The 69,359-nt window shown below is 40.1% G+C and overlaps 8 protein-coding genes and 2 non-coding genes across 12 annotated transcripts; all 10 read left to right on the forward strand.

Moving 5' to 3' along the window:
* Window positions 1-631: 631 nt before the first annotated feature.
* Window positions 632-3,662, forward strand: LOC104421013 (WAT1-related protein At3g28050). The gene is made up of 7 exons (XM_010032825.3): window positions 632-1,124; window positions 1,209-1,274; window positions 1,589-1,702; window positions 2,048-2,282; window positions 2,377-2,532; window positions 2,623-2,774; window positions 3,110-3,662. The coding sequence occupies exons 1-7, from the start codon at window positions 931-933 to the stop codon at window positions 3,225-3,227; spliced, it is 1,035 nt and encodes a 344-aa protein (XP_010031127.2). The 5' UTR covers window positions 632-930; the 3' UTR covers window positions 3,228-3,662.
* A 1,438-nt stretch (window positions 3,663-5,100) lies between these two features.
* LOC104421012 (WAT1-related protein At3g28050) lies at window positions 5,101-9,031 on the forward strand. Its single transcript, XM_010032824.3, has 7 exons — window positions 5,101-5,469; window positions 5,586-5,651; window positions 5,909-6,022; window positions 6,378-6,606; window positions 6,698-6,853; window positions 6,944-7,095; window positions 7,479-9,031. Exons 1-7 carry the CDS (start codon window positions 5,279-5,281, stop codon window positions 7,612-7,614), a joined length of 1,044 nt encoding a protein of 347 aa, XP_010031126.2. The 5' UTR covers window positions 5,101-5,278; the 3' UTR covers window positions 7,615-9,031.
* Window positions 9,032-12,197: 3,166 nt separating this feature from the next.
* Window positions 12,198-15,065, forward strand: LOC104421018 (WAT1-related protein At3g28050). Of its 2 annotated transcripts, XM_039303456.1 has the most exons (7): window positions 12,198-12,680; window positions 12,776-12,841; window positions 13,036-13,149; window positions 13,697-13,934; window positions 14,031-14,186; window positions 14,301-14,452; window positions 14,649-15,065. In XM_039303456.1, the coding sequence occupies exons 1-7, from the start codon at window positions 12,421-12,423 to the stop codon at window positions 14,797-14,799; spliced, it is 1,137 nt and encodes a 378-aa protein (XP_039159390.1). In that variant the 5' UTR covers window positions 12,198-12,420; the 3' UTR covers window positions 14,800-15,065. The 2 variants fall into 2 exon arrangements, with proteins under 2 accessions (XP_039159390.1, XP_039159391.1); XM_039303457.1 differs by lacking the exon at window positions 12,776-12,841 and having other exon boundaries at window positions 12,200-12,680.
* Window positions 15,066-16,086: 1,021 nt separating this feature from the next.
* LOC104421017 (WAT1-related protein At3g28050) lies at window positions 16,087-17,003 on the forward strand. Its single transcript, XM_039303458.1, has 2 exons — window positions 16,087-16,629; window positions 16,720-17,003. Exons 1-2 carry the CDS (start codon window positions 16,433-16,435, stop codon window positions 16,802-16,804), a joined length of 282 nt encoding a protein of 93 aa, XP_039159392.1. The 5' UTR covers window positions 16,087-16,432; the 3' UTR covers window positions 16,805-17,003.
* An 18,108-nt stretch (window positions 17,004-35,111) lies between these two features.
* On the forward strand, window positions 35,112-35,659 carry LOC108955532 (WAT1-related protein At3g28050; the record flags this gene model as incomplete). Its single annotated transcript, XM_039303650.1, has 2 exons — window positions 35,112-35,328; window positions 35,422-35,659. Coding segments are annotated over exons 1-2 (375 nt in total), but the record flags the coding sequence as incomplete, so codon positions are not given.
* Window positions 35,660-36,545: 886 nt separating this feature from the next.
* On the forward strand, window positions 36,546-37,756 carry LOC120288897 (WAT1-related protein At3g28050-like; the record flags this gene model as incomplete). Its single annotated transcript, XM_039303139.1, has 3 exons — window positions 36,546-36,680; window positions 36,770-36,921; window positions 37,296-37,756. Coding segments are annotated over 3 exons (423 nt in total), but the record flags the coding sequence as incomplete, so codon positions are not given.
* Window positions 37,757-41,232: 3,476 nt separating this feature from the next.
* Window positions 41,233-44,022, forward strand: LOC104421020 (WAT1-related protein At3g28050). Its single transcript, XM_010032832.3, has 7 exons — window positions 41,233-41,794; window positions 41,901-41,966; window positions 42,158-42,271; window positions 42,766-43,003; window positions 43,098-43,253; window positions 43,370-43,521; window positions 43,623-44,022. The coding sequence occupies exons 1-7, from the start codon at window positions 41,598-41,600 to the stop codon at window positions 43,774-43,776; spliced, it is 1,077 nt and encodes a 358-aa protein (XP_010031134.2). The 5' UTR covers window positions 41,233-41,597; the 3' UTR covers window positions 43,777-44,022.
* A 299-nt stretch (window positions 44,023-44,321) lies between these two features.
* On the forward strand, window positions 44,322-52,140 carry LOC104421022 (ribosome biogenesis protein NOP53). 2 transcript variants are annotated; one of them, XM_010032835.3, is made up of 12 exons: window positions 44,322-44,539; window positions 45,695-45,861; window positions 45,936-45,978; window positions 46,070-46,095; window positions 46,232-46,312; window positions 46,426-46,536; window positions 46,632-46,720; window positions 46,967-47,086; window positions 47,184-47,306; window positions 47,650-47,716; window positions 47,824-47,903; window positions 52,100-52,140. In XM_010032835.3, the coding sequence occupies exons 1-12, from the start codon at window positions 44,371-44,373 to the stop codon at window positions 52,104-52,106; spliced, it is 1,083 nt and encodes a 360-aa protein (XP_010031137.2). In that variant the 5' UTR covers window positions 44,322-44,370; the 3' UTR covers window positions 52,107-52,140. The 2 variants fall into 2 exon arrangements, with proteins under 2 accessions (XP_010031137.2, XP_010031136.2); XM_010032834.3 differs by lacking the exon at window positions 52,100-52,140 and adding an exon at window positions 48,346-48,719.
* LOC120289254 lies at window positions 45,047-45,158 on the forward strand. The gene has a single exon (XR_005547178.1). It is a non-coding gene; the product is annotated as a small nucleolar RNA snoR100 (small nucleolar RNA).
* On the forward strand, window positions 45,484-45,593 carry LOC120289253. The gene has a single exon (XR_005547177.1). It is a non-coding gene; the product is annotated as a small nucleolar RNA snoR100 (small nucleolar RNA).
* Window positions 52,141-69,359: the final 17,219 nt, after the last annotated feature.

Below are 69,359 nucleotides of genomic sequence, written 5' to 3' on the forward strand. Positions count from 1 at the left end.
AGTCCTGTAGAAATGCTTCTATTGAATCAATCCTCTACTTGTTTTTGTGCTGATTTTGGGGTTTATCTGTAGATACATCTAGTGAGATCGTGGGATTTTAGGGGCAAATCAATGAAGAACGGGATTATAGAATGCAATGTCCCACACGAAGCTTTTGTCATTGAGCGCCAAAACTGTATTGAAGGCCTATGACTTCTTGTCGCCGGCCATGTTAAACTATTCATAAGTAAAAGGGTTAGAAAATATTTTCCTTATCGAACACCGGAAAATATTTTTCAAAACTTTAGCCGAACACCGGAAAATATTGTCATTTTCCTAAAAATGATTTCGGAAAAAATATTTTCTGGAAATGGACTATTTTCCACGAAACGAACTAATCCTAAAATAATCATACTTTTCTCCAGTGCTTTTGTTTCTGATATATTTAAAAAAAACTTGCTTAAAGTCCAAACTAAATATTCACAAAAAAATCAACAAAAGGAAGCGTGCGCGACGCACGAGGGTTTCTTGTCTGGTGCCCATAATGACAGCAGCAACATGAGATTTTGTCCCATTTCTTTTTTCTTTTTTCTTCTATATTTTGCGATTCCTGGGGATAAAATAATGAACAAATGAATAACGTGATCGCACCCAGTCAACGTATGGGACGGCAGTAGATATTATAATACACAAGTTCATTCGCGTTACACATCAAGATGAGATTTGGATGCCCCTTGCATCAATAATGGCATCTGCATTGATGGATTGCGGTATAATATTCTGTTTCTGCAATTCTAATTTGAGTATCTGAATCAAAGGGGAGCAGCAGATCTTCATTGGATGAATGAAACCTGGGAGTGCCAGAAATCTTGGAACTGAAACCTGTGTGTTGAGCGTTTGGGTGTGTGTGTGAGCGTGGCAAGAGAGAGAGAGAGAGAGAGAGAGAGAGAGATGGAAGGGAGATACTGGTTTCGCAGGGAGGTGGTTCCATTTTCAGCTGTGTTCGCGGTGGACAGCATCGCAGTGGGCGTGGCCACACTGTTCAAAGCGGCCAACTCGAGAGGGATGAGCTACCATGTGTTCCTCGTCTATGCTTATGCCATCGCTGCTCTTCTTCTTCTTCCTGCTCCTTTCTTCTCTCTCAGGTACGCCTCTCTCTCTCTCTCCCCGAAAATTTGGCAAACTAGTGAGACATTCACTTTGGCTGAATTGATTGTATGCCTTTGCAGATCAAGAACACTTCCTCCTCTCAGCTTGGCCATAGCTGCCAAGGTTGGCCTTCTTGGGTTCGTTGGGTATGTACAGTTTCAATAACTTTTACACTCACGCCAATAAGAAATTTTTCCCTCCTTTTGAATAACTGACTACCCGTTTTGAGACGCACCCCGCCGTGTGTTTCTGCCATTGGCGTCAGCCCCACTGGGGATGCCAGACATCGGACATGTCCCTGACCCCCTGACCCCACATCGCCCATGTTTCGGGCAATTGCGCCTGCAGATAGAGAAGGGTCGCAATTCTTGAAATTATTTAGAGCGGTTGTTTTGCTTCTTTGTTGTATTTTTACTCTTATATGATGGTTTCTTTGTTTTCTATATTATGGGGAGAGCAGGGGTTTTTCACAGATTTTGGGCTATGCTGGGATTAGTATGAGCTCTCCAACTCTGGGTTCAGCCATCAGCAACCTCACTCCGGCTCTCACTTTCATATTTGCCTTCCTTTTCAGGTCCCAAAAGAATCCTGTATTTCAATACTTATTGTCTGTGGTTCCTCGAAATACACTTTTTCTTTAAATGATAATTGTCCTGATTCTCTGCCATGATTCTCCTGAATTGGCGATCTCATCATCTCGTCCATTTGGTCTTTCCACAAGCTTATGCTGTTAACTGTCTCCATGTTCTGCAAATCCTTATTAAATCAAGTTAACGAATCGATGTTGGACAATTGAGGCGTCACTCATTGTTTGTTAATGATGTTCTCATGTAAACTACTTGGTAATGATGACATTGTTGGACAAGGTACTAATATTGCTCTGATCCCTCCAATTTGCTTGTTTTCTTTTCAAAATAAGATTGGAGGAGGTGTCATTGAACAGAAGAAGCAGTCAGGCCAAGATTATCGGGACTGTATTGTCAATTTTCGGCGCATCTGTCATCACTCTCTACAAAGGTCCCCCAGTAAAGTTCACTCCGCAACCTTCTCTTTCGCTTTATCCACTTGGGCACACATCAAACTCAGACTGGGTCGTTGGGGGGATTCTCCTCACTGGTGAATATATTTTGGTCACTTTGTGGATTATTCTTCTGGTATACATTACTTGTTTTCATTTTGTTTTGCTAGTGCTATAGTTAGAACTTGACTTGCAAAAATGATCGGAGACTCAACACTTGGATCCTGCAGAAACAGATAATGAAGGATTATCCAGCGGAATTTACCGTAATCTTCTTCTACAATGTGATCGTGACCTTCATGAACGCCATTGTCTGTTTGATAACGGAACATGATATGAGTGCTTGGAGGGTGCAAGGTATAGGGCTGGCCTCCGTAATATGCTCGGTCAGGAAACAATCGAACAAACATTATCACATTTGATTAATGAGAATCGCGTGCAATGCTGACTTTTTCTCCTCTTTGCTTTGCTTTTAGGGCCTCTTTGAGCGATGCTTAAACAACATCGTTCACACATGGGCAATCCGGCTGAAAGGCCCTTTCTATGTTGCGATGTTCAAGCCATTGTCAATTCCTGTGGCTGTTGCCATGGGTGTCTTCTTACTTGGAGACACGCTTCATCTTGGAAGGTAAGATATATTGCAAAAACCTCAAGTACAACATCACGTTTAATGCTAAAAGAACCATTAAACATCATTGACTGAAATCATGATCTATTGCTGATTTCATCCTACATATAAATCAATTCATGTGGCTTAAGCCGTGCTGCACATAAATAATTTGGAAAACCAATCACCATAACATAACATGCATTTTCCACAAAACTCTTGATATACAAAAACCCCCCAATCAATCCATTCTCCATGTGTATATAGCGTTTTTGACCAACACACTAAGCTCTGTATTCTATTTGTACCATGTGCGCTTTGAATGAAATTTGCTTTTTTCTGCTGTGAACTCGCAGCATTATAGGAGCAAGCATACTGTCCATTGGGTTCTATATCGTAATGTGGGGGAAGGCAAAAGAGGAAATGGTTGATGAGTCTGTAGAGAGTCTTCAAAAAGCTCCTCTACTGCAATGATTGTCAAGACAAATGAAGTCAGAACAATTGCTGCAGGTGGATTGAAAGATAGCTGCGCCTGGAAACTCTGTAAAAGGTTTCCTCACCCACAGTAAGCCTGCAGAATTAGGTGTCGCTATCGTACTTATCACTGATCTGAGTCCAAAGAGGTCAAATCATGATTGCCTGGCGATCCCAAAATTCAGATTGCTTGATCAAACCATCGAGAGGCGTGGATCAAGGGCTTCACTCCAAGCACACAACCGAGCTCTGATGTGCAAGAATAATAAGTCTCTTGCTTCCAGTATAGTCTGTTTTGATGTGTACAAATCTTTAGCCAGTAGTTACAGAGTATGTTTCTTTTTATTGGAATAATGCTGCTCAAATGTATTTCAAGTTGAAAAAAGATGCTGCAATAAGTATAAATGCTATGCTGGCTGAAATTATTAGAGGAAATGAGTGGGGTTGTCCCCTGCAAGATCAGACCAACAAGGGGACATTCAGGGTGCATTGTGTGGTTCATTTGCTGCTTGTGCAGATAAAGAAGATAAGGTGATCTTTACTGGTTCTGAATCTGTAAGTTTTGCCTCAGTCGATGCCCGGAACCTCATTAAGGAAAGAAGGTAGATGATTTCATGGAATAGAATGGTGTGGTCATACCCAAATGTGCCAAAATTTGCTTATGTAACACGGCTGGCTGCTCATGACAGATTGCAAGTACCGAACAGAGTAACAAAATGGCATCGAATTAGTCATCAGTGCTTGTTATGTGGATCAGATGAAGAGACTAAAAGGCATCTCTTTTGTGAATGCTGAACTCAAGTGGAATTCAGAAAGTAATTGGTGGTTGGAGCTCTGAGTTTGATTGGGATTTGCAACGGTGTCAAGTTGGGATTCTAATGCCCTCACCGACTGAAAAGAATCGTTAAGAGCTTTTGTCTGATACCCGTAATGAAAGCAACGTGAGCTTTTTGTCCCGCTTTTCTAATATTGTGATTCCCCCGGGCTAAAATAAAAACGCAAGGCCTTCCGTGTGACTCGTCAAGTTGAGATTCTGATGCCTGTCCATCGGTAATAAAGTCTGTATTGAGAGACTCCAATTTAGTTTTTCAATTGTTGAAATTCTAATTCGACAGCAAAATCTAGCAGATCTTATTGAATAGATGGAAACGCACAAGGAAAACGGAGGATGAACTCTTCCAAAAGATCTCTTTCTTGGCTCTCTCTCATTTCTACTTTATTTGAACGTATTCACATTGATCTCAAAATTAAGCCTTCCGAAGGCCCTTGAATTTATGCTTATAGAGCCATCTCGGTAGAGTCTCTCTCTCTCTCTGAGAATCAATTATGAAATGTCATGCAATTTTGAAAGACATGGCCTTAAGTTGTACGTTTCTTGCTGAATTAGGTGTTAGGGTCCTCTTATCATTTCCAAATTGAGCTTTTTCGTCCATACATTAGGCTACATCATGTATCGGTTCCCTTTGCTTGACAGTAGTATTGCTCCCATCCAGAAATTTTAGTCCTCTTATGACGAGAACGCGTTTGATTGATGCAAGGATTAGGAGTAGTGGAGATGATTGTTGAATCAATGTGCTTTCATGGAATCGTATTGTCCATATTCTAATCTTTCTTCAATTTTGTAAAGTGATTTATTCGCACATTCGGTATAATTACAGGAAGAGCGAGCTGTATTAAAAGAAGAAGCTAAACTAATTAGATCACGAAAAGGATGCGCACCGAATGTAGAAAAACCGCACCAAATTAGAGGACCAATCGACAACTGATCTTTGGACCAAGTGACGACTGATCTTTCTCGTTTCTTTCTATCCAAACATGGTGGGGACGGCGCCGCTGATGGTGACTCGGAAGCGCATGCGTTATTCAACGAGATATGAATAAGACACTCTTCATCTGTCCAACCATCCATCCTCACCCATTAGAATACAGGCTCTGGTTATTCTGATCCTATGAAACCTTGGATAATCCGAGACCACTGGAACAGAAACCTGTGCGCTTGATGCGCTTGGTTGTCTGTGTCTGGGAGCGTGGTGAGGGAGAGAGAGAGAGAGATGGCGGAGAGATACTGTTACAGAGATGTGCTTCCATTTTCAGCTGTGATCGCCATGGAAAGCACCGGGGTGGGGGTGACCATAATCTTCAAAGCGGCCAATTCGAGGGGGATGAGCTCCCACGTGTTCATCGTCTATGCTTATGGCCTCGCTAGTCTTCTTCTTCTTCCTGCTCCTTTCTTCTCTCACAAGTACGCCCCTTCAACACCCCCCCCTCCCTCCCCTTCTCTCTGCGAAAACATGGAAAACAAAGGAAGGTTCATGGCGAGATATTCACTTTGGCTGAATTTGTTGTATGCCTTTGCAGATCGAGAGCGCTTCCTCCTCTCAGCTTGGCCATAGCTGCCAAACTAGGCCTTCTCGGACTTATAGGGTATATACAGTTCCAATAACTACGTGCTTTTCAGGACGCACGGCTGTGCATCTATCACTGGCGTTGGCCCCTCTAGGGGATGCCGGCCATCGGACGTGTATCTAATCCCACATCGCCAATATCTCGGCTGTTGTGCTAGCCGATAGAGAAGGATAACAATTCTTGGAATTGTTTAGATTGATCCTTTTGCTTCTTTGTTACTTTCTCACTTATTTATTGGGGTTTTTTTTTTTTTTCTCTGAATTATGGGAGAGCAGGGGTTTTGCACAGGTTTTGGGCTATGCTGGGATTAGCATGAGTTCTCCAACTTTGGCTTCAGCCATCAGCAACCTCATTCCGGCTCTCACTTTCATAATTGCGTGCCTTTTCAGGTCCCAAAAATATGAGTTCTTTCAATACTAGTTGTCTGTGGTTCCGTGAATGGCTTTCTTCCTTGTAAATTATAATAGTTCGTCTTCTCTGTCTTGATTCTTCTGATTTAGTGTTCTCATCATTTTGTATGTCTTTCCAAAAGCTTGTGCTGTTAACTCACTCCATATTTTGCAAATCCTGATTAAAATCAAGTTAATAACTCGATGTTGTACAACAAAGGCGTGTGGCTCAGAGTCACTGATTGTTTGTTAATGCTGTTGTCATGTAAATTACTTAGTAGTGATGATATTTTTCGACAAAGTATTAATATTACCGTAATCCCTTCCAATTTGCTTGTTTTGTTCACAAAATAAGGATGGAGGAGGTGTCATTGAACAGGAGAAGTAGTCAGGCCAAGATCATCGGGACCATACTGTCAATTTCTGGCGCTTCTGTCATCACTCTCTACAAAGGTCCCCCTGTTATCTTCACTGCGAAATCTTCATCTTTTGCACTAGTGCAAGCATCGAGCTCGAACTGGGTCGTTGGGGGGATTCTCCTCACTGCTAAAAATATTTTGATCACTCTGTGGTACATTCTTATGGTATGCTATACTTGTCTTCTCTTTGTTTTCCAAGTGCTGTAATTAGGACTTGACCTGGAAATGATTAGAGATCCGACACATAATCCTGCAGAAACAGATAATGAAGGAGTACCCGGCAGAATTGACTGTAATCTTCTTCTACAATGCGGTCGTGACCTTCGTGACCGCCATTGTCTGTCTAGTAACAGAACCTGATATAAGTGCATGGAGAGTGTGGGGTATAGGACTGGCCTCGGTGATATTCTCGGTGAGGAAACAGTCGAACAAATATTATCACATTTGATTAATATAAGGCACATGCAATGCTTACTTGCCTTCCTCTTTGCTTTGCTTTTAGAGCTTTTTCGGACAATGCTTAAACAACATTATTCGCGCGTGGGCAATCCGGTTGAAAGGCCCTTTCTATGTCGCCATGTTCAAGCCGTTGTCGATTCCCATGGCTGTCGCCATGGGTGTCTTCTTTCTTGGCGACAGGCTTCATCTCGGAAGGTAAGATAAATCGCAAAAACATTGAGTTCTGCATTTTGTTCAATCACGAAAACATCACGCTGATTTCATCCATGTAATGATCAATCGGTGTGGGTTATAACGTGCTGCACATAAATAATCTGGAAAACCAATCACCATAACATAATGTGCATTGTTTAGCAAAACTCTTAACTGACAAAAATTTGTCCTTGTTGATTAGGTGGAAAAATTCAAAATGCATCCATACCCCTCCCTCAATTGATCTGTTTTCCATGTGCATATAGTGTATAATTTGTTTTGATCAATGCACTAAGCTCTGTATTGTATGAAAAGAAAAGCTACTTTTGTTGTCCTTCTGTGTACACCTCGAATGACAGTTGCTTTTGTCTGCTGTATATACACAGCATTGTAGGAGCGACCATACTGTGCATCGGGTTCTATATTGTATTATGGGGGAAGGCAAAAGAGGAAAGGGTCGAGGAGTCTGTAGAGCATCGGATGGAATCACCATCCTTTCAAAAAGTCCCTCTACTGAGATGACTGTTAAGACAAATGAAGTGCAGAACTAATTCCTGCAGATGGATTGAAGATGGGTGCTGCTTTGGAAAATTTGTGGAAAGGATCCTCGTCCTCCTTAAGCCTGCACAAATAGGTGTCTGCATTGTATTTTTCATGGATCTGAGTCCAAAGGGATCAAATTATGGCTGCCCATCGACTCCAAAAACCAGATTGCATGGTCAAAACATCGAGAGGTGTGGATGAAGGGCGTCACTCCAAGCACACAACCGAGCGATGACATGCTAGAATACGAATTCTCTTGCTTCTGATATAGTCCATCTTGATGTGTACAAGTAGTAGTTACATGTTGCTTTTATTTGAATGAATGCTGCTATAAATATATCTCAAGGTGAAAAAAACTGATGACGATAAACGTTCTTTTTTCTGACAGTAGGAGGAACTAAGTGCACATACACCCAGCTTAGGCAAAAATGTTTCCCTATCCTACGCATGTGTAGTCTCTATGATGGTGGTCTCACATTATCGTTATGCAGATTTGGCAGCTATAGGGACCAAAGTGGACGATTCTGTTGTGCTTTGCCAAAGTTTAGCCAGTTAAACCATTCTTTAGTCTCAATCATCGAAAAGCCTGCGTGTGGTTTGTCTTGGATTTGGCAGCTATAGTGACCAAACTGTACAATTCCGAAGTGCCTTGCCAAAGTTAAGCCAGTTTTAAACCATTCTTAAGTCTCGATCATCGAAAAACCTGCTTGTGGTTTATCAATTGGCACCCTTGAGATGTCCTAGCTGGCTGAGATATTATCACAGGAAATGAGTGGTGTTGGCGCCCTACAAGATCAGACCAATTAGCGGGCATTAGGGTGCATTCTGGGATTTATTTGCTGCTCGTGCTGATGAAGATAAGGTGACCACTCGTTCTCAATCTGGAAATTTTAGCTCTGCTGATGCCTGGAAGCTAATTAGGGAAAGAAAACAGAGGATTTTATGACATGGAATGGTGTGATTTCACCCAAATGTGCCAAAAATTGCTTTTATCACAGCTGGCTGTTCATTACAGATTGCAGCACCGGATATAAGTAACAAAATGGCAGCAAATCAATGACCAATGATTGTTGTGTAGATCAGCTCAAGAGACTAGACAGCATCTCTTTTGTGAATGCTCTCTTCTAAACAAGCTTGGGGGAGTCGCTGAACTCAAGTGGAATTCAGAGAGTAATTGGTGGTTGGAGGTCTGAATTTGACTGGGTTCTGCAATACTTGAAAGGTAAAGCATTTGTGAAGACACTCTTGAAATTGACACAGAATGGATCGATTTACTTCACGTCCTTCACAACGGAGTAATTCCATCTGTTGCTCGAGTAATTAGAGGTGTCATGTTTGCGGTTCAAGTTAGGATGCAGATGCTGATAAATGGAAGGGGAGCTCTCCGTTTCATTCAGACAGGCTTCTTTGTGCGCAGTGGAGGCTATTAGCTTTGCTAATTAGCATCAGGGATATCTTTTTCTAAGCCAGTTTGATTGAACTTTTTGTAGGTGGGGAACTCTTGGTTTGAGTAATGTTCTTGCTGTGAGTGACGATAGTGCTACTGAACTTGTAAGATTAAGGGGTATGTACCGTATGTTTTTAAGTCTTGGGCAATCAAAATCGTATCACCGTCCCTAAAAATCATTAAATGAAACGTTATCGAACCGTGCACGATTTCATGAGTAATAAAAGTTGACTCACTACCCCCATGCCCTCACTGGGGAGAGGTAATGTCTTGAATAATGGATTCCCATCAAAACTCTATTGCAGTCACATGCATTTTGTCGTCACTCCTATATGAAGTATATTGTAATGCTCAAAACACTAAAATGGGCAAGTGAGATTTACTCACATTTTTAATTGGCCGCCAAAAATAATCCCGAGGATCTAATCCCTGATGAGGATTTTGTAGAAACCCCCGAGATAAGTACAATGGCTCTTCTTTCCTATGATACAAGTATAATAGGAATCAGAATAGCTATCCAAATACGCAGCACGCAATATTACATAGAAAATGAATTTTGTAATCCCATTTTATGACAAACTAATACCATGCATGTGCACAAACAGGAGCCATAAATGATTAGGGGTGTGCAACGGAAACCGCCCGAACCGACCGGACCGAACTGGACCGGACCGGCCGGTTTTGGGCGGTTCCCACGGTCGGCGGTCCGGTTCCCGGTTCCTAATCTTGTAACCGGCGGCCGATTGGTCCGGTTCCTGGTTCCAAGGTGGGACCCGGACCAAATTTTTTTATATATAATTTATATTCATATAACATATAAACACATATAATATATAAATATTATATATGAAACTTATTGCAATCGAAATTGCAATTGAGGTAACCTCTTATGTGGTCAAGAGACCAACAAAACTCTTGTTCTTATTCTTTATTTATAAAAAAAACTCTCCTCATGCTCACACTCTCTCTTGCTCCCTCACTTGCAAACGACAAGGCACTTCAAGTCTTAAAAAGTCTCATATCGACTAAACATTCAAAGTATAGAAGAGAGATTGTCTATAAAACCTAAGACAAGCACAACCTTTAATCACGTTGTTCATGGGTTTTATGCTTAAAATTAAGCATGAAACACATAAACTATGATTGATATTCACACAAGTGAAATTTGAATATTTTGCACGTGAAAACATGTGTGAGTAGTTTTATTAGATTGCTCGGAAACCGAATTTGATTGATCGGTCCGGAGCATAATTATTCTTTAGTGAATGGTCATTCTTTAATGAAAAAGAGAGTACCAATTCTTTTGGACCGGTCCGGTTCTTGATCCTAGGACCAAACGGTCCGGTCCACGTTTCCCAAAATTGGGAACCGATTCTCCCGGTCCGGTTACGCCCACCTTGAACCGGACCGAACCGAACCGATCACCCCTGCGGTTCTCTCTTTGAATGACACATATCCCATTAAACAAACAAATTAAAAAAAAAATAGAAAAAAACAACCCACTAACCAGAGTATTCATTTTTTTTTTTTTTTTTATCATTCACGCCATTCTTTCTTTATTTTTCATTTATTCAAGCCCTCTTTATTTATCCTTTACATATTAATTAATCAACACTATGTATTCATTACCAAAGTAAAGTTGAGAAGCTGACACGTGGCAGCTTCTTTTAGCATTAATAAATTATAATTTTTCTAGAGAAAGATGCTCTTAATGAATTTTGTTGACTAATGTATTTTGTTCTTGATCCGTTATTTTAGTACCCCTTTGTTTTTGTGGGAGAAAGAAGTTGAGATCTTTAAGATTTGACTGTCTTAATTTGTTATAGGTAAAAGAAATTATCTTTCAGGAAAAAAAAACCAACAAAGAAAATTATTTACAAAAATTATGACGAGTTCCTAATGATTTTAAGAGGCCTCAAAAGTTCATATTTATATAGATTTGGGAATTCAATGCAATCAAATACTAAGAAATGAAAAATTGGAAAAGCAAATTAATTATAAAGTTATTTGTACCATTATTTGGAATATTGCTTAATATAAACCAAAAATTATTACTATTTAGGCAATTTGAGCTTAAAATATACGAAATATCATTAATGCTTAGGGTGGCTTAGGGTGGATGGAAATTACATTTAAAAATATTTCTTCCTTATATTCCTCTAAAACTATTTAATTCATGCGCAATCACCGTTCCAGCATGCAATATCATTTGAAATTAATTTTAAAAAAAATCTTGCAATTCATCACCTCTAATTTGATTTTTACCTTCTAATCATGGTTGAATTTTTTATATTGAAATTATGTGATTATTTATGAAAATTTGTGTTCTTTGAATATAGGCAGACATAGAATGTAATGCGAGCCATCCTCATTTGCTTAATCCAAAAATTAGCATGAAATTAACCAAAGAAGAACATAATTCAATATAATATGAAGAAAACATGAAATAAATTAGATTCATACTATTGCTCCGTTTATTTTGCGGAAAATAACTGATTTGAAAAATATTTCTTTTAAAATGATCGCTTTTATCTATTATGAGAAAATGAATGAACAAAAGATAGTTCCATGGCTTACGAAAATGTTAAGATATAAATTGTCGTCGATAATGATAATATTTTTCATTAGCTAATTACTTTAAGTAATAAAAACGATCATTTTTAGAAAAATATTTTTCAGACCATTCATTTTTTACGAAATAAATGGAGGTTACATCTTGATCTTTTTTTAAAAAAAAAATACTAAATCTTCTGGACTAGTTATGAACTATAGCATAGATTCCCCATTTCTTGTTCACTACTAGTGAAACAGAAACTAGAGAATCTAAAACTTCAGCAAGCTCGGCGGGGAATTTTCCGAGAGCAGGGCTTTCAAAGTAAAGCAGGACACTCTAGTGCCCTCAGAGACGAGATATTTCTACGGAGCTTTTGTCTGATACTCCTTGATGAAAACTACACTCTTTTGTCCCACGTTCTTTAACTTTGTGGTAGGCGACCCTCCCCTGGGGTGAATAATGACCGAACAGCACTGGGATCGTACCCGATTGCCCGCATCAGACAATAAGATATTATTCGGGAAAGGACTGCTAGACTGAAACACAAACCCTTCATGTTACTTTTATAGACATAGCAAAGCAATCTGCTTGTTTCTATTGGTATTTTTCAATAGTTGATGAGAACATTTGTCTCTTGAAAAGAGTAGGCTGCACCAACAGTGGCCAGTCCGGTCACTCGAGCACTGCCTCTCTGATGGAGGGACCTTAGAAAAGTAGAAGCATCAGATGTAGATATAACTGAAACTCAAGCATCTCGTTTTGTTTCCTTCTTTTCTGTGCGCGCATGCGTGAGGGTGTGTGTGTGTGTGTGTGTGTGTGTGTGAGAGAGAGAGAGAGAGAGAGAGAGATGGTAAGGAGGAGGTGTGACTGGTATGTGGAGGTGCTTCCATTAATAGCAATGGTTGTAATGGAGTGCATATGTGTGGGGGTGTACACACTGTTCAAAGCAGCCACCTCGAGAGGATTGAGCCACCATGTCTTCCTTGTCTATGCTTGTGCTGTCTCTGTTCTCGTTCTTCTTCCTGCTCCTTTCATGTCCTACAGGTATCTCTCTCTTTCTCCCCTGTCAAAGGGGTACAAATCTAATCTTTGAGAGCAGCTATCATCAGCTGAGATGTGCTCTTGGTTTCTCTGTCCAGATCAAGAGCACTTCCTCCTCTCAGCTTGGCCATACTAGCCAAAATTGGTCTTCTTGGCCTGATTGGGTAATTGTCTTTACAAGTTTGTACATTGATCTTGTGCCAAGCTTGCATAGGAAAGACGAGGCAAAGTCAAGAAATGGGTGTCCCATTTTTTTTCTGAGACCTTTTTGAATTGGCTGCTTGGCTTTGCTTTGCTTCTCTTTGCCTTTTCAATTGTGAATTTTTATTGGGTGCTATTCTTTTTTGGGGAAGAGCAGGGGTTCATCGCAGATCATGGGCTACACTGGGATTAGTTTCAGCTCTCCAACTCTTGGTTCAGCCCTTGGCAACCTCACTCCGGCTCTCACTTTCCTACTTGCCATCATTGTCAGGTTACCCTTCTTCCCTTGAAGGGATTGTGTAATGCCTGATTGATTGTGATTAAGATTTTGCTTATCGATTTAGGGTAATGGTTGATTACAATTATCTAAGACGGACTAGCAAATTAGCAATAAAGCTCTTCATAATTGGCATTTCTCCAACTGCTTGCAACTTTTCTTGTAAACCTAACATGACTGGTCTATGTCATCATTTTGCTTAATTTGGGATCTCAAGTCCTGCTGTTAATGAGAGGAGTGTAACTGTATCATATTTGATACTTCCTGATCGAACCATGTCTATTGTCAACGTTCTTACAACTGAAACCCTGTGCCTAGACTACTATTGATTCAGCAATGAGAGCAGTGCAGCACGTTAGCAAATTATGCTGCTGCATCATCCCCCAACATAGTGTAAATTACTCCCCAATGATAATCTCATCGGAGGGGTCACTAAATAGTACATAAAATGTTAACTGCCTGAAGCTGTAATTTATCTACTAAGTTAATTGGTTCCCTTAGTTAAACATGATATGTGTTTGTTCGTTTCCTTAACCTAAAGGATGGAGAAAGTATCACTGAAGAGAAGCAGCAGTCAGGCCAAGATCATCGGGACCATTCTGTCGATATCCGGTGCATTTTTTATCACTCTCTACAAGGGTCCTCCGATTATTACTGCCTCTCTAAAATGGTCTCTCTCATTTGATCCGCTCCTGAGCTCATCAAGCTCGAACTGGGTCCTGGGAGGGATTTTTCTCATGGCCGAGTACATTCTTACTCCAATTTTCTACATCATTATGGTACAAGCTATACTACTACTATACAACTTTAATTTTTCCTTGTGCTCGAGCAATAACATAGGATAATCCAAATGAGCGTCAAACATGAACATGCAGGCACAGATGATGGAGGACTATCCAGCCGAACTGACCGTGCCCTTCTTCTATAACTTTTTTGTGTGCTTCATAGCTGCAATCGTCGCTTTAGCTGCGGAACATGACGCTAATGCTTGGAGAGTAAGCGATTTAGGACTCGCCTCTGTAATATGCTCAGTAAGAGAATGACTATACATAAACCAGTCCCATGTTAACTTGATCAAGAACGTTCACTTTGATTTTTATGGTGTGTTATGTGTTGTTCACGACTCCTGGCCTTGTGCATTTTAGGGAATTTTTGTGCAATGTCTGCGCAACTGTGTTCACACCTGGGCGATCCGCCTAAAAGGTCCGCTCTATGTTGCAATGTTCAAGCCAGTATCGGTCGTCATCGCCTTCGTAATGGGCTTCTTCTTTCTTGGCGATGCACTTTGTCTCGGAAGGTATTAGATGCAGTTGGAAAAATTTACTCTCCAAGCAAGTGTTAATGTTCCATTTTCCCACTAATCAGTCCTTTTATGTGCTTCGTCATGTATCACCCCGGTGTGCTTAGCTCCATGTTGTGCGAAATGGTACGCTAATCCTAATTCTGTTTTCTTTTCATTGTGCTGCCAATGCTTTCGATACAAATATATGCAGTCTCATTGGAGCGATTATAATATCCATCGGATTCTATACCGTATTGTGGGGGAAGGCAAAAGAGGAGACAAATGAAGAGCCCCAAGAGAGCGGCGCACAATCGCCACCCTCTCAGAAAGTTCCTCTACTGCCAAAACATCAGAGCCATTGAAGCTGTTCGCTTATACTACTACTTGGTCTCCATTTGAGTTGTACTTGAATAAAAGCAGGACGCTCTATGTGAATAGATCACAAGGCTTGCTCACTTGCCCTTGACTATTTTATGTATCGAGATGGTGCAATTCAACTTATTATAAAATACAACAAAAGGGCAAGTCAGCTTTTTCAATTTTTTCAATTTTTTATTTTTTTGGATATGTAATATTTTATGGGAAAATCTTCAAGTAATTTCAAAAACCGCTACAATGATTATGTGAATGTCGATCATTTGCCTTGAAATTAATCAAGGAAAATATTAACATCGTTTCACCCTTTTTCGCAGGGGGGGGGTGTTTGGTGGTTGGTGTGGTGCTGTTGCTGAACTTAAGTTGAATTCAGAGGGTTGTTGGTGGTTGGAGCCCTCGAGTTTGATTGGGTTTTGCAGCAGTTGAAAGGTAAAAATGGATCAGTTTACTTCATTGGAAAGATAGGAATGATGACCTTCATGATGGAGAAATTCCGTGTGTTGCTCGAGTGATCAGAAGTATCATGCTTGCAGTTCGAGTTAGGATGCAGACGCTAAAACATGATAGAAGGCGGGTCCCTGTGTGATTCAGATTGTCTTCTTTCTGAGCAGTGAAGGTTTGTGCTGTTTAGTACCGGAGGTTCAAGCTATTGGTTTGCTTATGAGCTTCAGGGATATCTCTCTCTAATGTTTTCCACTAGTGAGTGACGATAGTGCTCTGAATTTGTAATACTGAGGGGGCATGTATCGGATATTTTCAAGTCTTGAGCAATAAAAAACATTTAATTATCCAGAAATATATATTAAACAGAGATTATGCATGAGTTAATTAGAAGAAAAAATTGAGCCGGTCGAAAGTTCACTCAATGCCCGGCACCTTAACGTTGGGATGTAATGCCTTGCACGGCCTATTTTAAAGCATAAGCATCCAGAGAAAGACAAGCCTCGCAATGGTCTGGGCGAGACCAGGGCCACCTTCACCATGTCCGGCAAGAAAGGTTGAGCTTCGCTGGCTTGAAGATGGATGACAATTCCTTCACCCGGGGCCGGCGAGGGCTTTGTGGCTTTCGCCTAGTGGGCGGCTAGCTCTGCTCGGCCAACCGGCCACGGTGAGAAACAAAAAAAGAAAAGAAGGAAAAGGAGGCGTCCGACCGTGTGACGCACGAGGGGCTTTGTCTGGTACCCATAATTACAGCAGCAACATGAGCAGCTTTTTTATCCCACTACTTATTCACGAAATCAACACCGTGATCGTACCCAGTTAACATATTCAGAAAAAGGACTACAGTACTAATACACAAGTCCCTTCACGTTACACCTACTCCTCAAGTTGCGATTTTGTTGCGAACTTCCATCAACGATGATGGCATCTGTATTGAGGCATTGCGATTTAATATTCCGTTTCTGCATTTCTAATTTGAGTATCTGAATCAACGGGGACCGGCAGATCTTCATTGGATTAAAAAAAAAAGGCTCTCGCTCATCATTCACGATCAGCAGCCATTGAAGTATAGGCATCTGGCTTTTCTGCTCCGACCAAACCCTGGAGTCCCGGAAGGCTTGGGACTGAAAACCTGCGTGTTTTCTGCGTTGTGGGTGTCTGTGTCTGAGAGAGAGAGAGATGGGAGGGAGAGACTGGTGTCAGAGGGAGGTGGTTCCATTTTCAGCTGGGTTCACTGTGGACAGCATCAGAGTGGGCATCACCACGCTGTTCAAAGCGGCCAACTCGAGAGGGATGAGCTACCACGCGTGCCTCTTCAATGCTTATGCCATCGCTGCTCTTCTTCTTCTTCTTCCTGCTCCTTTCTTGTCTCTCAAGTATGTACCCCCCAAACGAAAACTGGGAAAACAAAGGAAATTTCATGGTGAGATATTCAATTTGGCTGAACTTATTGTATGCCTTTGCAGATCAAGAACGCTCCCTCCTCTCAGCTTGGCCATAGCTGCCAAACTTGGCCTTCTTGGGCTCGTCGGGTATGTACATTTTGAATAACTTTACACTCACGCCAATATGAAATTTTTTGCTCCTTTTGAATAGTTGACAACCTGTATCGAGACGCGCCGCCATGCGTTTACACCACCGGCGTCAGCCCCACCAGGGGATGCCAACCATCGGACATGTCCCTGATCCCACATCGCCCATGTTTTAGGCAATTGCGCCCACATATAAAGAAGGTTCGCGATTCTTGAAATTGTTTAGAGAGGTCGTTTTGCTTCTTTGTTTGCATTTTTACTCTTATATGATAGTTTCTTAGTTTTTTGCATTATGGGGAGAGCAAGGGCTTTTCACAGATTTTGGGCTATACTGGGATTAGCATGTGTTGTACTTTAGATGGTACGTTCATGATGGGGTGCGATTGGAATGCACTGTTTCATCTTGATGCGTTACGATGGAAAGACACTAATGGAGGGGTACGAAGGGAAACATATAAAAGCCTCCCAAACACAACCATTAGATCGGTTGGCAAATCATTCGCACCAAAATTTATCTCCCTTTCCATCAAAGAAGAAGGCATTCAATTTTCACTTTTACAAAGAACAACCGGCATTTACGCTGTGGAAAGCGGGTGCTTTCCTCATGATCGCATCCAGACCGACGTGAGATAGTTTTTGTTCGTGATTCATTTGCAATTCAACATTCGTGCCGGAGTTAATTGCTATTTGGGTATCGAAATCAGGTAAGTCGTCTTTCGCCGACTTAAATTCCAACATTGATATCAGAGCCAAGTTCGTGATTTATGCCTTGTTTTTTATCGAGTTTTCTCATTTACCATTTGATATTGAGATCAAGAGATTGTATTCTATCCTGTTTTTGATGTTTAGTGGTCGGAATAACAATCTGAAAACTCGAATTCGAACCAAAGCGAAGAACGGGTTCAAGGTCGCGTTCACCCGTACAGTTTTGGCCATTTTTTGAAATAATTTTTTGGCCAAAATTAATTTTGAATATACAGGGTGAAAGAATTCGTCAAGACAAGTCCGGCAATGGGTTGAGTACCGCCATACGACGCTGGACGCACCCACACGCGCGGCCAGAAGCCACTGCGCGTGGGAGCCACACGCCTGAAGTGCTGGGAATGCAGCGCGTGCGCGACACGCATCGGTCAGCAAACCGGCAGGTGCACGTCACGCGCCGGTCGGTGAATCGGCGCGTGATGATGTCACCCAACGGTCGGCAACCGTTGAGATGACGTCATCGATGACGTCATCGCCGGCGGCAATTGGCCGGCCAGTCACCGATCGGCGATCCGACCTGACCTGAGATCCGATATAGGTTGACCCGACCCGACCCGACCATCGACCAGTCAACGATCGGACCGGTCAACGATCAGACCGATCATCGGTTGGACCAGTCGAACCGGCTAAGAGCCGTTTGGCTTGCTGGCGCATGCACCACACGCGTCGCGCACTCAGGCGGCGCATGGAGGCGCGTGCAGGCTTCGATTAGAGCGTGGTCAGCGGCGTTTGGTTCATATGAATGTGCTCTACACTGTGGTATAGTTATTTTTTATATTTGAATTTTATCAATGTATGAAAATGCATAGGAAACCCTATATACGAGTATTTTTTGGGGTTTAATACATAGTTTATTCATTTGTAGCTTGTATTTTCTTATGGTTTAGGTAATACAGTAGCTAGCTTGTGTGCAAATGATCTCATATATGCTGTGTAGAGCTTAGTTCAATGATATTATGTATATATTTTAATATACTTGCAATTTTCTAGTTGCTAGAAAATTCAAACAATGGTCGGAAATCCATTACATATTGAATTGCGATTTTGATTATAGTTAAAGCATGATTATTGTTTATACGTTGGTTATTATCATGCTATGTTTTGTGTTAAGGAAAAATGTAGAAATTACATAAGGTCATGTAATTATTTTTCCTAGTGGGAGTTCGTAGGTTGGTCGAATTCGAGGGAGTTCTCACCTAGAACTTAAAACTTGCACGAAACTAATTAATGATAATAGAACAATTGTACATAGAAGTTGATTGGGAACATAGTGAACTTTTGCTTTTGTGTCTTTTGTTGAATTATCATTAATTTAGTTTGTCATTGTTGCAAATTAAATATGTGTGTTACTTTGTAAAGTGTGCTAGTATTGATTCTGCGTTTATTATGTTAATATGATATAGCAATTGATTATGGATTCGGCATCCAAGACCATTGTGGCTGACTTCAATAAGGGTGAGAAGCTGAACGGTGACAATTATGATATTTGGCACCGAAATGTTCAGTACATCCTTAAGGAGCAAGAGATTTTGGAAACCCTCAACCATACCACGGATGAACCTGAGCATGGAACTTCAGCTCAACACAGGAGAGATCTAGAAACTTATCAAGCTTGGAAAAAGAAAATTAGCATTGCCGCATCACGTTGCTGAGCTGTATGCAAGATGATCGCATGTGTGAGTTTGAAAGTTATGATAAAGCTCAAGTTATGTGGGTTGCCTTGAAGGATAAGTTTTTGAATACATCTGCCACTAAGCTGAGGAGACTCACCATCAAGTTTGACACATTCCGAAAGCGCCCAAATGTAACGATAAGGCAGCATCTTCGGGAGATATCAAACATGATTCGTGAGCTGAGGACGGCAAGTCACTCCCTTACTAATGAACAGCAAGTTCAGGCTGTTATAATGTATCTTCCTAACAATTTGGAGCATATGAGGATCAATATGACGCACAATGAGAACATCGTCACTTCTATGATATTGCGCGTCATTTGGAATTAGAGGATGAGCGCCTAGAGGCTGCGAGATCCTCTACCCATGCTTATGTTGCTGAATCGAGTTCGCGCAAGGCTTTGGGCTTCAAGCGCAAAAGGCATTCTCAATTCAACAACAAAGGGAAGAAGACTGATCAGGCACATAAGAGGGCTAAGAAGGACAAGGCCAAGATGGAGTGCCACAATTGTGGCAAGATGGGTCACTTTGCTCGTGAATGCACTGAGCCAAAAAAGGTACCCTATTACTCCATTACTTTGAGTAATGCTTTTGTTTCTAGTATTGTAATGCTGGCTGAATCTCATCCAATATGGATTGTAGACTTAGGAGCAACATACCACGTAACTAGAGACCGAGAAGTATTTGTGGAGTATTGTTGGATACCGCCTAGAAGAAAATGAATATATGTTGGGAATAACTCAAGAGTTAAAGTGAAGGGTATCGGTACATGTAAATTAATCTTACGTGGTGGTCGAAACTTATTCCTGCATGATGTCCTTTATGCTCCAGATATTCGACGAAACTTGGTCTCTGTAGTTGTTCTTTTTAGCTTTGGTTATATATTGAATTTCCATGATGATTGTGATGACATTTTGTATGGAACAATTTATTATGGTTCGGGTCATGTATCGAATGATTTTATGGTATTAGACATTGACTATGATCAGTACAATGTTAATGCCGATGGTTGTTTTTCTTTAATCACATTTTTCTAGTAATGTTGAGATTGATGCAAGTACTTGGCATGCTAGATTATGTCACATTGGATTGCAAAGAATGTAAAGATTAGCTAGAGAATGCATTTTAGGGTCACTCAATAATGTTAGTATATCCGTATGTGAACATTGTCTAGTGGGAAAAGCAACTAAAAAGCCATGCGGTAAAGAGACTAGAGCTGAATTTCCATTGCATCTCATACATTCTGACATTTGTGGTCCTTTGAATGTGAGGGCGAGGCATGGAGCCTCATATTTCATTACTTTCATAGATGACTTCACATGTTTTGGTTATGTCTTTCTGATCTCTTATAAGTCAGAAGCATTAAACTGTTTTAGACGATATATAGCGATGGTAGAGAATCAGTTGAATAAAACAATAAATGCATTGAGAACTGATCGTGGACATGAATATCTATCAGAGCAATTCAAGGCTTTTTGTGATGAAAATGGAATTGTACGACAATTGATTATTTCTGGTACTCCACAACAAAATGGGGTAGCTGAGAGAATGAATAGAACCCTATTGGAAATGGATAGGTTTATAATAGCACAAACAAATTTACCTATATTCTATTGGGGAGATGCGTTATTGACTGCTACCTTTATACTTAACCGAATGCCCTCAAAATTGGTCACTTCCACCCCTTATGAATTATGGACTGGTAGGAAATCAAACTTGAATAGTTTACGTCCATGGGGATGTGCAGCTTATATTCATGATTCTTCCCATAAATATGGCAAATTATGTCCTAAAAGGAAGAAATGTATCTTTATAAGATATTCTGAACACTCCAAATGGTACGTGTTCATAGGTGAATAAGTTGATGGAAATGTGACCGAAATGGAGTCACGAGATGTCACGTTCTTGGAGACGATTTTCCTAGTAGAGGTGAGATTGATAAGGACTTCCAATTATATGAGATGGAAGATCATGATAATACACCCACTAATGTTGTAGAGGGAAATGAAAATTCACCTCAACATGCAAGACCTAGCGGGAGTGTTGCATCGCCTGATGAATTGAATTCAAGAGAAATTCAATTGTGTAAAAGTAATCGTAAAAGTATTTATCGTCGTCGTTTTGAAATTGAAGGGGAAGCATTTATGATTGCTCAGAATGACAATGCCAAGCCTAAAAGACTGTTCAAGAGGCTCTCTCATCCTTTGATAAGGAAGAATTGATAAAAGCTTTGGAAGATGAGATGGAGTCAATGAGGGCAAACCATGTCTAGGACTTGGTTGATCTACCACCCAATCGTAAGGCCATTGGAAACAAATAGGTCTTCAAGATTAAGCGAATGGTGGATGGATCAATTGAAAAGTATACGGCTCGCCTTGTGGTAAAAAGTTATACTCAACAAGAGGGTATAGACTATGAGGAAATATTTTCACCAGTTGTAAAGTTCGCCTCAATACGCCTTATTCTAGCCATCGTTGCATATTTGGACCTTGAATTACATCAAATGGATGTAAAGACGGCATTTCTCAATGAAGAACTAGATGAGGAAATCTATATGAAACAACCGATAGGTTTCATAGCTAAAGGTCAAGAGCATAAAGTTTGCAAGCTTCATCGCTCAATATATGGCCTGGTATCTTTGTTTTCATCGAGCCATAACCACTTTTGGTTTCACGATGATCGAGGAAGATCACTGTGCATATGTCAAGCGGTCTGAAGATAAATATGTGGACGATATTCTATTGGCTGGAAATAACAAGTTTTTGGTTATCACCATAACATAATGGTTGTCCTATAATTTTGAATGAAGGACATGGGAGAAGCTGCTTATATATTAGGAGTTAAGATCAAAAGAGATCGATCAAGGAAACTCCTTGCTTTATCACAAGAGTCTTCTATTATAAAGATTCTTGAGTGTTTCAATATGCAACATTGTAATCCCATTGATACCCCTGTCATGTAAGGTGAAGGCCTAAGTACTGAGATGTGTCTTAAGACTCCAGAAGAAATTAAAATGATGGAAAATGTTCCTTATGCTAGTGCGGTCAGAAGTTTGATGTATGCTATGATATGTATTCGACCCGACATATGCTATGCCGTGGGATTAGTGAGCTGATATCAATCAAATTTCGGTCAAGCATACTAGAAAGCAGTGAATAGGATCCTGAGATACTTGAAGGGCACCATGGACTATCGACTTTGTTACCACGGAAGTGATTTACACCTATTAGGCTATTCAGATGTTGATTGGGGTGGAGACCTGGATGAACATAAATTGACTTCTAGATATGCGTTCTTGCTCAATGGAGGTGCGATTTTTTGGAACAGCAAGAAACAGACATGCACAGCCTTGTTTATGATTGAGGCAGAATTTATTGCATGTTCTACCACAGTGCAAGAAGCAGTATGGCTAAAACGTTTCTTGGAAAATTTGTCGCTGTCATTAAAGTTCCAAGGCCGGTGACAGTTTATTGCAATAGTCAAGCATCCATTGCCTATGTGAAAGATCCCAAGTATCATGGAAGGATAAAGCACATTGACATAAAGAATAACTTCATCAGAGATATTATAGCGTAGAAAGAAGTGATCCTGCAATACATTTTCAACCAATAGAATGGTTGCTGATCCATTTACGAAGGCTATTCCTAAAGACATATTCTTGACCTATAGGATGTCACTAGGATTGCGTAGAATGTGATATATGTTATTGTAAATGATCATTGGTTTATCTATTTGTGGACATATGTATTGTATTTGTTTATTTATTAGTGATTTAATGTTTTATCAATAAGTACAAATCCACTATGAGACTAACATAAACACACATGTATTATTGAAAAGTATGTCAGCAGGTAATGATTGGCTCACTTACACGAGCAATAGCCTCAAGTGCTTTAGATAGCACGCTGAGATGAGATGTTATGTACAAATAAATGCTGAAGAGCAAGTTTGGTACATAAAATATGTCGCTTTGATTGGAGTCAAGATGAGGTCTGTGATTTGTTTATAACAAGATCGAACATGATATTCACATAATCATGTATGCCTGAAAGATACCGAATGCAAGTATTTAATTGGGTGCTATAGAAAGCAAGCTAATATAGCATTCGGGCTAAACATGAGTACGTGAGAAGCACGTGACTATGTTTAGGCTAAGATTCGTATGGTGGATATATTTGATAAATGGCATACGCTCTTATAGAAAGAGTAACGTGACTATGTTTAGGCTAAGATTCGTATGGTGGATATATTTGATAAATGACATACGCTTTTATAGAAAGAGTAATCAACTATAGCATGTAATTCATACTACATGTGCATTGTATGACCAATAAGGGAAGATGAGTAAAATTATCCCTATTTACTCATCGTGTGAGCCATTGAGGTAATTTATAATTTATCTCAATTTTGTGCCCTATGTTACTTTTGATTATATTCTCGAAGTGAAAGATCAATGTTGCTACTTTAGTATGTTACGGGCGATCATGAATAGATATGGCCTATGGGACGTGTCTAGAAAAGCAGTTGTTCTGAAATGGAAAGAGACATGAGTGTGAAGGAAGACTATTATTGTTTTACATCTATCACATGTATTTACTGGTAGACCAATTATATCGCCCTCTGTGGTTGTGGATGTAATTATAAATACACGGTGTTTTGAGAATAGTCAAGTATAGCTTTTAAGGGATAGGTATACTTGGATTGATGTAACAAAATATGTTTGGGGCACTGTGAGACATCGATTATTTATTTCTTTTCGGGGTTGTAGCCATTATGCCATCCCTAACAGGTGCATAATTTGAGCTCCCAAGTGCAGGTGTACTCACTAGTCGCACGGCTTACTTGCCAGTATGAATTGTTCTGTAAAGTTGATGAATGTTGAACGCCTTGCCTTATATTCTTGATAGAGCGCTATCAAGCCCATCAAGTCCGAGTTGAAGATGTTGTACTTTAGCTGGTACGTTTATGATGGGATGCAATTGGAACGCACCGTTTCGTTTTGATACGTTACGATGGAAAGACACTAATGGAGGGGTACGAAGGGAGATGTATAAAAGCCTCCCGAACACAACCGTTGGATCGGTTGGCAGATCATTCGCACCAAAATTTCTCTCCCTTTCCATTAAAGAAGAAGGCATTCCATTTTCACTTTCACAAAGAACAACCGGCATTTACGCTGTGGAAATCGGGTGCTTTCCTCATGATTGCATCCAGACCGACGTGAGATAGTTTTTGTTCGTGATTAATTTGCAATTCAACGTTCGTTCCGGGGTTAATTGCTGTTTGCGCATCGGAATCAGGCAAGTCGTCTTCTGCCGACTTGAATTCCAACAGCATGAGTTCTCCAACTCTGGGTTCAGCCATCGGCAACCTCACTCGGCTCTCACTTTCATATTTACCTTCCTTTTCAAGTTCCCAAACGAATTGTGTATTTATGTACTTATTTATCTGTGGTTCCTTGAAATGCACTTTTCTTCCTAAATGATAATTGATCTGTTCTCTGTCATGAATATCCTCATTTCGTCCAATTGGTCTTTCCACAAGCTTATGCGGTTAACTGGCTCCATATTCTGCAAATCCTTATTAAATCAAGTTAACAAATCGATGTTGCACAATTAAGGCATGTGGCTCAGAATCACTCACCGTTTGTCAATGCTGTTCTCATGTAAATTACTTGGCAATGATGACATTGTGGGACAAAGTACTTATTGCTGTGATCCTCTCCAAGTTGCTTGTTTTCTTGTGAAAATAAGAATGGAAGAGGTGTGTTTGAACAAAAGAAGCAGTCGGCCAAGATCATCGGGATCGTATTGTCAATTTTTGGCGCATCTGTCATCACTCTCTATAAAGGCCCCCCAGTAAAGTTCACTCCGCAACCTTCTCTCTTGCTCTATCCACTTGTGCATGCATCGAACTCGAACTGGGTCGTTGTGGGGATTCTCCTCACTGGTGAATATATTTTGGTCACTTTGTGGATTATTCTTCTGGTATATATTACTTGTTTTCATTTTGTTTTGCAAGTGCTATTGTTAGAACTTGACTTGAAAATGATCGGAGACTCAACACTTGGATCCTGCAGAAACAGATGAGAAAGGATTATCCGTCAGAACTGACCGTAATCTTCTTTCACAATGTGGTTGTGAGCTTTATGACCGCCATTGTCTGTTTAGTAACAGAACATGATTCGAGTGCTTGGAGAGTGCAGGGTATAGGGCTGGCCTCGGTAATATGCTCGGTGAGGAAACAATCGAACAAACATTATCACATTTGATTAATGAAAATCGGGTGCAATGCGAAAATCGGGTGCAATGCTGACTTTTCCTCCTCTATGTTTTGCTTTTAGGGCCTTTTTTATACATGGGCAATCCGGTTGAAAGGCCCTTTCTATGTTGTGATGTTCAAGCCATTGTCGATTCCCATGGCTGTTGCCATGGGTGTCTTCTTTCTTGGAGACATGCTTCATCTCGGAAAGTAAGATATATGGGAAAAACATCAAGTGCAACATTACGTTTAATGCTAAAAGAACCCTTAAACGTCGTTGTGCTGAAACTATGATCTATTTCTGATTTCATATTATATGAAAATCAATCAATGTGGCTTAAGACGTGCTGCACATAGATAATTTGGAAAACCAATCACCATAACGTAACGTGCATTTTCTGCAAAACTCTTGACAGACAAACGCACTAAGCTCTGTATTCTATTCGTACTATGTACGCCTTGAATGAAATTTGCTTTTTTCTGCTGTGAACTCGCAGTCTTATAGGAGCAAACATACCGTGCATCGGGTTCTATATTGTAATGTGAGGGAAGGCAAAAGAGGAAATGGTTGATGAATCTGCAGGGAATCTTCAAAAGGCTCCTCTACTGCGATGATCGTCAAGACAAATGAAGCCAGAACAATTTCTGCAGGTGGATTGAAAGATAGGTGCGCCTGGAAACTAGGGGTGTGCATGGTCCGGGCGGGCGGTTCCCGACCTAGAACCGGGAACCGCCCGCCAAGGACCGGTTCCGAAAAATCGGAACCGGGATCCACCCGTTTGTTGCGTGGATCCAATTTTGACGCCAACAGTGGCAGAGGAGCAACAGCGGCAGAGGAGCAACAGTGGCGGCGTCGGCGTCGAGGCTCAGTGAGGAATCAAAGACGAAAGGAGTCGGGATTGAGCGTCGGCGAGGGGGGCGGACAGCAGAGGCGGAGGAGCAGCGGTTGTGGCGAGTGGCGACCGGCGCGAGGGGGCGGACAATGGCGGAGGAGAGCGGCGGCGGCGTGGATGCTTGGTGAGGAACCGAAGACGAGGAGAAGAGATTGAGGAAGAAACGAGAGAGATAATCAAAGACGAGGAAGAAATTGGAAGAGAATCAAGAGATGAGACGCAAATTAGGGCTTCGTACCTTGTTGAGTGACGGAAAAGGGGCTCGCCGGCTCGGTCGAGAGTTCTTGCGAGAGGCGGAGGAGCAGCGGTTGGCAGTGGTGACCGGCGCGAGGGGGCGGACAGGTGGCGGAGGAGGAGCAGCGGCGGCAGCGTGGATACTCGGGGTGGAACCGTGGAATCGAAGACGAAGAGAAGGAAAGGAACAGAGAGAGAATTGAAGGCTGAAGAAGAAGAAACGCGATTAGGGCTTCGCGAATTAGGGGGTAGGGGCGGGGGCTTCGCGACTTTTGTTTTTTGTTTTTTTTTTAATTATAAATAGTACCGGTCCGGTCCGGGTGGGCGGGCGGGCGGATCCGCCCACGGAACCGGGAACCGGACCGGTTCCCACCGGTTCTCAACAATTGGACCCGGAACCGGACCGTTTCCCTCAAGAACCGCCGGTTCCGGGCGGTTCCGGTCCGGTTCCGGGCAATCCGGGCGGTTCCGGTCCAATGCACACCCCTACTGGAAACTCGTGAAAGTGTTTCCTCACCCACAGATAGGCCTGCACAAATAGGCGTCGGTGTTGTACTTATCATTGATCTGAGTCCAAAGAGGTCAAATCACGATTGCCCGTCAATCCCAAAAATTGGGATTGCTTGATCAAACAATAGGTGGGGATGAAGGGCGTCAATCCAAGCACACGACGATGACAACAAACATTCTTCTCTCTGACATCGGCATGAACAAAGTGCGCATACACCCAGTTTCAGCCAAAGAAATTTTCCAATTCTATTAGGGCCTTCAAATAGGTGAGTCAGGTCGGGCTTAGGTCAAGTCGAAAATGGTCCAATCCATGTATGTATATTACTTGAATTAAAACTTCACATCAAATTAAAAAAAGTAAAAAGTAAAAAAAAAAGTGAAAAACCTTAAATATAAGAAAAAGTTTGATTAGTTAATGATTGACATGAAAATAATATTTGTTCATAACAAAACTTCTAGGATGCGAGAATGCATAACTTTTTAATTGTGATTTACCAAGTTAAAAATTAATTATAATATTTAGAATTTCTATTTTGATATCGATGGAATTTCGATCTAAACAACATCGAACTTCCTTTCAAAATACTTCTTGGGTATGTATATGGATATCTATCTATCAAAATATTAAAAAAAAAAAAATCCAATTTTTAATTATTTTTAAACTTTTGAATTTTTATTATTCTTTTTTTTTCTCTATTTTTCTTCTTCTTCCTTCTTCCTTCTTCCCTATTATTCTTGTGCTAGCAGCGACTAGTCCAAGCTTGCTGGCTCGAGCTCCGTCGCGGCCGACGAACTAGCAGCTCACTAGATCTAAGTGAACTTGAGCTTTGTTGTGACCAATGAGCTTGCGACTCGCCAGAGCCAAGCGAGCTTTGGCTCCACCAAGTTCAGCTAGCTCACAGCTCGCTAGATCTAGGCGAGCTCGGCCTCGCCAACAACTAGCAAGGCTCGAACCTCACTTGAGGAGAAAGAAGAAAGGAAAAAAAGAAAAGAAACATGAAATATAAAAATAATTCTAATTTCGATTTTTGTAAAAAATTATAAAGTTAAAGGGGGAAGTTGGGTTGGAAATGGATTTTTAAGTCCAACCTATTTAAGACCCATTTAATTACTCTCTTTAAAATGTAAATGATTCATATATGACCCATTTCAAAATGTAAGTAGCTCATATATGACCCATTTATAATTTAAATGGGTCAAATATGGGTCTAAGACTCATTTTGACACATCTAAATCCTATGCATATATAGTGGTTGCGTTTGCTTCAGCTTTGAAAATGGGCATTGGGGAAATGTAAATATCTTTGTCCTAAAGGATTTTGGAGAAATGCAAACTGCGTCTAGTAAAAGATTCTTTAGAAAGCTATTTCGACGTTGTTGACACCTAAATTTTGGCGACCCATTTAGTCATTTATCGCATAAAAATCAGGGATTAATTTTAACCCCTAAAAAAATATAATTGGATAACATATGATCATTAGGAGCATATTTCATTTAATTGCATATTTGTTGGGCCGGCGGTGAATGGATGGCTTTAAACTTTGGATAAGTGAATAATTCCTCCGTGGTGATTGATATTACATTTACATAGGTGTCCTAAATTGTTAAAAGTTGATTAAGAAATTTCCAGCATATTGGCACCGACATATTTGTGCATTTAAGGGAACGAATGCAAAGGAAGGACAGCGTGTAAGCGGCCACCGATTCGCATATGGAGAAGCCCATCCGTGTGAAGGAAAATTATGCGCTTAGCCATAATTCGGTCAACGTGGGGAGCAAGAAATCGACCAGCATTATTTTAAGAGGAAAGAATTTATTTGGTCCGATTCATACAATTTGCACAAAGGAAATTCGAAAGATCAGCATGAGAAGGGAATGTTGGGCACGTTCTACACTGCGGGCACACGGATTTGCAAAAAAAGATATATCCCTCCAGAGAAGGCATTCGGTCAATGAGGAAAAGAAAAGGAAATAGAATATATTTCAAAGCATGCACACAGAAGGAAACAAAATATGCTTTCTTTCCATGATAGTTCAAACCCTCTACCTATAAAGGACCTTCGTAGACGAAGAAAAAAAGGGGGGCACACAATCAATACATACAGCCACAATTCGGAAAGGAGAGACATATACGTGAGAGAGAAAAGAGAGGGACTTCTCTCGGCCGAACGAAGGAGCCCGTTCATTCACGAAAAGGGGAGAAGTGGGGGTCTTCAAGCGTGAAGCTCGGTGTTTACAATTTCTACACTCGCGATTGATCACCACCTACCGCTACCCCCAATTACTACCGTCGCTGCTGCCCAGACGTTCCACGAGCCCTATACTCTAAGTTCCAGCAATTCCATCGAGGTCTTCGTCCAGTTAAGCAATCCTCAGCAAAGCCCAATCACTACTCGACAAGATCAAGATTTCGTGGCGAGCTTCATCCGAAGCCATGGAGCTTCGCTGTTAAGCCATGAGACGGCCATAGATTAAAAGGGGGAATTTTTTTCAATCTCTGCAATTTTTGTCCACGAAGTCAAGCACTTTTACCTAGAGGGAGAAGAGTGGACGTGCACAAAAGGGAGCCCTTATAGGCTGAACACGAGTTTATGATAAAAAGCACAAGATGTGGTCTCTCTCGTGCATGATCTGTTGAAGGCAGTCCAAACAAATTTTCTTTGACCAAATCTTGCAGGTTTTCAAACGATCTTGCCACGGTCCAGCAAAATCCAGTCCACAGTCAAAGTCAGTCGTTGTCCAACATCGGTGGAGTCCCCTACGACAATTCTGTAGTGGTTCAGGCCTGATGCCGTGATGTTGCCGTTGCTCTTTCATGACTAATCTGCTGTCCTCGACGAGCGGCCACGGAACCGTCGAGCACCCGCTAATTCTTGCACCACTATTGAGCTCGTCCCCAGATCAAGCCGGACGAATGAGTTTTTGTTTTGTTTTGTAGGTAATTGGTCAGCCCCTTGCTGTGCCAAATTCGCTGACCCGTTTGGCGAGCCTAAAGTTCACGATCAAAAGAATTACTAGACTCTCGATTGAATAATTCCAAGTGGTGAATTTATCTTCTTTTGCATGTTGTCCAGATTGGACAATAACACGTGTAATTCTTTGTGATTTTACTTCATGCATGCAAAAGAATCTTCTTTGGCCAGATGAGCGTGAGCAGCTTGGGCGCGTGGCGATGTGCAAATCTCAGTGAAGAAAAATATCCACACTATCTTTGTCCGCCATCCTTGCAAAGTCATTATAAGCCATGCCATGAGCAGCAGCGAAAGTCCAGCCATGCCTTGCTGTCCTAGTCCGTGAGCCGTCCGTCGTCGCCACCAACCATACCACCGTGAAGCATCGTCACCATGCACATAACGCTTGCCGCCGTTCACCGTCAAGGAGCCGGTTGCGATCCCGGTCCAATTGCGCTTGGTCCAAATTTGGAAAGAATATCCTTGAATTAGTTAAGACTCTTGATCAATTTGATTTTCATATATCTTGCTACCTAATTCGTAATATCGCAATCTTTCTTTGAATGTTTGATCGATATTGCTATATCCAAAAGATCTCTTGATCTCTCATGAATTAAGAAATTTTCCTAATTTCGCAATGTGTATATGATTGACAGTCCGATTTCATGCCTGAAATACGACTCGCAATCGCACGGAAAAATCGCCAATCCGATCTCACGCTTGAGATACGATTCGCGATTTTAATTGAAATTGGCCAATCCGATCTCATGCGCGAGATACGATTCGTCAATTTATTTCCAAAATGGACATGGATGACATCTTGCCTGGTTTTTTTGCCGTGCTGTTCTTGATGTCTTATTTTAATTGCTCTTGTAAAAAATGTAGGTTAGAATTAGGTTTATTTCCTGTTTTAGGGTTTGCATATTTAGAATAGGGATTTTATTTCGAATTAAAAAAAACAAAAATCAAAAATCAAATCGACCAATTTAGGTTGTTAGATTTTTAACTTGGATTGCATGTTTAATTATTTGGCAATTTTAAATTTCGAAATTAACTAAAAAAAACACACACAAAAAAATCATCATGCATATGTCATGTAGAGTTAGGGCATTCTTTGCACGTCATTGCATATTATGATAGATTGCATGCTTATTAGGAAAATAAAAACCATGTGTACGTCATATAGAATTAGGTTCATACAATGTACGTCATTTAGTGATTGTTGCTAGGTGCATTTAATTAGAAATTGGCCATCACTAAGATTATGTCATTTTAGTTAATTTAGATCGCATGTTTGATTATTGCATGTTCATTAAGAAAACACAAAAAATTATTTTACTCATTCATATAGTTTAGGCTATACTGTCATGTCATAACATTTCATGTTAGATTAGTAGCATGCATTGCATATTGCACGATTTAAATTAATTAAGTAAAAACAAAAAGAAATTGCGTGTTAATTAGAAATCATATCTAGGATTGTTGATATGAATTTTGATCTAACAACGCAAATGCTTTCGTTGCTATGAGGTAAGTCCTGCAATTTATTTACTGCTTTACTTGGGTGTTGAATTGGTGGTTTGCGCACCCGCATGATCGCTTCACATGTTAGGGAATTAGATTTAAAATTAATCCAAGCTGCCTGCAAAACATTTTTTTTCAAAATAAAAGAATGGTATCGAAAAGGCATTAGAGAAATCTAGTGTAATCAAGTCCCCGTACCCAAATCTCCGGTTCGTAGGAGTAAAGTAAATCTCTCATTACTTTACTTGGGTTTCTAATCGACCCACCAAAAATAGATTAGTGGCGACTCCTAATTAAAAAAAATTGCATGTTAAGAACTTGAACCGAAAGTCGCGAATTGGTATGGGCTTGGGAGAGCCCGAGTTAAGTCTAGGCTTAACAATCCATTAGCCAAAACCCTAGGTGGTTCACACCCGAAAAAATTGGTCGCGACAGGACGTAAAGCGTGTTTAGCAAATTTTTTTTTTTTTTATAAAGGGCTTTTGGAATTCATTTTTTTAATTAAAAATTATTAAACTCTTTTTCAATTCTAGTGAAGGTAAGGATAGTTTTGGATCAATGAAAGATAAAACTGAAAAATTAAAAAATTTATTATTGTAGTTTAAAAAATAAAAAAGTAGTTTCAACATTTGGCCAAATGTTGAAAGGCCAAAACTAGTCTTTATCAATAATGGGGTTTCAGCTTTTTCAATGCCAATATTTGACTCCCAACATTTCCCTAAGAGGCTTTGGAGACTGAAAATTCTTTAAAAAAGCTAAACCAAACGTATCCAATATCTATGAAGGTGGTCTCACATCATGTTATATGAATTTGTCAGCTATAGTTACCTAACTTTACAATTTCGTCATAATTTGCCAAAGCTAAGCCAGTCAAATCTCTGTCTCACTAATCACAAAATCTCGTTGTGGTTTGACAATCGGCAACCTCAACGTGCCCCGATTAGAGGTTTATTTGAATAGACTGATGTATGATGCTGCTATAAGTAAGAATGCTATGCTGGCTGAGGTTAGTAGAGGAAATTAGTGGTGTTGCCCCCTGCAAGGTGATCTTCACTGGTTCTAAATCTGGAAGTTTTGCCTCCGTTGATGCCCGGAACCTCGTTAAGGAAAGAAGATACACGATTTCATGGCATGGAATGGTGTGGTTTCACCCAAATGTGCCAAAATTTCCTCGTATAACATTGCTGGCTGCTCATGACTGATTGCAAGCACTGAACAGACTAACAAAAATGGCATCAAATCAATGATCAGTGCTTGCTATGTGGATCAGATCAAGAGACTAAAGGGCGTCTCTTTTGTGAATGCTGAACTCAAGTGGAATTCAGAAAGTAATTGAGGGCTGTAGCTCTGAGTTTGACGGGGTTTTGCAGCAGTTAAAAGTACTTGTTCACTAAAAAAATCACTAAAAAAATTGATAAAGGATCAGGGCGACTCACGGGCTTCTTGACTAGTTATGACATAGATTCCCCTTTTCTTGTTCACTATTGAAACAAAAATTAAAGGGCGGGACATTCCAGTGCCCTCAAACGCTGAAAAGAATTGTTAAGAGCTTTTGTCTGATATCCATCATGAAAGCACCCTGAGGTTTTGTCCTGCTTTCTTTAATATTGTGATTCCCCAGGCTAAATAAGAACAGATCAACAACGTGATTATAACCAGTTAACACATGCGACTCCAGACAAAATTCAGAAAAAAGGAGTGCTGTACTAAAACACCAGGCCTTCCATGTGACTCCTCAAGTTGAGATTCCGATACCCTTTCATCAATAATAAAGTCTGTATTAAGAGAATCCAATATAATTTTCAATTGTTGAAATTCTAATTTGACAACGAAGACTAGCAGATCTTATTGAATGGATGAAACGCGGCAAAAGAACACTTCAAGTGCCATAATTTTGCCCAAAGGAATACTTAAGTGTCATAACTTACGAAAGGCACACTTAAGTACCACATTTTAAAGAAAAGTAGAACACCTGAGTGCCATCTCCGGCGAAACTGACCGGAAATCATACGTGACATTAAAATATTAATATTTCTCACTGATGTGTCTTGCCAGAGAGCTGAGTCAGCTCGAATTCATTCCAAACAACGTCATTTCGGGTGTTGGCCCAAAATAGAGCCCTTAAATCAACGAAAACGTCGTCATCTTCCCCATTTGCCCTAAACCTAAAACCCTAAATCGGGCAAAATGCCATTGAAGTGCTGGAACCCTAATCCCACACCCTAATTCAATTTGCCCCAAATTCTACCACCGAATATTGGAAATTGAGAGCAGGACTTTCAGCAGCGGCTCAAATTTCTCTCGTCGAAGCGAAGGAGAAGGCGAGCATTTCTGTTTTTGTGGATTACCAAGTCCAAGAAAAACATCGTGGACTCGAATGAATCCCATGAGAAGATTATATGGATGTGTCCGATACAGAGAAGTCTTGAAGTGCAAATACTTCAAATGGGTCGATGCGAAATTCTCTCACCGAGCCACAAAGGTGATATTGGACCTACTTGATGGATGTCATCAACCTGACGACTTGGACGATGTTGACTCAATGCAAGCTCAAGCTCAAGCATCTTCTGTTAACCGTCTAAAGAACAGAATTTCAAAAATGAAAATTGAATGGAAGTGTTACCAAGCGTTTATTGTGTTGCTGTTTTTTTGTCTATCCTACTTAATGATGAAATATAAAGTACTGGAAGATGAGAATTTCTCCAACTGCCATAGTTGTAAATGTGTTGAGAAATGTACTTGTTTTGAACGAACGAATGAATGATTTCGACAAATACTATTTGTACAATATTTTTGCTTATTCTCAAATATAAATTAGTGATGATGGAATGTATATTAGGTCGATATGTTGTGGTAACTATTTTACTTGAATTGAATGTAAACCAACAGCAAATGTGTAAACCAGCAAGTCCATGCCAAGCTCACAAACTTCGAGAACATGCTGGACTCGGACTCACACAAGTCCATGCCAAGCGACACCGTGACGATTGCCGAGTGGACCCACGAAGAACTCAAATCGCTCCGGCAGTGTCTCTATAGAGGGAGCATTGTGCCCGACAAAATGGACAAGCACATCTACTAGTTGGCTTGCAGTAAAGTGATTTTATTCACACATATAGTGAATTACGCGTATAGTACAGGAAGAACGAGCCGTATTAATAAAACAAGTAAGTTAAACTAATTAAATCAAGAAAAGTTTGTGCACGGATGTAGAAAAACCTCGCCAAATTTGAGGACCAATCGACAACTAATCATCTCGTTTCTTTATATTCAAACATGGTTGGGGGGTCACCGCTGATTGGTGACTCAGGAAGTGCATGCACTATTCAACGAGTTATGAATAAAAAGACTCTTCATCTGTCCAACCTGCCATTATCATTCACAATCATCACTCATTAGAATGCATGCGCTTGTTCCTCTGATCCTATGAAACCTTGGATAACCGGAAACCATTGGAACTGAAACCTGTGTGTTTTATGCGCCTGGTTGTCTCTGTGTCTGGGAGTGTGGTCACAGAGAGAGAGAGAGAGAGAGAGAGAGAGAGAGAGGGGGGAGAGATACTGTTACAGAGATGTGCTACCATTTTCAGCTGTGATCACCATGGACAGCATCGGGGTAGGGGTGACCACAATGTTCAAAGCGGCCAACTCGAGAGGGATGAGTTACCATGTGTTCATCGTCTACGCTTATGGCCTCGCTGCTCTTCTTCTTCTTCCTGCTCCATTCTTCACTCACAAGTACGCCACTTCACCTCTGCGAAAACATACAAAACGAAGGAAGGTTCATGGTGAGATATTCACTTTGACTGAATTTCTTGTATGTCTTTGCAGATCGAGAGCGCTTCCTCATCTCAGCTTGCCCATAGCTGCCAAACTTGGCCTTCTTGGACTTGTAGGGTATGTACAGTTCAAAAAACTACGTGTTTTTCAGGATGTGCGACCGTGCATCTATCACTGGCGTCGGCCCCACCAGGGGATGCCGGTCATTGGATATGTATCTGATCCCACCCCGCCCAATGTCTGGGCTGTTGCGCTAGCCAGCAGAGAAGGATCACAATTCTTGGAATTGTTTAGATTGGTCATTTTGCTTTTTTGTTATTTTCTTACTTGTATATTGGGTTATTTGTTTTCTGAATTACTGGGAGAGCAGGGGTTTTGCACAGATTTTGGGCTATGCTGGGATTAGCATGAGTTCTCCAACTTTAGCTTCAGCCATCAGCAACCTCATTCCGGCTCTCACTTTCATAATTGCGTGCCTTTTCAGGTCCCAAAAATGAGTTCTTTCGATACTAGTTGTCTGTGGTTCCTTGAGTGGCATTCTACCTTGTAAATTATAATTGTTTGGCTTCTCTATCATAATTCTCCTGATCTGATGATCTCATGATTTTGCTCGGTTTGTCTTTCTACAAGCTTATGCTGTTAACTCACTCCATATTTTGCAAATCCTGATTAAAATCAAGTTAATGACTCGATGTTGTACAACGAACACGTGGATCAGAGTCACTGACTGTTTGTTAAAGCTGTTAGTCATGTAAATTACTAGTAATGATGACACTTTTCGACAAACTATTAATATTGATGTAATGCCTTCCAATTTGCTTGTTTTCTTCATAAAATAAGGATGGAGGAGTTGTCATTGAACAGAAGAAGTAGTCAGGCCAAGATCATCGGGACTGGACTGTCAATTTCTGGTGCTTCTGTCATCACTCTCTACAAAGGTCCCTCAGTTATCTTCACTGCGAAACCTCCGCCTTATGCACTAGTGCAAGCATCGAACTCAAATTGGATCATTGGGGGGATTCTCCTCACTGCTAAAAATATTTTGGTCACTCTGTGGTACATTCTTATCGTATGCTAACCTTCTTTCTGTTTTCCAAGTGCTGTAGTTAGGACTTGACTTGAAATTATCTGATATTCGACATGTGATCCTGCAGACACAGATAATGAAGGAGTAGCCAGCAGAGTCGACTGTAATCTTCCTCTACAATGTGGTCGTGAGCTTCATGACCGCCATTGTCTGTCTAGTAACAGAACCTGATATGAGTGCATGGAGAGTGTGGGGTATAGGACTGGTCTCGGTGATATTCTCGGTGAGGAAACAATCAAACAAATATGATCACATTAGATTAATAAAAGGCGCATGCAATGCTTACTTGCCCTCCTCTTTGCTTTGTTTTAGAGCTTTTTTGGACAATGCTTAAACAACATAGTTCACACATGGGCAATCCGGTTGAAAGGCCCTTTCTATGTTGCAATGTTCAAGCCATTGTCGAATCCTGTGGCTGTTGCCATGGGTGTCTTCTTTCTTGGCGACAGGCTTCATCTTGGAAGGTAAGATAAATCACAAAAATGTTGAGTTCTGCTTTATGTTGAATCGCGAAAACATCGCGCTGATTTCATCCATGTAATGATCAATCAATGTGGCTTAAAACGTGTTGCGCACAAATGTTTTGGAAAACCAACCACCATAAAATAACGTGCACAAGTCTTAACAGACAAAAATTTGTCCTTGTTGATTAGGTAGAAAAATTCAAAAATGCATCCATGCCCCTCCCTCAATTGATCCGTTTTCCATGTGCATATAGTGTATCATTTGTTTTTATCAACGCACTAGACTCTGTATTATAAGAAAAGAAAAGCTACTTATGCTGTCCTACTGTATACGCCTCAAATGACAGTTGCTTTTGTACGCTGCGAATACGCAGCATTGTAGGAGCGACCATACTGTGCATCGGGTTCTATATCGTAATGTGGGGGAAGGCGAAAGAGGAAATGGTTGAGGAGTCTGCGGAGTCTCGGATGGAATCACCACCCTTGCAAAGAGTCCCTCTACTGCGATGATTGCTAAGACAGATGAGAAGTAATTTCTGCAGATGGATTGAAGATGGATGCTGCTTGGAAAATTTGTGAAAAGGATCCTTGCCCTACGTTAGCCTACACAAATAGGTGTCGGTGTTATATTTTTCATTGATCTGAGTCCAAAAGGATCAAGTTTTGGTTGCCCATTGACCCCAAAAACCAGATTGCGTGGTCGGTGTGGATGAAGGGCGTCACTCCAAGCACACAACTGAGCGATAACGTGCTAGAATACCCAGTCTCTTGCTTCCAATATAGTCCATTTTGATGTGTACAATTAGTAGTTACATGTTGCTTTTATAATGATTGCTGCTATAAATGTATCTCAAGGTGACATATGCTGATGACGGTTTACATTCTTTTTTTCCAACAATGGCACGAACTAAGTGAACATACAACCGGCTTAGGTGAAAATATTTCCCTATCCTATGTACGTATAGTCTCTTTGATGGTGGTCTCACATAATTGTTATACGGATTTGGCAGCTATAGTAACCAAACTGTATCATTCCGTCGTGCTTTGCCAAAGTTAAGCCAGTTAAATCATTATTTAGTCTCAATCATCGAAAAACCTGCTTGTGGTTTGTCAATTGGCACCCTCAAGATGTCCTAGCTGGCTGAGGTTATTACAGGAAATGAGGTGTTGGCGCCCTACAAGATCAGACCAATTAGTGCACATTAGAGTGCTTTCTGTGGTTCATTTGCTGCTTGTGCTGATAAAGAAGATAAAGGTGATCATGTTGAGAGCATGGCAGAAGTCTGATACCTTCGTCCGGGGAGATCACCAAAAGGGAGCTGAAGTCTAAGCCCATTAATATATTTAGGGAGATCCACATTCGCTCAAAAATTTAAGCAAATGAGTTATAAGCCAATTAGAATATATTAAATGCTTTACACTACATCAATTTCTATTGTGGGATTTCTCTAACATAACTCACCCACACATGCATCCTAATAGATCACTCATTCTCAATCTTGAAGTTTTGACTTTGTTGATGCCTGGAAGCTAATTAAGGAAAGAAAACAGAGGATTTGATGACATGGAATGGTGTGATTTCACCCAAATGTGCCAAAATTTGCTTTCATCACAGCTGGCTGTTCATTACAGATTGCATCACTGGATACAAGTATAAAATGGCAGCAAATCAATGACCAATGCTTGTTATGTGGATCAGCTCAAGAGACTAGACAGCATCTCTTTTGTGAATGCTTTTCTAAACAAGGTTGGAGGAGTTGCTGAACTCAAGTGGAATCCAGAGACTAATGGGTGGTTAGAGCTCTGTGTTTGACTGGGTTCTGCAGCACTTGAAAGGTAAAGCGTTTGCAAAGACACCCTTTGAAATTGACAGGATAGAGGCAGGCAAATCAGAAGGCAGCATAGCGTGTCTGTAGAGACAAAACTAGAAGAGTGGTGGATGGGTCTGCGAAGACAGTTTCCGCAGCACCATCAAGCCAAACTGAAACCCTAGCTTTGTTGGAGGTGTGTCGATATCTGAGGAGGAACACTTCGCTGAACTTAAGTGTGGAGTCAAACAAGTTAAATGTGATAAGGGCAGTGACGTATCAAAAAAAGGCTTCGTGAGAGGAGGAAACTATTGTCAACGCCTGCAAATTAGAGATGGCCCAATTTGAAAACTTGAGTATAGCCCATTGCCCAAAAGAAGCAAATAAAGTAGCAGACTGGGTAGCTAAAGCTCATAGAGATAATTATCTTTCTAGAGATTGGCTTATTGATCCTCCTAGTACTTTATGGGACCTTATTGTTTCTAAGGCCCGTGTTTTTTGTTATGAAGAAACTATATGAAGTAATGACGCTTGACTATATTTTCTGACCAAAAAGAAAAAAGAAAATTGACCCAGAATGGACTGATTTACTTCGTTCGAAAAGAGAGGAATGATGTCCTTGACAATGGAGTAATTCCATGTGTTGATCGAGTAATTAGAGGTGTCGTGTTTGGGGTTCGAGTTAGGATGCCGATGCTGATACATGGAAGGGGGGGTCTCTGTTTCAGTCAGATAGGCTTCTTTGTGGGCAGTGAAGGCTATTGGCTTTGCTTATTAGCATCAGGGATACCTTTTTCTAAGCTCGTATGATGAAACTTTTTGTAGTCGGGGTACTTTTGATTTGAGTAATGTTATTGTTGTCAGTGACGATAGTGCTCCTGAACTTACAAGATTAAGGGGTATGTACGGTATTTTAAATCTTGAGCAATCAAAATCTTTTCGACATCCATAAAAATCGATTAATGAAACGTTATTGAACCATGTGCGATTTTACTAAAAGTAAAAGTTGACTCACTACCCCCGTACTCTCACATGGGGTAGGTAATATCTTTTTACAGTCAGTTCTGCAGCATCAGCTCATAGGAAAAGATGGGCGAGAGCTTCTGAGATCTCTAGAAATAAGAAATTCCTTCAAAGCTCCATCGTAATCACGTGCATTTTGTCAATAAACTTCTAATGCTTAAAACATTTCAAAGATTTGTGATCGATGACTGAGATTTACTCACATTTTTAGTCAATGGCGAAAATAATCTCGAGGATCTAACCGCAGAGGAATTTGTAGAAACCCCTAGGACAAGCACAAAGGCTCTTTCTTTCAGGTGACACAAGTATAATAGGAGTCAGAATAGCTATCCAAATACACAGCATGCAATATTACATGGAAAATGAATTTTGCAAACCCATTTGATGACAAACCGATTCCTGCTCTTCAAATCTAATACTATACATGTAATTTAGTGCAAAAACAGAGGAGCTATGAATGATTGTGTTTCTCTCTTTGAAAGCCACATGTTCCACTAACTGAACACATAAAAATAATTCGACCAAAAATAAAAAAAAAGCAAATAAAAAGAAACAAGACCCACTAACCAAAGGACTCATTACCGACCGGGACAAAGAAAAAACGTATTCATTTTTTTCATTCAAACCATTCTTTCTTTATATTTCCTTTGTTCAAACCATTAGCATTAATCAATTATTACTTTTTTTTTATAGAAAGATGTTATTAATGAATTTCGTTGAGTAGTGTGTTTTATTCTTGATCCGTTTGCTCCTTTGTTTTTGTGGGTGAAAGAAGTTGAGATGTTTAAGATTTGTCTATCTTCATTTATTAAAGGAAATTATTTTCAAAAAAAAAAAAATAACAAAGCAAATTATTAAAAAAATTACGAAGAATTCCTAATGAATTTCACAGAAAATGAATGATTTGGATGACATTTTTCCAAAAATTATTATTTTATTACTTATAAAAATAAATGAATAAAAAAATATTTTCCACGATTCACAAAAATATTTAAATATAAATTATTGTCGATAATACAAACATGTTTTATTAGCTAATATTTCAAGCGATATAAATAATCATTTTTGGGAACATATTTTTTGGATCACACTTTTCGCAAAATAAACAAAGCATCTTTTCTTTTCTTTGTTTTATACTAAATCTTCTCAATCGCAACTAAAATTACAAGTTTAAACAATCATACCTTTTTCCGATGATTGGATTTCTGAATCTTTTCAATCATTTTGCTTCAAGTCTAAACTATTCGTTCACATGAACCGTCAATGCAATTATGAACTGCGGCAATTATGAACTGCGACTTAGATTCCCCATTTCCTGTTCACCTTTAGTGAAACAGAAACTAAAGAAGGGCGGCACTCTCTAGAGCCCCCAAAAGACAATAATATATTGTCGAGAGCTCTCGTCTGATACCCCATGATGAAAAAGCTACACGATCTTTTGTCCTACGTTCTTAAATTTTAAGTGGTGGGCAACCCTCCTCCCCCGGGCTGAATAATGAACAGAACAGCACCGGGAATGTACCGCTTACCCGCATGCGACGCTAGATATCATTCAGAAAAGGACTGACTAGACACGAGTCCTTCATGTTTCTTTCATAGACATGTCAAAGGAATCTGCTTGTTTCTATCGGTATTTTCAATAATTGACGGCGGGAGCATCTGTCTCTTGTAAAGACTAGGCTGCAGCGACAGTGGTTAGTCCGGCCGCTCGAGCACTGCCTCTCTGATGAAGAGACCTTAGGAAAGTAGAAACATCAGGTGTAGATATAACTGATACTGAAGCATCTCATTTGGTTTCCCTATTTTCTGTGCGGGCGTGCGTAAGAGAGAGAGAGAGAGAGAGAGATGGCAAGGAGGAGGTGTGACTGGTACATGGAGGTGCTTCTATTCATGGCAATGGTGGTGATAGAGAGCATATGTGTGGGGGTGTACACGCTGTTCAAAGCAGCCACCTTGAGAGGGTTGAGCCACCATGTCTTCGTTGTCTATGCTTATGCTGTCTCTGTTCTTGTTCTTCTTCCTGCTCCCTTCATGTCCTACAGGTATATATATATATCTCTCTCTCTCTCTCCCCTGTCAAATGGGTACAAATCTAATCTTTGTGAGGACTATCATCAGCTGAATTTTGCTCTTGGTTTCTCTGTCCAGATCAAGAGCACTTCCTCCTCTCAGCTTGGCCATACTGGCCAAAATTGGTCTTCTTGGCCTCATTGGGTAATTGTCTCTACAAGTTTGAACATTGATCTTGTGCCAAGTTTGCACAGGAAAGAAAAGGCGAAGCCGAGAAATGGGTCTCCCATTTTTTTGTGAGACCTTTTTGAACTGGCTGCTTTGCTTTGCTTCGCTTCTTTGCCTTTTCAGTTGTAAATATTTTTTGGGTGCTATTCTTTTCTGGGGAAGAGCAGGGGTTTATCACAGATCATGGGCTATACTGGGATTAGTTTCAGCTCTCCAACTCTTAATTCAGCCCTCAGCAACCTCACTCCGGCTCTCACTTTCATACTTGCCATCCTTTTCAGGTTATTCTCCCCCCTTGTAGGGATTGTGTAATGCCTGATTGATTGTGATTAAGATTTTGCTTATCAATTCAGGGTTGTAGTCGATTGCAATTATGTAAGAAAAACTAACACATTTGCAATAGAGCTCTTCAAATTGGAATTTTCTCCAACTGCTTGCAACTTTTCTTGTAAATGATAACATGCCTGGTCTATGTCATCATTGTGCTTATTTTGAGATCTCGAGTCCTGCTGTTGAAGTGTACCTGTGACATTTGATGCTTCTAATTGAACCATGTTTATTGTCAATGTTTTATAACTGAAACCCTGTGACTAGACTACCATTGATTCAGCAATGAGAGCCGCGCAGCATGTTAGCAAATTATGCTGCAACATAGTCAGACGTATCACCAATAGTACATAAAATGTTAACTGCCTAATGCTATAATTTGTCTACTGAATTAAACTGTTTCCTCAGCTGAGCATGATATGTATTTCTTCATTTCCTCAACATAAAGGATGGAGAAAGTATCACTGAAGAGCAGCAGCAGTCAGGCCAAGATCATCGGGACCATTCTGTCCATATCTGGTGCATTTGTTGTCACTCTCTACAAAGGTCCTCCAGTTATTACCGCCGCTCTGAAATGGCCTTTCTCATTTGATCTGCTTCTGAGCTCGTCAAGCTCGAACTGGGTCCTGGGAGGGGCTTTTCTTACGGCCGAATACATTCTTGTTCCATTGTACTACATTGTTATGGTACACGCTATGCTACTACACAACTTTAACTTTTCCGAGCACAAGAGAAATAATTTAGGATAATCAAAATGAGCGTTGAAACATGAACATGCAGGCACAGATAATGGAGGACTATCCAGCTGAACTGACCGTGCCCTTCTTTCACAATATCTTCGTGTGCATCATTGCTGCAATCGTCGCTTTAGCTGCAGAACATGACGCTAATGCTTGGAGGGTAAGCGATGTAGGACTCGCCTCTGTAATATGCTCGGTAAGAGAATGACTATACATATAAACCAGTCCCATATTAACTCGATCAAGAACATGCATTTTGATTATTATAGCGTGTCGTGTGTTTTGCACGCCTCTTGGCCTTGTGGATTCTAGGGACTTTTTGCGCACTGCCTGCGCAACTGTTTTCACGTCTGGGCGATCCGCCTGAAAGGTCCGTTCTATGTTGCGATGTTCAAGCCAGCGTCGGTTGTCATCGCCATCTTAATGGGCTTCTTCTTTCTTGGCGATGCACTTTATCTCGGAAGGTAGTGGATGCAGTTGGAAAAATTTACTCTTCAAGCATGAGTTAATGTTCTAGTTTCATTTCATTGTGTTGCTGATGCTTTGGATACGTGCGAATTCACAGTCTCATCGGAGCGATTATAATGTCCATCGGATTCTATAGCGTACTGTGGGGGAAGGCGAAAGAGGAGACGAATGAAGAGCCCCGAGAGAGCGTCACACCATCGCCACCCTCTCAGAATGTTCCTCTACTCCCAAAGCATCATCAAAGCCATTGAAGCAGTTTGCTTGAACTACTACTTTGTCTCCATTTGAGTTGTACTTGAACAAAAGCAGGAAGCTCTATGTAAATGGACCACGAGGCTTGCTAACTTGCCCTTGACAATTTTATGTATCCAGAGATGGTGCAATCAAAAGACAACAAAGGGCAAGTCAGCTTTTTCAATTTTTTTTTTTTTTTGGATATGTAATATTTGACAAAAAATCTTTGAGTAATTTTATGAATTGCTGCAATTGCAAAATAATAGAAGACTATGTGGATCAATTCATCAAAATAAAATTTCATGTAGATATATATATATATTATTTTGGCAAATATATAGATGGGTACGGTTTCATGGACAAAATGGTAAAAAAGTTAGTTCTATGGGCTGGACCTTAAAATATAGATGGGCCTCACGAGAGCCTTGACGGCCCAACAGAAACTCCCCCGGGCGGCCCTCTACCTCGAATTCATTTTCTTTCTTCGGCGGACTGGGAAAAACCCTAATTTGAGGCTATATATAAGCTGAGCTCCGCTGCTGATTCCAGCTCTCAGAGCGAAAAAACCTCCATTGCTGAGCTCGCGCACGCAGGGGTAGAGAGAGAGAGAGATGGGGAAGGTGTCGAAGGGGTCGAGGAAGGGGAAGAAGGCGTGGAGGGCGAACATCAGCACGGAGGACATCCACGACTTCTTCGAGAAGTCCACCAAGGACGCCCTCTCCGGCGGTTCCCTCGCCGCTGTCCCCAGCGAGTCCCTCTTCGTCGTCGATAAGTCCAGAGGTAGCATTGCAATCTCTCTCTCTCTCTCTGCCTCTTATGCTTTGCTGACGGTGCTTTGTTGGGTGCCTCCATCGTGTTGACGTGAACTTGGCTTTGGTTCCTGAACACAAAAGGAAAAAAAAAAAAAAAAAAAAAAAACTTGGCTTGTGTTTCTTGTTCATGAGCGTGAAGGATCCGTTGGTGGTTGTGTTGGGTTAATTGCTTCCCGCATATGCATTTGGTTTTATCTGATTTGAGCTATGATTGGACTGCGCCCTTGTGCGGATGAAGCGGTTATTTAGTGATGATTCGTGCATCTCTGGGAGATTATGCTTATACCTTTTACGGGTCGGCATTGGTTGTATTAGTTGGGAAAAAAAAAGGTGAAATGCAGGTGTCCTTGCAACTTGTCTAGAGTGGAGTAAATCCTGGCGCTTTGTCGCGACATTGGCTCATATGTCTTTTCGTTTGATAGCGTGATCTTGCTTGCGCTCTGTGCATAATAAGCCGATGCTCTGGATATCTGTTTAATGAAGGAAGCATGGTAATGTGCACGGAGATTGAGGATTTGGGTCAACTTGTCTGCTCTCCCTGATGCCTCTGAGGCTCTGATTTGAGGGCCTGGTTGCGACCTACATTTTGTAAACATATGATGTTTAAAAAAATAACAAAAAAAAGAATCATATCTTGCAACTTCATTATTGGTCTAATTTCATCTTGTCATTTTTTTAACATAGAGTAGAATCATATTGAGTAGAAACCTTGGTAGAAATTTCTCCCTTGCGTTGCTTATTAGTGAGGTGTGGTTTGTGCTTGCATTGTCTCTCAGCCATTTGCTCTTCTACTGAACTAGCAGTGACATTTTATAATTGTTTGGGTAGATATTTCTTTAGAAAACTAAAAAGTTGAACAGTGTTTTATAAATGCATTATCTGTGTACAATAAGCCGATGCTCTGGATATATTTCATGAAGGAAGCATGGTAATGTGCACGGAGATTGAATCTTTGGGTCCGCATGTCTGCTCTCTCTGATGCCTTTAGCAATGATTTGAGGGCCTGGTTACGACCCACATTCAGATTAACTTTTGGATAGTGTAATTGGATGAAAGAGTGATTAAAGTCTTCATCTTGAAAAAGTCACTAAAGAGTGATACTTTGTCGTGTCTTTTTGTTTAGATCTTTCGGTAAAGCGTAAAATTGAGAAGCAAAGGGAAAAGGTACTTCGGACTGACAGTGTGCTGCAAAAGAACCCCTTTGTTCAAGCAGTCCCCTCTTCTGTCAGTAACAAATCCAGAAAGAAAAGAAAAGAAGTTGTGAACACTGCTGGTCAAGGTGATAATGAGGTGAGCTAATTGTTGGAGGTGTTTCATTAATGGTGAATGAGGGCTTACCTTCTTCTTAATTTTGCTTTTAATAGGATGCTTCTGTCTCAGCTTCTGGTATGGTTGACTTGTGGACAGGTATGGTGCTCTGTAATTCTCATAGTGGTCTTTCCAAGAAATTGTTCATTTGAGACACATGTGATGTAATGTTCATTCAATGGTTTTGCAGGTGAATTTGATGGCAAGCTCAAGAAGGTACCAACCGAATTTCTTATGTACCTGTTTTGCTCTTTACTGCTCCTAAAACCCTAAGCCACTATTTCTTGGAAGTTTTCAGCCTTTTATCCAATCCTGATTGGATTTGCTTATGATGTTTACGCCATTTTAACAGAAATCCAAGCCTTCAGTTATTCCAGCAGTAGAAGTTGAGCCTTCTGGCTGTTCATTCAATCCATCCTTTGAGAGTCACCAGGTATTTTTTTGCTTTTTTGAGAGACTTGACGCCTCCCTCAATTGAATTGCATTGAGCCAATGAATTTGATGTGTGTAGCATCACCTCTTATTTGGTATGTTACTTTGATCTAGGATTCTCTGGCCTGTGCTGTTGCAGACGAGATGCAGAAAGTCTATAAACATGAGTTAGGTCCTGAACCAGTTCCATTAACTGTGCAAGGTGAAGTTATTGCTGAGGAAGATGTAAGTTTATTATTTTTGAGATTCAATTGTTTGTCTACTTTAATATGTCATGTTATACCTCAGTGGGGCTCTGTTAACTCTTTTTAATGCCCCAGATGTATTTCCTGGAGGCTGATGATGGGGGTGATGATGATTCAGGCTTGGAAAATCTGGATGGTGATGAGAATAAAGCAACCGAAAATAGGTGATTTTCGTTTCACAATTTGTGACTTGTCAGTTGTCAATATTAGAGTGATTCTTCAAGGAAATAGCAGATAGGAGTTTTAGAGTGAAGTGGGTGTATCTCTTGACTTGCTTGCTCTGGTTATCTTTTTGGTTCATGCTATTGTAATGGCTGTTCCTGTTAGACTAGCATCAACCAGAAAAATTTCATCTTTAGTTGGCTGGTGTGGGGTATGAATCGTTCCTAGTTGAAATCATGCATTTGCAGGTCATCCAAAACAAAGCCTGTGACGCGTGTTAAACTGAATCGGAGAGCAAGACGTAAGGACTTGCTGAAGAAGGAAGCAGAAGCAAAGAAGATTGAGCAACTGTCCAAGGAAATTGACAGGTGTGATAATTATGCTTTTCTAGTATTCTATGCATGAGCCCAAGCAGATTTATGTCTCAGCTAACCTTACTAACTATGGCATCTTGCTTTTGCACAGTTTACCAGATATTATTCAAGAAATTGCAAAAGAGGATGAGGAGAAGCAAAGACGGCATCTCCGGCGATTTGTTGTTCAACAGGAAAAACTAAAGTCACGTCCACCACGCCTGGGAAAGCACAAGTATGTGCCTGATTTTCTATACTGATACTTATCTACTGTGTTGCTTGAAACTCCTGATGATTGTTCTTTTAATCTTTCCCCTTTCAAATTAGCAATCTTGGTAGAAATGTTCTAAGAAATGCATACCGTCTCAGTAGTTTGTGGAACTTATGTTAATTCGAAGAAATGCAATCAGTGTTTGACTTTTTTGATAAATATATTGATTCCTCTTCTTGATCTAGTCACGGAAATTCAAGTTTCTTCTGTTTCAATTGTCTTCAGTGTTTTTATATTTCTTCTCAAAGTATTTAATCAGTTCCTGTTTCTTTGAATCAGATGCACTAACTTTAACCTTTCTCTATAGATTTGTACCAGCACCTATGCAAGTTCTGTTATCCGAAGAAATCACTGGTTCCCTCCGCCAGCTGAAAGTAAGAGAGTTTTTCATCTCGTTTCAACCTTTTAGCATCTTGTGTTTTTCTATGGCATGGATATGAATGTGGATAGCTAAGTTTTCCTCACTATGGTTGTGATGCAGGGTTGTAGCACTCTAGCAAAGGATCGATTTAAAAGCCTCGAGAAAAGGGGACTGGTCGTTCCAACAGCCAGAAACAGAAGGTTAGTGATTTTTTTTTAGTGGACTGAACTTTTTGTGTATTGTCAATTGTTGGCGAAGTCCAATTAAAGTTATTTCTTTGAGCTATTGGCGAGATTTGCATAGTTCTTTCTTTGAGTTAATAGATAGCATGGTTTGCATGGTTTAATTCATTTACAGTTCTTTCTTCTTTGTTTCTAATAAATATGCTGTCAAGGAAAGATACCATGTATTATTTTTTCCATGTTGTGTTATACGGTTCATTCATTGACAGTATGAGGCGGTGAAGTCCATGATCCAAGCTGCAGCATATGATTTAGACTCTTTTATTTATATATATGTGTGTGTCTTTAGCCTGTATGAAGAGGGTTTTCCTTGGTACACTGATAAATTGTTGGTTCCTTGTAATTAATTATTCCTGAAGTGATCATTGATGGCACATTGCAAATATTTTTCTATTGGCAGGAGGTGATCAGTGAGCCGATCTCCAGCAAGCAGGAGAAACTTTCTTCTTGGAAATTCAATTTTTGTGGTCTATGAAGATGACGGTAGACCAAACCTGAGGACAGAGCTGGCGTCTCGCTTTGAGCTTGTGTACAAAGCCATCACCGATGTTGGCCTCCTCTTTTTGGGGTAGAGGAAGATGTTTTAAGTTTCAAATTTTGTTTAGGTCGATCTGTATATTGTGTAGTAATATATTTGATATGAATCAATCAAAATAATCTTGATAACACAGAGAGAATTCCCATCAATGTTCAATTGTTCTATTATGAAGCACGATGCTGTCAAGAATGATCATTATGGTAGCAGTGGTTGAGCAATCCATTTGTGTCCATTCCCTTGGAGATTTAGATTGGATGTGTAGGGGAGGGGTGTCGACGGTTTGTATCGGGTCAGGTTTTCTTTGGTACCTGACCTGATCCTTGCTTTATGTTTTTTTGAGACTCGAAGTATGGTTCGGGTTGGGTTTGGTTTTTTTCCACATTTTGTTTCTTTCTCTCTGTGCTCACGTAGCCCACTCTAAGGAGATTCAGGGAGATTCAGATGCCCCCGGGAGAACCTGAAACGAAGGGCGGGTAGAGTCTGTGTTCGGCTTGTGAGAAAGGGAATAGGCTCACCCAATTCTGGAAAAGTTGTCTAAAAAATGTCTTACATTTTTATTAATTCAGTTTTAAACTTTTTAATTTTATAAATTAAATATCAAATCTTTTTATATTATGCCAATTAGTCTTATCTAGCGTTAATGTTGATCGGAATCACTAAAATGCCCGAGGAATCACTAATGTAAATGCCTCGGACGATATGTTCTAAATTTTTTTTTTTTTAAAATTTATTAATTTGTTTTTTTCTTTTCTTATTGCTTTTGTTTTCAATCCTAGGCCCACGAGGTTGCCAACCAATCCTCACCCTTTCTAGGCGGTACTGAATATCTTGAAGCTTTAGAAGTTGAATACCGGAGGCAAAAAGATGGAAATAACTTAAGACGATTCAAATGACGATTCGAACAACAATTCTAACGAACCTATTCCTAGGCACAATAAGTAAAGGAGTTGAAGAATCAATTAAGGCAAAGAAAGATTTAAGAGCTGGTTTCTTTTCTTTACTAATCTTTTTTTGCCTTGGCAACAAGGAGAGAGGGCCACAACACCATCACTAGTCAATTGGCGAGGGTCGCCACCCTTCCCTAATTCTAGGCATGTCATGTAATATTGTTAATGTGCATGTTATAATTTCTGGTCAAAATTAATCTAAATAATAATATTAATAAATTGTCGAAAGAGTTAAAGGCTAAATAAGTCAAATCAAAATATCTAAGACTAAATTGATAATATAAAAAAGAAGTTTATGACTTTTTATAATTTTTTAATTCTAACGCATGGTACATGATGTCATGTCATTACTATTCCATAACTACAAAAGGACGGCGTCTTAGTTGGTTTGGAAGATAAACGGTCTAATTCATCTCGATGATTCAGCATTCGATTTTTCCACACGTCCGAGTCGATGTAACTAGTGACCAAACCCAAAGTCACTTCACTAAAATTCTGAATAGCAAACAAGTCCAAGTCCAAGTCCAAGTCCAAGTCTACACCCCTCCCCCTCTCCCTCCCTGGGTTTCCACCTTTCCTCAGTTCAGCCTTTGTTCGCTTCTTCAACTTTTGAAAAGGAGGGATTTGATCGAGGTCCTTCTCAAAGAGGGCAGCGAGGACCCGCATCATCGAGGGGGAGATGGTGCTTCCATGGACCTTCATCGCCATGATTGACTCGCTCTACTGTGTTTCTCCCTCTCTCTCTCTCCCAAAACCCAAATGCAGAACTGCTGTGGCTCACGATGGTGGGATTACGGATGAAGTAGCTGACTACTCGGAGGGGTTAAGGTTCGGACACCCGGCATGTTTGACCCAAAAAAGTGTGGTGGGGCGGTCCTCAGCTTGAAATGTGGACTTCAAAGGACGTTTCGACAGCCACGGCCAGAAAATTGATTTTTATTTTATTTTTACTTCTCAGACAAGTTTTTGAGCAAAAATACGCATTTAATAATAATATAAAATTTCTATTCCCGAAATAAAAATTCATTCGATAATGATACAAAATTTCTTCCTCTTAGACAATCGGCTAGCGGGTGTGTAGGCAAAATAGAAAAATGGATAAATATAATGATTATCATGCACGCCTTAAATATTTGTAAGAGAAAGGATAATAGTGTTTTACAATCTAATAGCACTAGCGCAAGATTCCGTTACATAAAGGTCATGAAATACTACATAAACTGTTTATGGGCAAAGAACACCTCCTTGGCACCGGGGAACAAATAACTGCCAATATTTTCAAAATATTCGCTTAAAAAATCAATATCCCTTGATTCTAGGATAGTATTGGCATGGATTTCCATGCTTTTAGATTTGTGAACCAAAAATCTATGTACTATTGTATTGAGCATAATCGATAGATATGCAATCCATTGTTTTAGGTCCAATCAAGTTTGTTTAGGAGGAGAAATCGCCACCTTGACGAGGCACCCCCATACTTTCAAATAATTGTAAAATTATAGCTTTTCAATCCATAACTCATATGGAGTATTATCCATCATATTGTGAAGCACTTTATCTAAAATATGGTTTGTAGTTAAAACTACCTCCCCTCACAAAGTCTGAGATAAACCCAAAGTTAAGAGCATGGCGTTAGCCATCTCTTTTAGAGTTCTATTCTTCCATTCAACAACTCCATTTTGTTGCAAAGTGTATGGTGTAGTTATTTGGAGAATTATCCTCAAACTAGTACATAACTCCTTTAAATTTGAAAAACTATATTCTCCTCTTCTGTCAGACCTTGATTCGTTACAAAGTTGTTTTTGACCTCATTTTTATACTTTACAAACATGCCCATAACCTTATCTTTGCTAATTAATAAATAAACGTAACAAAATTGAGTACAATAATCTATAAAAATGAAGTACTTCTTTTCACCTCTACTTTTTACAGATTTTAAAATTACGTAGATCACTATGGATTAATTGTAGAGGTTCACTCAATTTTTCAACCAATTTGAATGGTTTCCTAGCAAACTTAGCCTCAACGCAAGTCTCACACTTGTAATAGGCATCCACTCAAACCTTGGAATTAGCCCCAAGTTTGCTATTTTCTTCATTGTACCATAGTTTGTGTGCTCCAACCCCAACCGTTCCCATGTTTCCCCTTTCAAATTCACAATCTTGGGACAAATGTTCTAAGAAATGTGTATTGTCTCAGTAGTTTATGGAACCTATGTTAATTCGAAGAAATGCAATCAACGTTTGACTGTTTTGATAGATTTATTGATTCCTCTTCTTGATCTAGTCACGGAAATTCAAGCTTCATCTGTTTCAATTGGCATCAGTTTTTAATATTTCTTCTCAAAGTATGTTATCAGCTCCTGTTTCTTTGCATCAGATGCACTAGCTTTAAACCTTCTCTATAGATTTGTACCAGCACCTATGCAAGATGCCCTGTATTATTTTTTCCATGTTGTGTTATACGGTTTATCCATCGACAGTATGAGGCGGTGAAGTCCATGATCCATGCCGCAGCATGATTTAGACGCTTTTATATATATATTTATATATTTGTCTTTACCCTGTATGAAGAGGGTTTTCCTTGGTACACTGATAAATTGTTGGTTGCTTGTAATTACTCCTGAAGTGATCATTGATGGTACATTGCGAATATTTTTCTTTTGGCAGAAGGTGATCAGTGAGCCGATCTCCAGCAAGCAGAAGGAGCTTTTTTCTTGGAAATTCAATTTTTGTGGTCTATGAAGATGACGGTGGACCAAACCTGAGGACAAAGCTGGCGTCTCGCTTTGAGCTTGTGTACAAAGCCATCACCGATGTCGACCTTCTCTTTTTGGGGTAGAGGAAGATGTTTTAAGTTTCAAATTTTGTTTAGATCGATCCGTATATTGTGTAGTAATATATTTGATATGAATCAATCATAATAATCTTGATTACAGAAAGAAAATTCCCATGAATGTTCCATTGTTATATTATGAAGCACGATGCTGTCAAGAATGATCATTGTGGTAGCAGCGGTTGATCAATCCATTTGTCCATTCCCTTGGAGATTTAGATTGGATGTGTAGGGGTGTGGATGGTTTGTATCAGGTCAGGTTTTCTTTGGTACCTGGCCAGATCCTTGCTTTATGTTTTTTTAAACTCGAAAGGAAATTTCTTGGAATAAAAATTCATATTCTTTTGTTCCAGAGAAAGGGAATGAAAAAGAATAGAAACATGTATGGTAAAATTTTTGTTTTGAAAATAAAAAAAAAATTATTTTTTTGTTTTCGGGAATAGATTTGAAACAGAAACAAGAAGTAAAGAAAAAGTAGCTTCTTATTTCCGAGGACAATCTCTAGAATCAATTTTTCTCTCTTCTTCTTTTCTTCTTCTCTTTCTTTTCTTATACTTCCTTTTGGCCAGCCACCATCGTGGCTCGTGATCCTCCACAAAGGAGGAAGAAGGGAAAAAAAAAAATATATATATATATATATATAAAATATATATAAAAAAAAAATATTAAAAAATTAATAAAATTATATAATTTTACCAAATGCGTTTATATCCTAGGAATAGAAATTTTTTACAATTACTAAGCGCATCCTTATACTTAGAAATTATTTTCAGGAATAGAAACAAAAAAAAAAACAATTTCTCATCAAAAATTATTTTCCGGAACAGAATCGTTACCAAACGCGTCCAAAGTATGGTTCCGATCGGGTTTGGGTTTTTTCCCCTTTTTGTTTCTTTCTTCTTCTTTATGTGCTCACGTAGCCCACTCTAATAGAAGGGACAATCAACTTCAGGGAGATTTAGACCCCCCCCGGGAGAACTGGAAACGAGGGGCGAGTAGACTGTCTTCGGCTTGTGAGAAAGGGAATAGGCTCACCCAATTTCAGAAAAATTGTCTAAAAAATTTTATACTTATTACATTTTTATTAACTTAGTTTTAAATTTTTAATTTTATAAAGTAAATGTCAAATCTTTTTATATTATACCAATTGAGTCTTATCTAGTTAATGTTGATTGGAAATCACTAATGTAAATGCCTTGGACGATATGTTCTAATATTTTTTTTAGAAATTTATTACTTTGTTTTTTTCTTTTCTTATTCTTTTTGTTTTCAACCCTAGGCCCACAAGATCGCCAACCAATCCTACCCTTTCTAGGTGGTATTGAATATCTTGAAGCTCTAGAAGTTGAATACTGGAGGCAAAAAGATGGAAATAACTAAGACGATTCAAACTACAATTCTAACAAAACCTATTCATAGGCACAATCAGTAAAGGAGTTGAAGAATCAATTAAGGCAAAGAAAGATTTAGGAGCTGATTTCTTTTATTACTAATTTTTCTTTGCCTTGGCAACGAGCAAGGATCGAGGGCCACAACACCATCGCTAGTCAATTGGCGAGGGTCGCATCCCTTCTCTAATTCTAGGTATATCATGTAATATTGTTAATGTGCATGTTATAATTTCTGATCAAAATTAATCCGAATGACTATATTAATAAATTGTTGAAATAGTTAAGGCTAAATAAGTTAAATCAAAAGATCTAAAACTAAATCGATAACGTAAAAAAGAAGTTTATGACTTTTTATAACTTGTTAATTCTAACATATGGTACATGATGTCATGTCATCAAAAGTTTTCACTATTCCATAACTACAGGTTGAGATAACTCCTCTTTTTTCTACCTTTAGTCTTCCGTTTTTTCCACCACCATGATTACGAAAAAGGACGACGTCTTAGTTGGTTTGGAAGATAAACGGTCTAATTCATCTCGATGATTCAGCATTCGATTTTTCCACACGTCCCAGTCAATGTAACTAGTGACCAAACCCAAAGTCACTTCACTAAAATTCTGAATAGCAAACAAGTCCAAGTCCAGGTCCAAGTCCAAGTTTTACACCCCTCCCCTCTCCCTCCCTGGGTTTCCACCTTTCCTCAGTTCAGCCTTTGTTCGCTTCTTCAACTTTTGAAAAGGAGGGATTTGATCGAGGTCCTTCTCAAAGAGGGCAGCAAGGACCCGCATCATCGAGGGGGAGATGGTGCTTCCATGGACCTTCATCGCCATGATTGACTCGCTCTACTGTGTTTCTCCCTCTCTCTCTCTCTCAAAACCCAAATGCAGAACTGCTGTGGCTCACGATGGTGGGATTACGGATGAAGTAGTTGATTACTTGGAGAGGTTAAGGTTCAGACACCCGGCATGTTTGGCCCAAAAAGTGTGGTTGGGCGGTCCTCAGCTTGAAATGTGGACTTCAAAGGACGTTCCGACAGCTAAGGGCAGAAAATTGATTTTTATTTTATTTTTATTTTTCGGACAAGTTTTTGAGAAAAATAGGCATTTGATAAGAATACAAAATTTCTATTTCCGAAATAAAAAATTGTCCAATAATGACACAAAATTTCTCCCTCTCGGGCGATCGGCTAGCGGGCGGGCGGGTGGACAAAGGGTGGGCAAAATAGAAAAATGAATAAATATAATGATTATCATGCATGCCTTAAGTATTTGTAAGAAAAAGAATAACAGTTTTTTACAATCTAATAGCCTAGTGCAAGATTCCGTTACATAAAGGTCATGAAATACTTTACATGTACATAAACTGTTTATGGGCAAAGAACACATCCTTGGCACCGGGAACAAATGAGTGCCAAAATTTCCAAAAAATCACTTAAAGAATTCAATATCCCTTGATTCTAGGATAATATTATTATGGATTTCTATGCTTTCTTCAGATTTGTGAACCAAAAATCTATAGACTGTTGTATTGAGCATAATCGATAAATATGCAATCCATTATTTTAGGTCCAATCGAGTTTGTTTAGGAGGAGAAATCGCCACCTTGACGAGGCACCCCACACTTTCAAATAATTGTAAAATTATAGCTTTTCAATCCATAACTCATATGGAGTATTATCCATCATATTGTGAAGCACTTTATCTAAAATATAATTTGTAGTTAAAACTACCTCCCCTCACAAAGTCTGAGATAAACCCAAAGTTAAGAGCATGGCATTAGCCATCTCTTTTAGAATTCTACTTTTGCGTTCAACAACTCCATTTGGTGCAGTGTATGGTGTAGTTATTTGGAGAATTATCCTCAAACTAGCACATAACTCCTTTAAATTTGAAAAACTATATTCTCCTCTTCTGTTAGACCTTGATTTGTTTACAAAGTTGGTTTTCGACCTCATTTTTATACTTCACAAACATGCCCATAACCTTATCTTTGCTAATTAATAAATAAATGTAACAAAATTGAGTACAATAATCTATAAAAATGAGAAAGTACTATTTTTCACCTCTACTTTTTACAGATTTTAAATCACATAGATCACTATGAATTAATTGTAAAGGTTCGCTCAATTTTTCAACCAATTTGAATGGTTTCCTAGCAAACTAGCCTCAACGCAAGTCTCACACTTATAATAGTCATCCACTCAAACCTTGGAATTAACCCCAAATTTGCTATTTTCTTCATTGTACCATAGTTTGCGCGCTCCAACCCCACTCGTTCCCATGTTTCCCCTTTCAAATTCACAATCTTGGGAGAAATGTTCTAAGAAATGCGTACTGTCTCGGTAGTTTATGGAACCTATGTTAATTCGAAGAAATGCAGTCAACGTTTGACTGTGTCGCGACCAATTTTTTTCGAGGCATGAACCACCTAGGGTTTGGCTAATGGATTGTTAAGCCTAGACTTAACTCGGGCTCTCCCAAGCCCATACCAATTCGCGACTTAAGTTCAAGTTCTTAACATGCAATTGATTTTCAATTAGAGTCGCCACTAATCTATTTTTGGTGGGTCGATTAGAAACCCAAGTAAAATAATGGGAGAATTATTTTACTCCTACGAACCAGAGACTATGGGTACGGGGACTTGGTTACGCTAAAATTCTCTAACGCCCTTTCGGTACCTTTCTTTTTATTTTAATAAATGTTTGGCAAGCGTTTGGATTGATTTTAAATCTATTTTCCTAACATGTGAGGTGACCATGCAGGTGCACAAACCACCAATTTAACACTCAAGAAAGCAAATGAATAAATTGCAGGACTTACCTCAAAGCAACGAAAGCATCTGCAATGTTAAATTAAAATCCACATCAACAACCCTAGATATGGTTTCTAATTAACACACAATTTTTATTTTGTTTTCACTTTTTAATGAAAATCATGCAATATGCAATGCAATATTAACTAAATGACCTAATTCTAATAACATGTAATTTGAATGGCCTAGCAAAAATAATAAATGTCATGCATCTCAATGAATTCTAACCCTAATGACGTGCATATGACAATTTTTCTTTTTCCTAAAAGAATACATTTTTTATCCTAAAAATAAAGACAAATCAACCTATGGCATTTTTTATGTTTTTTTTTTATGAAATTCGAAATTAGGTGAAATATGAAAATTACCTAATTAGATTAAGATCCTATTTAATTTATATTAAGAATTAGGTTGAGCCACATCCTAATTTAAACTAAAATATTATCTTAACCTAGATAATCCTAAAATGCAATCCATTTAATAAAATACCTAAACCTATAGTAAATTAAGAAATTATCTAAATTAACTTAAGTGCAATTTCTATCCTAATATGCAATGACGTGCAAAATGTACCCTAATTCTACATGAATTATGCATGATGATTTTTTTTTATGTTTTTCCTTTTTCCTTTTTTTTTTTTAAATTTCAAAATTAATAATTGCCAAATAATTAAACATGCAATCCAAATTAAAAGAACTAGCAACCTAAATGAATTGATTTGATTTTTTATTTTTTTTTTAAAATTCGAAATAAAATACCTATTGTGAACATGCAAACCCTAAAGCTACATTTTCTATTTTTTTAAGAAAATTAATTTAAGCAACACCACATCAAATCAAGCCATATTGATACACAAATTGACGAACCATATCTCGAGCATGAGATCGGGTTGGCCAATTTCACATAAATCACGAATCGGATCTCGAGCGGGAGATCGGATTGGCAATTTTTAAGTGATTGCGAGTCGGATTTCGAGCTTGAAAATCGGACTGAGAATCACTAATTTCCAGGCAATTTCATGTCATGGAATTTCAATTTCAGATTAAGGAATAATTACACTAAAAAGATAAAATAAAATAGCAAAAATAATTAAAAAAAAAAAAAATAAAGAAAATACCTAAATTTTCTTTCACTTCTCTTTTTCTTTTCCTTTTTCCTGAAAAAGAAAAAGAAAAAGAATAAAATAAAATAAAGCTGGTGGGTCCGGCGAGGGGAAGCCTCCGGCTAGGGTTCCGGCGAGGGCGTGACGGCGGCGCGGCACTGGGGGCTTCGGCGCGGGTCGTCGGGACACTCGCAGTCGTCGGGCGGAAGAGGACCGCGGGCCCGGGCTGGGTGCGGGCGTCGCGGCACGGCGGTGTCGGGACAGAGCACCGGAGCTTCGGACTGCAGTGGAGAGATCCGGACGTCCGGATCGCGGATCTCGCCGCGGCGAGGTGGGACGAACGACGGCCGCTTCGGGTCCAGTCGCGGGCGGGCGGCGGGACTCCGTGCAGCAGTCGGTGGCAAGGCGCTGCTCACGGGGCCGACGGACGCGGTGGAGGCGGATCGGTGGTGGTGCGGCCGCGGCGGAGATGCGGAGGTAGCCGGTGGAGGCGGTGCCGGCGCGGTCGACGACGTTGGCACGCGGCGCCGGCGCGGGCAGGGGCAACCCGGCGAGGAAGATGAACAGTGGCGTCCCCTTTTCTTTTTTTTTTTTTTTTTTTTCTCACGTCACTCCTTGTCTCTCGTACTCTCTCTCTACTGTTTCCCCTCTGCGACATGACTTTTCTTTTCTTTTTTTTTTCTGACTTTTTTTCTCTTCAAGACAAACCAAAGACAAACGGAAGAAAGCAATTTTTTTCTTGATTTTCTTTCGAATCCCCGCTCACCGCACCCCAAGAACTCCTCACGTAATTGCTCTTCAAAAATTTCAAAATCCCCCCCTTTGTCCGTACGTGTGCAACGCCTTTTATAGGGGAAAATTTTAGATCTTTGAAGCAAATTTTATTTCCAATTTCACTCGTGCATAATTTTCTGAATATATCATTGCACTACATGTGATATTCTCTTTTGTATTTTTCACATATTCTATCCAAAAAAATTCCCTTTTGCACGAAATACACCTCGCAAAGTGTATATTACCCAAATATGTGAAAAATCCTAATGCAATATAACACAAAATAAAATTTCCCTAAACTATATGCCATGTGATTTTTTTATTTTATAGCAAAAATTAACCCTAAAAATTTAGGTGTCAGCACAGCCCCTCTTTGAAGGTGAGCTCACGAGGTTGCCTTAAAAGACAAATTGAGACCTAAATTTTGGTCATGCTCATGCAATGAATGATTTTTTGTTGGAACGTGAATTCCATTTTTTAATGCAATTTATATGATGCATGTAAATGTTAATGCAAATGATAGATGAACCTACCCGGAATAACTTACCTTTAAGGATGATAGAGTAATTCAAGGTAGTGGGTGTTATCTGTCCAGGACCCGTACCATTCTACGGTCGCCTAGAATAGTAACATGACTTTGTGAAGGAACTGCTTTCCCGGACCCGTACCATTCTACTGGGCGCCCGGTATGGCAGAAAGGAGCTGCTTTCTCGGACCCGTACCATTCTACGGTCGCCCAATACGGCAGAAAAGTTTTGTAAGGAACTGCTTTCCTAGGACCCGTACCATTCTACGGTCGCCCAAGACGGCAGAAATGTTTTGTAAGGAAATGCTTTCCCGGACCCGTACCATTCTACGGTCGCCCAAGACGGGCAGAAATGTTTTGTAAGGAACTGCTTTCCCGGACCCGTACCATTCTACGGTCGCCTAGTACAGCAGAAAGGTTTTGTCTAGGACCCGTACCATTCTACGGTCGCCTAAACGGGGATTCATTTTCCAGGACCCGTACCATTCTACGGTCCGCCCGAATAAGGAATAGGTGTTGTCAAGGACCCGTACCATTCTACGGTCGCCTCAACGAAGAAAATTATTTTTCCAGACCCGTACCATTCTACGGTCGCTGAATGAAGAAATTGCTTTTCCAGGACCCGTACCATTCTACGGTCGCCGTTAGAGCAATAAATGTTGTCTAGGACCCGTACCATTCTACGGTCGCCTAGATTGAGGTTTTGCTTGGCTAGGACCCGAACCATTCTTCGGTCGCCCAACCTTGCGACGAAATCATCCGACCAGACCCGAACCATTCTTCGGTCGCCTTAATCGATTGAATCTGGATGAAAAATCTTTGGGGACAACTCCATTGAGTGTCGGTGTAAAGGACTCTAGGCTACGAAAGCACGCCAGGTCGATAAAAGAAATCACGGCTACGGAAGCACGCCGGTTCGATAAAATGGACTCGGCTACGAAAGCACGCCGTCAAGAACTCCGGCTTCGAAAGCACGCCGCCGATAAAATAGACTCTGGGCTACGAAAGCACACCCGGTCAATATAATTGGACAACTTGACCAAGTCAAGTGTCGATGTACTTGAGAGAGAATACCTACACAATGACAAGTATTTTAGAGTATGGTAGAGATATACTTACCTGATGATATCTCTGATTCTTGGGGATATGTCTTTTGGAATTTGGATATCCTGTGGAGGTCTTTCACCTCATGGTGGAGGTTTTCTCATCTCCTAATATCATAAAACATTCTGAAAGGAACTTGAATTACCTATCAAACATGATTTATAACAAAAACTGATATGCATTCATCAAAGAGATAGACAAATTGAGCTACTCTAGAATGCATATTTCAAAATTCAATGAGATTTTCATCAAATCAATCGGGGTTCATGCATAATGACCTTTGCATCACCCAAATTTCCATTGGAGAGAATTATCATTCAAGACAATCTTCACTCATGACATGGATTTCCTAAGAATACCAAATGAGAGACCTTCAGTTAAAAAGGACTTTCACTCACTCTCATTTAGAGGCTATTTTATGAGAATCACTCCGTCTCACTATCGTCATACCAACAAGGGTCCGAGTTTTCTCGCAAGCGGTACGACCTTACCAATCTGAGAGGTCTTTGATAGGGACCGTAATGTGGGCTTGGTTAATGGCTTAACAAAGGGACTCTTTGAGTCAAGGCTATTGAAAAAACAATTCTTTAATCATCTTCGGGTTTACAAGTCAAGAACCCTGCAAAATGAGAAAGAAATAATCTTGCTCGTACTTCTTCGAGCGATGCTTATAAACATATGAACTCCTATGTTAATTCAAGTGCCCTAATCTGAAGAGACTTTGTAAATGACGTAACGTAGGCTAGGTTCATGGATTGAGAAATGAAAGGATCATTAGGCTCAAAATGTGTGTGAATGGTGAGAGTTGGTGATCATCTTGGCATTGTCACCAGTTTTCTTTTTCATCATCGGGGATTATCTTCATGAAATCCCCCATTGATTGTAAAAACTCAACTTTTGAGTTCTTTGAGTATTGCTCCATTGGAGATACAACCTTTTTACAACAGATAGTCTTTATCTTGACTATCTTTTTCATCTATGGGCATCATCGACCTTGCTTTTATCAAGCACACTGTTTTTTCATGCCCCTAGTTCTTGTTCATTTTTTCTTCACTTTTTTTCATGGGCATTGGCCTTGCTTTTACCAGGCACACTGCTTTTTCATGCCCCTTAGTTCTATTTTGATTTCTATGCATGCGTAAAATAATGACACTTGAACTTTCAAGGGTCTTCATATGCCTTTTTGCCTTGCCCCGGTGTGGGGGATAATCACCAACTGGTTTAAAAAGAAATGAAATTGTAGGCTCAAGTGGGCTATGCAAAGGATATAAGCATGTAGGATAGAGAAAAAAATGCTCTTCGTCATCCTAAGGCACTTAAATTACCATATGAATTCATTGTAATAGCACGACTTGAAAATTGATGTAAGTGAAAGCAAGAAAATTTCAATCCATTTTCTTCACTTTATGGTGCTATCTTACCCTCCAATTTGCCCCAATGTGGGGTGGTTCTTGACAGGGATAATTTGAAAGAATTTCCACAAGTGTATGGAGCTCAAAGGGGTTAAGCAATGGATTATATGTAGTGTTTGGGATAGAGAAATGAATTGCCTCTCATCATTTCGGTTATCGTACCTTTCGCGAGAGAACTCTTTACCTCACGAGATATGGAACTTCCTACATTCATCTCACAAGTGTATCAAGTGTATAAGTAAGGGACTGTGTATAGGATAGGGCTTGCCTTTCATCATCCCGATACGTCTCATTTAGCATTCTTAAACATTAATGTCACTCCATTGAGTTGTCTATCTTGATAAATCTCCACATGAAATTGGTGAGCTAAATGAAAATTTTCTTCTCAAAAGAGTTCAGCAACTTTAAGCATGAAAAGCTTTTGTGGCTTCAAACAAACAGTTTACCATACTAAAAAAATTCTCTTATAAGTATGAAAACATGATTGCAAGCATTCATTCAATGAAATGTCCCACGAAGGGACTGTCTCAATGGATGTCCTTGGATTGAAAATCCGCTTTTTGATTTGATGAATACTTCGTTCTTGCTTTTGCCCTGTACAAGAGAACGTGCATGAATAGGATACTATGCAACTCAAAGTAAATTCAAATTGCACAACCATTTTGGCTTGGATCGAGATTTTGTCTCAGTCATGTCACTACTAGAATTTGTAGCGCCCCCCAATTCGTCATCTCTTTCATCAAAGATGGATGATTCTCTTTTAACTTGCCCCTCATTTAATGGGCGAGAATGAAAATTCCGTCAAGCATGGAAATGGAACACACTTTGTTTGGCCCTTCAAGATGGATATTTAAAGTAGTATCGAGATGTGGCCGACATTAACTCTTTAGAAACTTGTTGAGTAACAATTGAACCAATTGCAACTTGATGTGCCTTTTCAGATGCTTTCTTATCGGGTCAAGAAAGTAATGCTCAAACATGAAGTAAATGAGTCAGAAAATTAAACAAGGCTAATCTAATGCATTCTTTTTTGGAAATGTCTTGAAAAATGATCTTTTTTTTGGTTCTTTTGGATTTTTTTTTTATGAGGAAGCATGAAGAAGCCCAGTCCTCAGAATTCTCCTTGGATGATATTTTCTTTTCATTGTTGGATATCGTCACCGGGCTGGTTTGGTGTACCTCATCATGCCCTCAAAATAAAACTTGTAATTTTATTGATATTCATCAATCAATTACATTTATTGAATGGAAATGCAATTTTCAAGCCCTAAAAAGAAAGCGAAAAGGAAGAAATCAAAAACAAGCCCTAGAAAGCGATAAAAATTCCCGCGCAGGGAATGTAAGAAAGCGATAAATGAGTTACTCTTGTGGGCTAGAGCCCATCTTCTCCCGAGGTCCTTCGTCAATGGCCCCTATGAAGACATCATCGAAGAGACTAGAGATTCCTTCCAATGCATTTTCGGGGTTTTCGATCTCCGGGGTGTCGGATCATCCATGCCACCCCATCCATCCGGGACAATGTCGCGGGATCAATATAGAAACCGGGAGGAGCCGAATACTTCACCGATAGTCGAATTTTCCGCTTGGCTGCCCTGTGGTATCTATTACTTCGCTTCATCCCGCATCATTATGGGAGGACCAGGGAATGTCTCGCGAATGTTTGGGAGTATTGGGTTTTGCCTTTCTTGCTCGTGGTCGTGTGGCGGGTTTCGCCTTTCCCGTCTTCGTCCTCCGTAACTTTCCCCAACTCTTCGATGGTACCCTAATCCAGCAGCACGGGACCTCTGAGGGGCTTCAATGGGGTTTCGAATCCCCTGACCATTTCTTCCAAGGCCACTGCCAGGAATAAAACCATTCCCAACCATCATCCTTCCTACCATTAGAGTAGCATTTGAAACTTCGGGAGTTGGTGGTGGTGAGTGTCGAGAAGCATGAATAGTGGATACCAACTCAAATGAGTGGTAGCTCGATTCGAACTCAAAGTCTGGCTCTACATAGGGGATAGCTGTCTCATGATAAATTCGGTGATCTTCTTCGCCATAGACAGTGACTAGCTTCCTTTGATTACGAATTTCACAGCTTGATGTAGACTTGATGGTACCGCCCCGGTATGAATCCAAGGACGACCCAACAGAAATTAAAAGCGGTAGGGATATCCATTACCCGGAAAGGAACATTGAAAACCACCGGCCCTATTTGCACATCGAGGTGAATCTCCCCAAGCACCTCCTTCTTTGTACCATCAAAAGCTCGGACGAAGTCTTTGCAAAGATGTATCCCGGACGGGTCCACCTTAAGGCGATGAAGAGTGGCCGGTGGACATATGTTTAGGGCGGACCCATTATCAATGAGTACTCGAGACACATGAGAAGCCTTATGCTTGATGATACATAGAGTGCCTTGTTATGCCCCCTACCCTCAAGAGGGAATTCCTCATCAGAAAAGGCAATCATGTCCTTAAGAAGGATCGATCCCACAAAGTCTTCCAACTTGTCTGCCTCGACCGTTTCAGGTACACGAATTTCACTTAACACCTTCATTAGAGACTTTTGATGCACAGGGGATGTAAGCAGGAGTTCAAGCAAAGAAATCTGGGCGGGCATCTTTCGTAATCGTTCGACCACCTTGTACTCGCTTGCTTTGATCACGGCCAGAAACTCCTTAACCTCTTCATCGGTGACAGGTTTTGCGGGTTGAGTATTAGTTTGAGAATAAGTCCGACCAGACCTTGTAACGAGATCAACATCTAGGTCATAGGACCAAGGGACCGCCTTATTGTTGACATATTCATACGGTTGAGGCATTTCAATCATTATCTCATCGTCAGATGCATCTTCAAGTGGGGGCATGTCCACGAGTGAAGGATCAACTTCCTCTTTATCAGCATTGAGCGCCGCTTGCTCCTCCTCCCAATCAATAATGATGGGGAAATAGTGGAAACTATAGAGTTATGGTCAAGCATAAACGATGATTCCGTCATCCACCATCCCGGTGACTCTTTCCTTCATCGGTGAAAGAGGAACATCCTCCCGATCTGGATAATATCCAGCTCTTACCAAGCCATTGTAAGCATCTGCCACATGTACCTTCGAGTTCTTGATTCGACCAACTTCGGGCTCTAGGATAGCATTGACCGTACCTTCATGCTCCGGTAACGGATTTTTCTTGACGTTTGGCTGAGCAAGGGGTCCTGAAATGAAAAGGCCTTTGTGTCCAAGAGGTTTTGGATCTTGTGTTTCAAGGTGAAACATTCATCGCTTGAATGTCCCAATTCACCGCTATGATAGTCGCACTTCTTCGTCGAGTCGTAACTACGAATGCTTTCGCGGTTAGGGCGCTTTGGTTCGCTAGTAAGCAATCCTTTCTTTCTTAGAATTGCCAACACTTGGGATGGAGATCCGGGAGAGGAGAGAACCGCCTTCTTGCTTGGGCAAATGATTGACGGCCGGTAGCTTGCCGTTGCTTTGGATTCATCTCGGATAGCCGGGGTGCGATTGGCATTTTCCCCGGCTATAAGCCATATTTACGTCTACGCAAGTCTCCTTCTCTTTCTTGGCGAGAATCTTCTACTCGATGGTTCAAGAAACCATCCTTCCCTTATTCCCATCTCGATTTGTTCCCCCACGAAATAAGCGATTGAAGCTTTCAACGTACGTGCTGGCCATCCGAATACGAAACTCGATGGGAGAGTTTTGATAAATAACTTCATCAGCTCCTTGTCGGTAGGCTCGGGGTGATTTGAGCCGCCGATTTCGCCATCTCACGGCATACTCTTTGAATGACTCGCTCCTCTTTTTCTCCATCCTCTCGAGATCCTCTCGGGAAGGTGCAATATCCATGTTGAACTTGTATTGTTTGAGAAATGCGTCAGCCACTTCATTCCGTGTGTCGAGTAGGTTCACATTCTTCATGACATACCAATTTAGTGCGGGCCCGACCAAACTTGCATGGAATGATTGGATCATGAGAGGCTCGTTTTGACATATTGAGCCATACGCACATGGTACATCCGAAGATGAGCTTTTTGGGCAGGAAGTACCATCGTATTTCTCAAAATCCGGCATTTTGAATTTCTTTGGCATCTTGACTTTCTCGTACACGGACAAGTCGAACGGGAGTGAACTCGTGACTCCTGCAGCTTGTTTCAACTTTTCTTCCATTTTAGCAAAGCATTCATCCCGCTCCGTCTTAGGGATGTTGACAAGCTTAGCCTTTTCCACATTGATCGAGAATGGATCATCTTCCAGCCCGGCATGTCATCGTCAATCGTTTGAACCTTGTTTGCTTGCTTTGGGATAACCACTTCGGAAGAGCAGGGTGCAGTTTGGATTTGCCTCGGAGGAATTGGAGTTGATCCGTCACAAGTTGTAAAGAGGCGAGTACTTGTTGGAGTTGAGTCTCCACAGCGGAGACACGATCACGCATTTCGGTTTGTTCAGCCATTCTCGCTCTTAATCGCGTGATGATGGGCGAACGTGACGGATCCGTTATCACCTAAAAATTAAGAAATGAACACAAATAAGTATCTCATATGAAAATACGCCGATCCATGGCAATACTCTAGAAATTTTATTTATCAATGGAGCTTTTGACAAGCCTAGAAATTTGATATGTCCTAAGTAAACGAACTAGGAAAGTAAATGACTCAAACTCCCTAAACATTAATCTAAAAATGAGAATAGCAAGATTGATTCAAGCACTTCATTTGGCTTGATCAATATACATTCGGGACACCATTCGACGCAATCGTTTGTTCTCCTCTTGAGCTTTTTCAGCAACTCTTTTGAGGCGTTTATTCTCAGCTTGATTGGTGATCTTCAACGGCGCCTCCGTATCTTCGGAAGCAGCTTCTCGGGAATCTTGTGTTGTTGGATGTACTTAATCGAGGCATAGTACTTCCTTTCTGTGCCTTTCAACTCCTCCTCGGGCCATTTGAGCTTTCGCGGATGGCACATGTCCCACATTGATTTGATAGTGAGAATGGAATCTTCATGGCCTCGGCTTCCATCGACAAAACTGACTTGGAGTGGCTCTACTTGTAACGCCGGGGAAGCTCTTGCACGACTTGATATTGACGAGTCACCCTAGTCGGATAGTACTCCAATGCTCCTATGAATCCCAATAGAGGGATTGGGCCAACTCCTCCACACGAGAGTCTCGCTACCCGAACTTGGAACCATTTAGCATGCCATAGGAAACCCTTGGAAGTTGGTTTTTTCATGAAAGCTAGCCACCTAGAATAATGATAATCCGGTGCATGTTTTTGGTTGTTCTCAAATCTCATAATAGGGTGGTTGGAATTACTAACATCATGTATAGTCATTAGACCACCAAACCCTTTTATATGTGAAAGAAACCAAATTTGTAAAAGTTCGGGAGAGGAATGGAGAGTCTTATCGCCACCTCTTTTGAAATGAGTGAGGGAAAGGAAAGTTTCAGTTAGAATAGTGTTTACAAAATTCTTTCCTTCCAACACTTGTTTAACTAATTGAGCGATCAAAGGGTTAATAGCATTCTTGCAGTAAGGGAAAACTATAAACCCAAAGAAAGCCAAAAGGAAAACCCTTCGCATTTGAGATGAAGTGCCTTTCTCAAAACATTGTTTCAGAAAAGATAAAGGACATGCATTGCGGTTAGCCTTTAAAACCTTTCTTAAATCGTCTTCCTTAATTCTCGGAAAATCAGATAAGGTCATAACAGGATCTATTCCGATAGGTGGACTAATCAATTCAGCTTTCAAGGATTTTCCTATGGCAATGCTATACTCTTCCAAGGTGGGAGTGAGCTCATGCTTACCGCCGAAGATAAAAGTAGAAGTCTCGGGGCACCAACAAGTGGGCGAGTGCTTGGGCGAGGCCGACATGGATGTTGATACGCAGCAGCGGAAGTAGTCGACCAATATGTGACTCTACAAACGACGGCCATCTTGATCTAACTTGTCCCACCAAATGCTAAGCTCTTCCCTTGGAGGGAAAATAATTCGAATGTCCGGTGTCCCCATTGTATATTGATCAAGACTCGGACAATCCTAATGCCATGGACCGACAAAATAATGCGATAAAGTAAGTAAATTGCAAAGGCCAAAAATTTAGAGAACTTACTTTACCAATGATGGGCAATCACATAGACATGCGCATGTTAAGTGGCTCGATTTCTACACTATAAGGCTTATCAAAGTGAAGCCACAAGGATGATCGGACTAGCCACGAGCTTGTGGACTATGTCGGGTCCTCATGACTCCGGCTTGATCAAAGAGCCGACCCGGGTCGCGAGCATGCGGACCGAGGTGGGTACTCTTGACACCATGAAAGAAACTTCGGGATTGAGATGGGCGACTCGTACCGCGATCATGCGGTCGGAGTGGCAAACATCTCAATACCATCCTAGATGATCCTAATGCGGCCCAGGTCCGGCGGCGGGTTGTGTGTGCAATAGTGTAGTGCTAGATGCAAGGCATGCACAACATTTTATATCAAGCAACACTTCATATATGAAAATAAACCATACATTCCTACACCTCCCTACAAAACAAAGGTTAGCAAACACTTCCCTTATACCTCCCATCCTGCAAAACATTTAACACCTTAAATGTTAGGGACGTACTGGATCCTCGCTGCCAAACAAAAACATTTTTTTCAAAAAGAAAATTGGCCTAAGTCCACTAAAAGTTTTAACTCAAGTCCCCGGCGGAGTCGCCAAGCCGTCGCGACCAATTTTTTCGAGGCATGAACCACCTAGGGTTTGTCTAATGGATTGTTAAGCCTAGACTTAACTCGGGCTCTCCCAAGCCCATACCAATTCGCGACTTAAGTTCAAGTTCTTAACATGCAATTGATTTTCAATTAGGAGTCGCCACTAATCTATTTTTGGTGGGTCGATTAGAAACCCAAGTAAAATAATGGGAGAATTATTTTACTCCTACGAACCAGAGACTATGGGTACGGGGACTTGGTTACGCTAAAATTCTCTAACGCCCTTTCGGTACCTTTCTTTTTATTTTAATAAATGTTTGGCAAGCAGTTTGGATTGATTTTAAATCTATTTTCCTAACATGTGAGGTGACCATGCGAGGTGCACAAACCACCAATTTAACACTCAAGAAAGCAAATGAATAAATTGCAGGACTTACCTCAAAGCAACGAAAGCATCGCAATGTTAAATTAAAATCCACATCAACAACCCTAGATATGGTTTCTAATTAACACACAATTTTTATTTTGTTTTCACTTTTTAATGAAAATCATGCAATATGCAATGCAATATTAACTAAATGACCTAATTCTAATAACATGTAATTTGAATGGCCTAGCAAAAATAATAAATGTCATGCATCTCAATGAATTCTAACCCTAATGACGTGCATATGACAATTTTTCTTTTTCCTAAAAGAATACATTTTTTATCCTAAAAAATAAAGACAAATCAACCTATGGCATTTTTTATGTTTTTTTTTTATGAAATTCGAAATTAGGTGAAATATGAAAATTACCTAATTAGATTAAGATCCTATTTAATTTATATTAAGAATTAGGTTGAGCCACATCCTAATTTAAACTAAAATATTATCTTAACCTAGATAATCCTAAAATGCAATCCATTTAATAAAATACCTAAACCTATAGTAAATTAAGAAATTATCTAAATTAACTTAAGTGCAATTTCTATCCTAATATGCAATGACGTGCAAAATGTACCCTAATTCTACATGAATTATGCATGATGATTTTTTTTATGTTTTTCCTTTTTTCCTTTTTTTTTAAATTTCAAAATTAATAATTGCCAAATAATTAAACATGCAATCCAAATTAAAAGAACTAGCAACCTAAATGAATTGATTTGATTTTTTTATTTTTTTTAAAATTCGAAATAAAATACCTATTGTGAACATGCAAACCCTAAAGCTACATTTTCTATTTTTTTTTTAAAAATTAATTTAAGCAACACCACATCAAATCAAGCCATATTGATACACA

The sequence above is a fragment of the Eucalyptus grandis genome, chromosome 10 (assembly GCF_016545825.1).
Source record: "Eucalyptus grandis isolate ANBG69807.140 chromosome 10, ASM1654582v1, whole genome shotgun sequence".
In the NCBI taxonomy this organism is placed as follows: domain Eukaryota; kingdom Viridiplantae; phylum Streptophyta; class Magnoliopsida; order Myrtales; family Myrtaceae; genus Eucalyptus; species Eucalyptus grandis.

Coding starts and splice junctions, on each gene's coding strand:
- LOC104421013 (XM_010032825.3), top strand. CDS start 931: ATGGAAGGGAGATACTGGTTTCGCAGGGAGGTGGTTCCATTTTCAGCT. Junction 1,125..1,208: donor GCTCCTTTCTTCTCTCTCAG/GTACGCCTCTCT, acceptor ATGCCTTTGCAG/ATCAAGAACACTTCCTCCTC. Junction 2,775..3,109: donor GACACGCTTCATCTTGGAAG/GTAAGATATATT, acceptor GTGAACTCGCAG/CATTATAGGAGCAAGCATAC.
- LOC104421012 (XM_010032824.3), top strand. CDS start 5,279: ATGGCGGAGAGATACTGTTACAGAGATGTGCTTCCATTTTCAGCTGTG. Junction 6,607..6,697: donor CTCTGTGGTACATTCTTATG/GTATGCTATACT, acceptor ATAATCCTGCAG/AAACAGATAATGAAGGAGTA. Junction 6,854..6,943: donor TGGCCTCGGTGATATTCTCG/GTGAGGAAACAG, acceptor CTTTGCTTTTAG/AGCTTTTTCGGACAATGCTT.
- LOC104421018 (XM_039303456.1), top strand. CDS start 12,421: ATGCGTGAGGGTGTGTGTGTGTGTGTGTGTGTGTGTGTGAGAGAGAGA. Junction 12,842..13,035: donor GGTCTTCTTGGCCTGATTGG/GTAATTGTCTTT, acceptor GGGGAAGAGCAG/GGGTTCATCGCAGATCATGG. Junction 14,187..14,300: donor TCGCCTCTGTAATATGCTCA/GTAAGAGAATGA, acceptor TGTGCATTTTAG/GGAATTTTTGTGCAATGTCT.
- LOC104421017 (XM_039303458.1), top strand. CDS start 16,433: ATGGGAGGGAGAGACTGGTGTCAGAGGGAGGTGGTTCCATTTTCAGCT. Junction 16,630..16,719: donor GCTCCTTTCTTGTCTCTCAA/GTATGTACCCCC, acceptor ATGCCTTTGCAG/ATCAAGAACGCTCCCTCCTC.
- LOC104421020 (XM_010032832.3), top strand. CDS start 41,598: ATGGCAAGGAGGAGGTGTGACTGGTACATGGAGGTGCTTCTATTCATG. Junction 41,967..42,157: donor GGTCTTCTTGGCCTCATTGG/GTAATTGTCTCT, acceptor GGGGAAGAGCAG/GGGTTTATCACAGATCATGG. Junction 43,254..43,369: donor TCGCCTCTGTAATATGCTCG/GTAAGAGAATGA, acceptor TGTGGATTCTAG/GGACTTTTTGCGCACTGCCT.
- LOC104421022 (XM_010032835.3), top strand. CDS start 44,371: ATGGGGAAGGTGTCGAAGGGGTCGAGGAAGGGGAAGAAGGCGTGGAGG. Junction 46,721..46,966: donor AATAAAGCAACCGAAAATAG/GTGATTTTCGTT, acceptor ATGCATTTGCAG/GTCATCCAAAACAAAGCCTG. Junction 47,307..47,649: donor CCACGCCTGGGAAAGCACAA/GTATGTGCCTGA, acceptor CTTTCTCTATAG/ATTTGTACCAGCACCTATGC.